The sequence below is a fragment of the Geospiza fortis genome, unplaced genomic scaffold (genome assembly GCF_000277835.1).
Source record: "Geospiza fortis unplaced genomic scaffold, GeoFor_1.0 scaffold186, whole genome shotgun sequence".
NCBI classification, from domain to species: Eukaryota; Metazoa; Chordata; class Aves; order Passeriformes; family Thraupidae; genus Geospiza; species Geospiza fortis.
Window position 1 is genome coordinate 2,457,095 of NW_005054331.1, and position 64,652 is coordinate 2,521,746.

General features: G+C 36.2%; 3 protein-coding genes and 1 long non-coding RNA gene across 5 annotated transcripts in view; all 4 read right to left on the bottom strand.

The window, feature by feature from the left end:
• EPYC (epiphycan) overlaps nucleotides 1-5,329 on the bottom strand; it is a 19,344-nt gene extending 14,015 nt beyond the window's left edge. Inside the window, exons 1-2 of the mRNA XM_031057577.1 lie at nucleotides 5,208-5,329; nucleotides 2,933-3,113 (exon numbers count right to left, since the gene is read on the bottom strand). Of these exons, the coding sequence (XP_030913437.1) occupies nucleotides 2,933-3,100 (168 nt within the window). The 5' untranslated portion in view covers nucleotides 3,101-3,113; nucleotides 5,208-5,329. The remainder of the gene's footprint in view (nucleotides 1-2,932; nucleotides 3,114-5,207) is intronic.
• Nucleotides 5,330-20,627: 15,298 nt separating this feature from the next.
• Nucleotides 20,628-22,431, bottom strand: LOC115947939. The gene is made up of 2 exons (XR_004081790.1): nucleotides 21,974-22,431; nucleotides 20,628-21,238 (listed from the first exon to the last, which is right to left on the bottom strand). It is a non-coding gene; the product is annotated as an uncharacterized LOC115947939 (long non-coding RNA).
• Nucleotides 22,432-24,595: 2,164 nt separating this feature from the next.
• KERA (keratocan) lies at nucleotides 24,596-33,908 on the bottom strand. 2 transcript variants are annotated; one of them, XM_005421592.2, is made up of 3 exons: nucleotides 33,662-33,908; nucleotides 31,180-32,074; nucleotides 24,596-26,574 (listed from the first exon to the last, which is right to left on the bottom strand). In XM_005421592.2, the coding sequence occupies exons 2-3, from the start codon at nucleotides 32,063-32,065 to the stop codon at nucleotides 26,402-26,404; spliced, it is 1,059 nt and encodes a 352-aa protein (XP_005421649.1). In that variant the 5' UTR covers nucleotides 32,066-32,074; nucleotides 33,662-33,908; the 3' UTR covers nucleotides 24,596-26,401. The 2 variants fall into 2 exon arrangements, with proteins under 2 accessions (XP_005421649.1, XP_030913421.1); XM_031057561.1 differs by lacking the exon at nucleotides 33,662-33,908 and adding an exon at nucleotides 33,447-33,655.
• An 8,693-nt stretch (nucleotides 33,909-42,601) lies between these two features.
• LUM (lumican) lies at nucleotides 42,602-53,334 on the bottom strand. The gene is made up of 3 exons (XM_005421593.2): nucleotides 53,147-53,334; nucleotides 49,205-50,101; nucleotides 42,602-43,637 (listed from the first exon to the last, which is right to left on the bottom strand). The coding sequence occupies exons 2-3, from the start codon at nucleotides 50,079-50,081 to the stop codon at nucleotides 43,483-43,485; spliced, it is 1,032 nt and encodes a 343-aa protein (XP_005421650.1). The 5' UTR covers nucleotides 50,082-50,101; nucleotides 53,147-53,334; the 3' UTR covers nucleotides 42,602-43,482.
• Between the last annotated feature and the right edge of the window lie 11,318 nt (nucleotides 53,335-64,652).

The following is a 64,652-nucleotide window of genomic DNA, read 5'->3' on the forward strand; positions in this document are numbered from 1 at the left end:
GCTGATGGGAAGTAGAGGATAAATCATTTGTTTCCCTTTGCTTCTGCATGCAACCTTTGTTTTTCTTCATTAAACTGCACATATGTCAACTCCCAAGTTTTTAACCTTAATTTCTTTCCCTGTCTGTCTGAGAAGGGGGAGTGAGAAAGCATTTTGATGGTCACCTTGGTAGCCAGCTAAGATCAACTCACCTCAACAGATATCCAAAGAGAATGATTTATACTTGTCTTGGAGCATGGTATTGGGATGCCAAGCCTAATTTTTAAGATAGAATGAGTGGAAAGAATTCCTTTCTAATTTTCTTTAGGTCTTTCCACACTTTGGTGATTGCACATCGAATGTGTGATCACAGTACCTAATAGTCTGGAAAAGGACATGTCGACACAGGTGCTTTAGTCCAACTCCTTGAGGTGCACAGATTAATTTTTACTTTAATTCACATTGAAATTATCAAGAATACCATCTGAATGCATCTGAGGTACTAGAACTTGTCAGTTTCCCAGACCTTCTGCTAATCAGTTGGATACACAACCTTGCTAAAGTTTGCATTTTTGCCAATGAGTCTAAAAATGGATTAAACAGAATGGCTTCTATTTGCACATAACTGAATTTTCAAATCTTAAATTGAACAGCAACAACAGAAAATGCTATTTGAGTTTTTTCTCCACTGCTTCAATAGCCTGAATACATGATTCAGAACTCTAAATGGAAATTCAAGTCTTAAAGAGTTACTGCACACAGGCTAGATCTGTTGAAGGCCTGCTGGTTGTCTGGGTCTCTGTGGTATTGCTCATCATGCAAACTATGCATAATAAAAACTAACCTGTGACCTTGAATAAATATTTTACACATAGATCCACTTGTGTTGCTCACAGCATTATGATAACAAGATTTTAAGCAGTAGAGTCATAACCACAATCAAGAAATCAAACACATTCTGCTTAAAACTTGGGTGACATCAGTAATATCAGTGATTAAAATACAACTTGCAAGACTGACATGCCCTATCAAATAGCACACTGACATGTCTATAAAACTTGCTTGATTTCTACAGCACTGACCACTCATATTTCCTGGGATGTGAGGAACTTTGAATGCTTAGGATTCTCTTGGGTGGCACATGGATTTAGGAATGTAAGCAAAAAAAAAGATTTTGGCTAAACATCTATCAAATAAAGGCTCTCACAGTGAGGTCCATCCATATGCAAAACAAAACTCTGTTCAACTGCTGTGTTGGATGGACTTTACCTGATGAATTTTAAAAAGGCTATCGGAAGATCTCAGTAATGGAAGATAATCCTGCTCTGGAAAAGAAGTTTACCAGTTTACCCTGACTCTGCCTACTCCATGCCTTCTGAAAAAAAAAAGATCCATGTTGGGATCTCGTATCTTTTCATGTTGGGTGCAACATCAGTCATCCTGAATTTCCTTTTGGCTGGAAAAGAACATTGAAGCCTTGCTTTATCCTTCACTCAGAAACTTGGAAAGGGCCACCCCATGTTTTGGTGTTATAGGACCTCACAGAGAGAGCACAGCACGGGAGAATCCCACATACCATTAAATGCATTACTAAGAAATCTGTTGTTTGAATGAGAAAAACTCAGTGATGAGGCACATTCAAAATAACTTCTCCCATTTCTGGGAAGGAAGTAATTTCTGTAGGAATGATAAAGGTTTCATTTCTAAGAGCAAGGAGAGGCAGAAATTGTGGTTTATTAATCAATGTGAAATAGAGCACAGGGACTAAAATTGGTAGTGACTTTATCAGGAAAGTGAGCTCAAACAGAATCAAGTAGAGCACAAGAGTGGCACAAGGGAAACAGGCCAAAGTCAAGGTAAGTTTCTTGCAGCAAAGTTCTTCTCAATTCCTCTTAGACTGAAAATTTCCTACTAATTATAAGGTTCTGATCTTAGTGCTAACTTTAAGATTATTTTTATCTCTTCAGTTCTCCTGTTTTGGAATATAGTTATTCTTAAATTGTCTCTGTCCTTTGATTTCAAAACTATTATCGAATTTCTATTTCACATTGATGAAAGAAGAGCTCCTGTCCCTCCTGCTGTAATCATGAATCTTTCAAAGGATTGTATTTTCATGAATTATGCATTGTTATGTGAAAAAGCACTAAAACATTATGTATAAGAATAAAAATACCATGTAATTTAAATGTTATATTTTTTACTAAACTTCTATCACACACAATCCTGAATCACAGAGTGCTTATATTACCTTCAGGGAAGTTGTGTCAATGTCTAATCAGCAGGGTGAGAAAAAAAAAAATTAACGTAGCCTTTTAGTAATTGTAAAGAAATAGAGGATTGTAGAAGAGGAAGGAAACTTTTAAGCCAAGAAGTGGAGTCCCTTGCTTCTACAGGCGACATATCTTACCCGCTCATGCTGTATCAGAATTTCAACAGGTTTTTTTCAGTAATTTTTGTTTTTACTTTCCTATGTTTAAATTCAAATGCTTTCCCTTTCTTTTTTCTTCCTTCTGCCACTTTCCTAGCAGCAAGAGAAAACATTAGCATTTATAGCCTGACACACTTGTAGTGAACATAAACCTAAAGAAACAGCATTTTACAACCTCATTTAATGGAAAATGCTGGAAATCCTGTCTCAACTGCCTCCATGCATCACCCAGATAGATAAATTACAATGATGATCTCCAACAGAATTTGTGGAATTGCATGGAGACCTGAGGAAAGCATAGTACCTTTCACCTACTCTTAAAGATTACCACAAATAAACCCCAGAACAATTAGAATATATTTTGGCTGTGCTTCTAAGTTAGGGAAAAAGTGAATGAACTGCAAAGGCAATAGAAACCACATGAGTAGATTTGTCAGGTAAGTATTTTCATGGCAAAGAAAAACTGATCAGTAACTTCTGCATTTATGCACTTTGGAAAGACAGAATAAATTAAGTTCTAATTACCTCTACTTGGTCAGACTGCTTGTTTTCATCATAGGCAAATGGATGAGGCAGCTCTCCAAGTGGTATGTCATAGAACTCAGAATCATAAATTATGGTATCACTGATAGGGGCAGCTACAACAGACTCAAAGATAAAAAATCCCAGAAAAACATTTACAAAGGTCTGCATTTTGTTTTCTTTTCTGAAAGAGAAGAAATTGGACAGATGGTAGGTACTCTGGTGTTGACAAGGAATCTATGACAATTTAATGTCACAAATACAGTACTTATGTATAAACCCCACAATATTTCTGATGAATAATTAGCATTTATTTATGGTGACTCAGTAGTTTAATCTGCTTTTCTTCATGAAGAGTCCCTGGAGCTGAGAATTCTTCATATTGCTTTGGCCATATTCATGGTCATATAATTTAGAAAAGACCTGTGGAATTTTATTGGTGTAAAAATAAATATCTGAATGATATTTTTGCCCTTTCATCTAACTTCACCTATTTTCATTGCAATTATGTATGAACTTTTGAGAAACTAGAGAAAAGATAAATTATTATATTACTTGTCTCTATCACAATAAATAATCTTTTGAAATGTATAATAATGTAATATTATATCTCTCCTCCATCATAAAAACACTAAACAGAATCAAGCAAACAAACAAAACCACCAACCTGCTGGAAAAAATTAGAAACTCTGTAATTTCTGGATAAGCATAATCAAAACACTTTTCACCTGTTAGTTGTTTTGTCAGACCATAATTTTACTTGGTGTGGCACATCTGGACCATACTTTTGCAAAGGTCTTGGGAGCAAAATAAAAAATAAAATGTTACCCCAAGGACAGTAACACCAGTATGCTGAATTCCTTTGTTATTCAATCAAAACCATTTTTGAAGTAGTGAGAAATTGTGGTGTGGCGTATTCACCTGTTCTTCGTGGAAAATAGAATTGTAAAACTGAATTATCACCTATTTAAAGTTCTATAAAATTGAATTATCACCTATTTAAAGTTCCAGAATTCAGTAAAATGGTGGACAATTCATGCTAGGCTTGAGAAGTAGTGTTCATGCATTCCCTTTTCTTTGTAAATGATGCATTCACTTTTATCATATAAGATGCCTATAGACACAAGGCTCTATTCAGCATTCTTTACTTACATCTTTATTTATCTACAGCTCACATTAATTTCACCAAAAGCACAGAGATAATGAGAAATGCATAAGTCTAATAAATTGTATTCCTTATGTGATGCCGTGATACACACACTTAAATATTTAATTTCAAAATTGTAGCTACTTATAATAAAGTACAAGAAATACATGAGACTTTTTTTAATGTATGTACTGGGCAACAAGCTGAATTTTAGCTTCATGAAAAGAGGTCTTTATAAAGTTGGTTTAGGCGTGAGGATATGAAATTCCTCTGGGGATAGTCAGTAACACAAGGCGTTCATTTTTCTCTCATTTTCTTTATTCAGAAAGAGTTCGACTGCTGCTGGAAGAAGCTAGAATCACTGGGTCTTCTCTTTGAGAAAGCTTAGATGAATTTCACCTTTCAGTATTAGCTTCCAATTTTACTAAAAGTATTCTGCTTTATCAAAAAAATTAAATAAAGTAAAATAAAATAGAAATGCAATTAATCTCTTAAATATGCTGGAATTAGCAGGTATTTGTTGGTCTTTGTTTTCTGCTGCCTATTTTTGACAGAATTGGTTTTGGTCTTGCTTTTCCTTTCCATGTCATTTATCTCAGATGATTCAGCTATAGAGGGTGTTGTCTATCAACCCAAAATGTAGTACTAACATATATGGTGTAATTTTTCCTCTCAATAAACAATTCTTAAATAAAAAATTGTTCACTATGCATAATTGTTTGCATGCCACAACTCCTAAAAATAAAAGGTTTTTAAATGGTATAAGGTTTGATAAGTACTAAATTTTGCATATATAGAGACAAACCCAGCAAATATCTGTGGAAAAAAAAAGTTGACTTTTGGCTATAGTAGCTGCACTAATTTGCAGGGTTTGCATGTCTCTATTCCCCTTTCATGTAGTATGTTGGAATCCACTGCAGAAATATTGGCATCTGCAGTAGCTGTAAGATCAAATATTTTGATGAAGATTACTTACACCTCTCACAGGAAGGAACTAAGACATATCCAGGGAAAAATAAATAGTCTCCACAATCTGCAAGCTTTGAATCAGTATTAAGCATGATAAAATAAAACAAATACTAGTATTTCCAGCGATAAAAATTCAACTAAGAGAGAAGTGCCAAAACTTACCTTTAGCTTCCGCTGTCTCAAATAGGATGGAGTTACTCAGAATGCAGAGCCAGTGCTATTAGACCCTGACCAATGGCAGTGGCATTCTGCGGCTGTGGGAGGTAGTACAGCTTCTACCCTCAGCTGAAGACCTCAGCCCAGGGGAGTTTCTCAGACTTCAAACCCCTTTAATATATGATTTTGCTGAACTGAATTTTTGGAAGGTCAAACAAAGATTTGTTGTAAGGAAATGGCCTTTATTTCACATGACAGTTTTTTTACCTCTTCCCCTCAAATTTCTTGGTGCTCCTACCAATATAGCAATAAGTTGTGTCCTGGAAACAACTTTTTTTGTATTACCTGATAACCTACCAATACAAATTTGTCCAAAATCAAGCCTTCAGCAAATTGAGTTATATATTAATATTTTCTCTGTATGTAACATCTCTATTTTGCGGCTTATTATATGTGATAATGTTTAACAAATTTCCATCTACTGCAGGTATTGTTTGGTATTTATTCAGAGGTACTTTCCTCCCACCCCCTTTACTTTTCTGTAAGTACTTATGGAGCAATGCTCATAAAATACACTACTTCAAGTGTTTTCCTTCCAAGAGGAAATGCCACTTTCTTAATTGATATAAATCTCTATCATAGGCTGCAAATAATGGTCATATACTCTAGTATAATGTGCTCTCTTACACCGGAAAAAAGTTTTACTATATTAGCATGTCAAGCTGCGTGTTTTCTTAATTGATTGTTTTCTTTATTATCAGTTCCTACTTAATTCTTTACTTTTGTATTATCAGTATTTGTAAAACATCCACCTATTCCTCTGAATATTTTCATAATTTTTCCAACTCTTCAATGAAATATGCCTTCTAATACTGTCAACATACAATAATAACAACAGAACCTCTCCTGTATCCCTGGAGGGATGTAAGATTCATGTATAAGGCTCCAATGTCCTAAGGAAAATTTATTCACTTTGCTTTATGTAACTTCCACAGCAATTTTTTTTCCCAATAAGGCCACCCTAGTGGACAAAATTTGCATGAGCCATGAAAGCACATCAAGGGTTTTAAGCCACGTGCCTTGTGGCAAGAATCCAAGATGTTTGGCCAATAGGCCAAGCGGTAGAAGAGCAGTAGCTCTGTTAGCAGATACTAGAGATTAGGGTGTTGTGGGACAAATAGCTCAAGGTATCATGTGCTCTTTTGGCAATTGGGTCAAGTCTGCAGTGGCTTTTAGAATATGACCAGTCTTGGATAACAGACTTCTTTCTTAGGAAAGTTTAGCTTGAATTGCTTCTATGAAAATAGAGGTCTTGAATCATTAACTCAGGTATTTTTAATTTCTTTTTCACTGTCTTTCCCATGGCAAAAGCGTCTTCTTCCATGAAGAATCAGGGCAGTAAGTAGAGTGAAAACACTACACTATTGTGTCCTGTTGCTCTTCTCTCTCTTCAGATCAGTAGCCTCAGTTTACTCCTTAATTTAGTGATCTAGTTGCTTGCAATACATACCTGTGTATGCTCCTTCCTGAAAACAAAGCAAACATTCTATTCACCTTCTTAGCGCTACTGATAATTTTTATGCTGCTCCATTTGCAAGTAGTTTACATTATTTCACTTTTCAATGTAATATTTTCTGCTGTGCTTGGTAATTTAAGATTTGTTCTGCTAAATCCTCACTTCTGATGTGTCTCTTTCATTTACAAAACATATTCTCTCTAGGCTGGTCCAATAATCATTGCTTTCACTTGTGCAAAAGATCCCAATTTTTTATTTTTTATTGAAGGAAAATTGAAGGAAAATTCTTATCTGTAACAAGTTATTAATATAATTATTAATGTTTATCTTCCTTCTTACACAACTAAGTAGATTTAGGCATACTGAGACCCAGGGCCTGAAACCTTTGTATCTGTAGGTTTGCTTTTTTAGTTTTACAATACCAATGAAGTTCAAACTACTTTGTGTCTGGATCTTAACTTTGATTTTAGTGGTATACTGTACTCTTGTCAGAATACAATATGCTTTGCTGACCTTGTTTTCCAGAAACACTAAGCAAGTAAAACTAATTGAAAATGTTAACTTACAAATGTTGGATTTCTATTTTTTGTTGGAGATAGGGAAACTTATCCGCAAAAGAGTATATTTTATATAAAGAATTTTACAAGCTTATGAGAAAGATAGTTTCTAAGCAGACAAATAAGAAAACAGTTTTGTTTGTTTTGCTTTATGCTTTAAAGAACAAGAATGTGGAGATTGAGTTCTGTATCTGTAGGGGACATGCTTTAGTTGATGCCAAAATTAATGTTTGGCAATTTGTTTGAGCTTGGATGACAGAAGTCCTGATGCTAGCAATTCTAGACCAGCTAGAAAGCCAAGACACCCAAAAAAAAAAAAAAAGATAAAAGAAAAAAAAGACTACTTAGAGGTCTTGTGGCATCACTGAGCAAAACCCCAAGCTTTTTTAAAAGCTCACAGTAAATTTGCACATGAGTTAGAAACAGATTCAGATCATTGCTTGCATTTTCTGAGTCCTGTTATCACAGAAGATAATGAAATTCCCGAGACTTGGGAGTGAACTTTTCATGTCCTCTAATTAGTCCCTTCACTGACATTTAGGTTTTTTCCAGATCCTCTGGCCTTGTGCAGTCTAAGTTACTGTCTTGTGAACTTCCTCAGCTGTCTTTAAATCTTGCTGTTTGACTTAGTTGGGCTTGATTAAAAACTCACTGAAGTTAATAGAGAGTTCCATCCCATTCAGTGGTTTTTGGGGCACTGCTTAAACTGGAAGCATACCCAGCTGTGACCATTGCCTAACACATTCCTAGGAAGAATGTATTCCCACAGCATAATTTCTGGCAGTAGTAAATGGATTAACTTATTCCCCTGTTTTTTTGAGAGGCCTTTGTTTCCATTTCAGTTCTCCCAGTTCTTGGAGGTGCAATGACTCCTAAGGGTGTTCTTGAACTCAGTGCCAAAGCCTCAGGGTCGTCCTATTCTTGTTTTTCCAAAGCTTTGATTATAAAGCACTGAGCCTTTGATTCAGACTGTCAACATTCACTCATTATAATTTTTTCTTTGCTTTCTTTCCTTTCAGTACTCACAGATTCATCCCCAGAAACTTATGATAAGAAAAAATGTGTGGGAAAAAAGTTATCTTTTCCATAAAATGAAAAATCCTGTCTGAATCTCAGAAAGAGCTTGGGTAATTTGGGTAATTTCCCTCTTGTCAGCTTCTTGGCCTGCCAGTCTGAACAGAAGCAGAGGTCTTCAGTCTACAATGTCAGCTCTGGAAAACTTTAGTACTGATTTTTAACAAGAGGAGAAAGGTATGTCCCGCATTTAAGAGTAACAGGAGAATCCCAAAATAACTTATTCAGTTTGTTGTTTCACCTTGGCACCTGGCTAAAAGAGTCTCCTGGTCTGAAGCTATAGTGTAAGAGTAATAAAGCAAACTAAGTTAACATGTTGATGTATTCTCATCTAGAACAATAGTAACAAAATAAAAGATCACCTTTTCCTGGGGCAGGGACCAGTCCTACATAAGAGGGGAGGTAATATCTGAGTGTTCCTGTAATGGTGACAGTAAGTTCAACTGCTGGGTTATGCAGTCTCTTAGAATGTCACATTCAGTTTCCTCCAATTTTTTCATATACTGTAACCACAAAAGCACCTGTCAGATAAACAAAATTGGGTCATTCATATTGTGTGACAGAAACAATTGTGTTTTGGTCAGAAGTGGGAGGTCCATGAATATTCATTTCTCAACCTATGCTATGACTCATGAGCTTGGTAATGTTAGTATGAGGAAGCAAATGGATGTTTACTTTGAGCTTACTGTACACAAGTAACTGCAAAGTAGGTGTAACTGCATCTACAGACACTTTAAATTATTTGGAAAGACATGTATTATTGTGCATTAAAAAAAAAAATAGGATTTAAAATATGACTTTTCAAACTATATCCTTTTACCTACATATACATACCTTTACCTAATTCAAATTGATTTGTTTTGGTTTTCTAAATAAAAGTATTTAGTATTCCAGATTAGGCCCACTGAATGAAGAATTTTACAGTACATATCAAAGAACACTGGATCAAACATCTTTGACATCCCACTTCTCCCAGTCATTTAATATGACAATCCTCCAACATTTTCACAGATGTTATATGATGTACCAGTGTGTCTGCTTCATGTCCAAATAAAAGCTTTTCTCACCTTGTTTTTAATGACTTTATTATTTCCTGCATCATTATTTATAATTCATTTTCCAATCTTAAATATGTGGTCAGAATTCTACTGAACAAAGGAAAAGAATGATGTGAAATTCTGGAATCACTGAAGATACTACAATCAGTTCCAGGGCTAAAATTCAGGCCAGTATTTTAGACTGATTCCTTCTGCAGTACGGAACACTCTTGAGTCTTTTGTTTGTTTGTTTGTTTGTTCTGTAGGCATAGGAAGAGGATGGAGAGGTAGGAATCTGCTTTGATAGATCCCTTGCCTGTCTCAGTACCAGTTGCATTTCATGAATTGCTGGTTGTGGAATTTTGTTCACCCTAGGGTCCTGGGAAAAGGAGAGCATCCTATGAAGCTCGCTGGGACTAGCGAACAAAGGCTGGATAACAGAAAAACAAATATCTCAGAGAGCAGGAGAAAGGAAGGAAATCATGTGTCTGCAGAAGGGATTAGCATTTCCATTTTGCTCATCAAAGTTAAAAGTACAAAAGAAGGATTTAGAGTGCTCCAACTGTTCCATCCCCTGTGCAAATTAGCATAAACAGCAGGGAAAAGAGAGTTAAACAGAAAATGTGAGATAGCTACAACTGTTTTTGTTAGCAAAGTCTTGTTTAGATTTAATTATTTCTGCATAAACAGTGGATGCAAACAATAAAAAGAATCTTTTTAATGAGTCACAGAAAAAACTACCCTTTACATACAGATCTACTCAAGTGTCTTATTTCTCATGTTTGCCTGATTTTTGTTCTTGATGGCAGATTCTTTTTCAATTCGCATACTCTTAAACTCTGTTATTCTCTTCCTCTATGTTCACTTTAATTGTCACCTCTTGCTTCCATGGCTGATGCAGGCAGATAGCATATGACTTTTTCCCTGTCCTTCAAATATATTTTGCTGCTTTTTTTGTACTGCCCGTCCAGCTGTTTGGTTTTGGATTTGGGAGTTTTTCAGTTGTTTTTTTTGTTTCGTCAGGGTTTTTTAAATCTTTCAGAAAAAAAAAAATAACATGACAATTTTAAATTTGTCAGGTGTATGCTAGATCCATCTAATACTGCTTACTAGCAATAAAATCTCAGGATATTTTCGTGCAGTCTGGTCTACCAGACTGATGACTTTCTAAATGAGCATTCAGAGTATCATTTCTTTGCATATGGAAAGAACATATCTATATAGTCTCTGATACATCATTGCATTCAATATGCTTGGAACTTCTTAATTGTTAAGAAAAAGCATTCGTTTCAACAGAGACCACGCCCATTTACAGTCAAATCAAAAAATCCATAGTTATAGCAACAGGAATGGATAGCTCTCACTTTACTTTCAGAAAGCGTGATTTAGAACCTTCAATATCTACTTCTGAAATTACTAAACTTTGTGGCAAACTGTGAGCAAGATCCAAAACTTATTACTTTCAATCGCCTTAAGCCAGGCTTGATATAAAATTCAAAGATCCTCCTTAAATGCATTGCTAATTTTACATCTCTAACATTTGTTTATATGATAAGCCCACAAGTTAAATCCATCATAGCATGCTAGTCACTCTTTCTGGATGATATGAATTTTAAAGCAGATTAAAAACTTGTGAGATTGCCACTACATATTGTATATGAATAAACTATATTGTTAGCCTAGAAAAGCACTTTGGAAATCAGAGAAGTCCAATTATTCAAACTCTGCTAAAACAAGTCTGAAATACAGTTTATAATAAATTATGTTCTTTGCACTTCTTTTTATTTGATTAAAAAGTATCAAGAAATATATTTTTTGAAGGGTATTTAGTAATTTTGGTTTTGAAACAGCTGGGAGGTAATACTGAAATATAACTTAAATTGATGTTTGTGCCTAAGATAAAAATTTTCCCTGTTCCATGCAAATATATATATGAGAGAAGGAAAGATGATTTTTTTATGAGGATTTTGCTGGACTAATCTTAATGGGTCAATTTTTTCTACCTTGTTACTACTCCTTTCATACTTTTGAAATTACTTGGGTTGCAACACACCTGGGCTGGGCTGTCGGGTATGTGCATGCATGCAGACCTTTGCAGGTTATACCAGAGCTCCTTCATGAAGGAAGTTTCAGGAATTCCCTGTGAGGCCAAAGGCAGGAGTCAGAGTTTTAGGCTCACATACTTGGATTCTATTCCACTCACATTAGACAGACTGTCATTCTTCTGAAACCAAATTTACAATTTGCTGTTTAAGAGGTATAATTTACATCAGTTTTGAGAAGGAGCAGGGAAAGAAATTGCTGTTCTTTCTTTAATCATGGTTGAATATAAGATAGTACTGCTGAGTATGCAAGCATGTGGTGTTGCAAAATGGTTTTTATTAACATACAGAGTATTGTCTGCTGTTCCAACCCAGCCTGTGGACTGGTGGTGTTAGACCCTTTCAGGAAAATGCAGTTCCTGGCCCCAGAGATGGAAAATTTCAGTGTTTTTTTGCTTAGCTAAACAAGTACAGTTCAGAGCTGGGTTATCATATTTATCTCTAGAAGACAAATGATATTTTGCTTGGGGTTGAAAAATAAACCAGAAACAAAGTTCAATGAGGCAAGGATTTGGAATTCAGAGCTTTGTGTTATATGTTCATACACCCATTTATTCAAATGAAACTGTGAATACTATTATACTACACATTTCATGGATAGAGAATAGAAAAGATTTTATGTAGCATAGTGTCCTCAATATCCTGAGAAAAATTGAAATTGATGAAATAAATTAAAGTTGATTTTCTCTTTGGCATAAATATTTTCCAGTTTCCTACGAAGTTTGATTATGAAATTTTATGTGTACTCTTAGGTTTGCATTTTATATTACAGAGATTGCAGTGGTTTATACCCTCTATGTGTGTTTCCAAAATGTTTAAAAAATGTTTATAAAGAAGTTGGCATGATAATTTGCTTTTGACAGCCTTCAACATTTGCAACATAAAGGAGTTCTCTGCTGTTACTGAATTTGTTACACTATTCATGGATAATAATAAGTTGTAGCATCTTAAGTCTTAGAACCCACCAGCAAGTAATTATCAAACATTGTGATCCCAAAAAGTTATAATTCCTCCAGACCGTAGAATACAATCTGGAAATTATTAGTGCAGTGTATAAGCCAGTCATGTTAAAACTTTGCTTAGTCACCAGCGTGTCAGACATGCCATTTTCAGGTTCTCAAAATATCAGTTGCACCCTTCAATGCCATATATGAATTATCTCCTTTTGATTGTTTCGTCTAGCGGGAGCCAGAGTAGTGGCTGTGAGGGCTTGGATCTCAGGGGAAGCTCTACTGACCTTAATTCATGTTGCTCGGACCTAGTATATTTGAAATATATTAATTCTCTTAATCTGTTATGGAATCAATGATTGAGTATTGGTCCTGTTACATGATCCAGCCCTGACTATAACACAGAATTTCAGGCTGAAGGTACAGAAGGAGCGGTGGCACACAGTGGGTGCATGGGAAGTGGGTGCTGTGGTCAGAAAACAGGGGGCAGAAGTGAAGGAGCCTGTTGCACAGAGTGAGACAGACGCAGCTGGTGTGGGCCAGGGCTAACCACAGCCTGACTGCAGGGCCTCTGGCACTGTAAATAAGTGCCAAAGACACATCACCCTTCAGCCAACAGTTCTGTTTATTTGGTTTGAATTTCTGCTTTAAACTGTTTCTTTTCTGAGTAGATGTGGGAACATGTCCTTTGAGACACTAATGCACAAAGAATGTGAAAATCTTGGGTTTTTTTCATAGGCTTTAAGGAAAACTATTAATTAGCTTTAGTTCTTAGAATGACGATGGACTTATTTATTACCAATAAAATAATGTGGCTGTGAATGAGAATTAAAGATATTTTTTATCAAACCATCATTTATGCAAATTAAATGTTTGGAAAACATGTTTAAAAGTTTGGAGAAAATACAAACGCAGATAGCAGTCCAGCAAAAGTGCAGGTTGCTATGAGCATAACAATGAAGGAAACTATAATTTGTTAATGAGCAGCATGTGAATTTCTCTGCTATTTTACAGATCAGACAGTCATATTTTTAAAATGCAGATATCCAATAAAAATACTGAAGTTAATATTCTGTGTGTGGTTGAACTGAAGTATTAAAACATTGCTTTTCAGCTGTATTTGGAATATAGGTGACGTTTTCTAAAAGTGTTTTTCCAATTTATACACATACACACACAGAGTCACACACACAGAGATCCTGGTAGCTACAAAAGATCTCAAGATAGTGTGATCAAATAGTCATTAAACTGTTGATTAGTGGCATTGTCTTTTAGGGGGTTTGTTTGTTTGTTGTGAGTTTTCTTACTCAGCTCACCATCTGCATCAAGTTACCACGTGTCTCTGCTCTGCAAACTCAGTCATTTCCCTGTTGCTCTTAACAGGAACAGGACCAGAACAGGGTGAGGGAAGGCCTTTTATCCAGCACGCTCAATACCTGGTTTCATACAAAGCTGTGCTGACGAGTGAGTGAAGGAATCACTAATGGGGAACTTACAGCCTGTGCAAGTTTCCTGAAGTCTGTAAACCCAGAGCAATCCAGATTCATCCAGTTTTAGACTAAGGGAATAACTCCAACTCTGTACAGAGAAAAATTCTACATCCAGGCACACGGGAAACAGTGTTAAATTTCATTGTATAAATGGTGCTTTCTTTTTGTTTCTGCCCTTTGATGAGCAGTGCAGTGATTATAGTGTTGTTTGCCCAGATGCCCGCAGTTATTTTGCTGATTCCTTTGGTAGTCAGTTGGTCCACTGTAAGTAACTGGGGAAAAATTATCTGCTGGCACCATGGCAAAAGGCCTTCTGTCAGCCATATAAAAATTCAGGTGGAAACTTTAAAGTTTCCTAACTGTAAAAGCAGTAGAGGAATTGTCCTATGAAGGCTAAAAGCCTTTGGTCAATTGTCCTATGATGGTTAAAAGCCTTTGGTCATTTTAGTGTAAAATCACAAAAATGTGTTAATTAGATTATGTGATAACAAATAATGGAGATTTTTTCTCCAAATGAAAAAGTTGTACATGAATATCGGAATGGGTTCTTTTAGCATTTGGGGAAAAGGAGTAAATGGGAATATTCAGCCATAGCCTGTCATAGTCAAAATGGCAGGCAAGGAGGAGTATTTGAAACTGGGTGTTTACAATGTATGAAGTGTATCTGAATGGTCATGCACAAGGAGAGAAGGAAGAAAAAATTGCTGTCCTGGAGATCAGAAGGAAGATATTTTAATAACAGAGCTTTATAAAAACACTGACAGGAATCATGCATTGGAATAACAGTTCAGGTATATGAAACAGCATACCATGTAGTGCAAATATTCACACCACAGAATTGTGGTATCCAAAAGAAGAGTGGGTGAGATATTAGTATCAGTAAGGAAGACACATAGATGACATTGTGGAGAATTGTGAAGAAAAAGAGTAAGCTCCATTTCCCCCATCTAAAATTCCAGTTTCTTTAATATAGTTGTCAGCAGGAGACTGGAGAATGAATCCCTACCACAGAGGTTAAAGATCGAGTACTGTGAATCAATAAACTCGTCCAAGGAAAATGAGCAAAGGGAGATCAGCAAGGAGTGGAAGAGATTGAGGGAAGGACTAAGAGCTACTGAAGAATGACCTGAGAATTAAGAGCATACCCAGTTACTGATGTTGCTATTTAACCCATAAATAAAATGCAGAACCACCACCTTTTCACATGAGCGTTTCCTGGAAGGAAATTTTATGTATGCAAAATGAAAGTGTTCATCTCGTTTGTAATTTCTAGCATTCCTAGATTTTCTTTACCTTAGTAAATTTTGAGGGACACAGCTGCAGCTGGTGAAAAACATTAGATTTTCCTGTCAGAGTGCAGATTAATGAAAGTTGAGGCCTGAACATTTTATGGTGGTTTAATGATAGCTAATACATAAGCATGATAGGCCAAAACTAATTAAAGAACAGTGCAGAGTGACTTGTAAAACACATTACTGAAGTAAAGCCATCTCTGAGGTAAATCACTTGGAGCCTGTGGCGAGATTAGTCTGCTGGCAAAAGTCATTGCTTTCATTTACACCTCTGAAACCCCATTAACAAAGGCAGATTTTAGCCCATGTGCTACTTTAAATAGAATTCAGGGTGATTTAGTAAGTCAGACATGTCTATCATTAAAAAGAATCCTGCTGAGGGGACCACTCAGCCTTGGTTGCTACTCTGTAGTGCCAGTGACTGTCAGTCTATCAGCTGCTGAAGAGAAAAGTTTGTTCCTGAAGGACTTAATGCAAGAGCATTTGAAATGGTTTCATTTCATTATGTCTGGAATTTTATATCATTGAATAAAGATAATAAAGGGAGCAGAGGAGAAATCCATAATATATAGTCTGAGAAGAATAACTAAAGGCAGCAAAAACTTTCCCTTTGGCAGTTAGTTTTTTCCCTTTTACTCCATGAAACATGAGAACTTTCATTATATAAAACTGTGCTTTCTTCTGAATTTTTCCTTTAGGTTTGCCAATGAGAGATGATTATTTAATTCTTTCCAGATATTCAGTTGATTTAATATAATTTCTTTCATGTGGAACAAAAGGGGATAAATGGGCACAGATCCTAGAATATCTATTCTTTTTCACAAATCCTTAAGGGTACATTTCATGGAATCACAACATTATTTTGGCACTCAATTCTTGAAATAACTACACGGTGTTTGATTATAAGGCTGTTTATTGAAAATAATATGGTGTTTGTCCTGTGCGCTTACCCTGTTTTTTTAATTTGTTTTAATGGATTGAGATGTATGCTTGAATTAGAAATACTATTAAAATAGACATATTTGAATAAGAAGCCCTCTTGTCCAGCTTCTCTAGACACAGCTGTTACTTTTGCAAACCCAGAAGCTTTCATGTACCTCATTCTCATTTCATTTCTCTTGGATTATTTCCAGAATAGCTTGAAGCATTGATTATGGTTAAAAGCTTCATTTTCCTCTAACTAAAACCAGTTTCATAAAAGTCTTCATTTCATGGTATCTTTTATTCACTCTTGTGCCTCTTCCTCTATCCTGTGTCTTTTACGTGCGTGCAGTATGTTTCTTTTGTGCGCTGCACATATTTAGTTGGAAAAAATCATCTTGAAATGAGCATATGTATCACTCAGTTGGGAGCTATTGACACAAAGAACAACCTTGCCACTGTGGAATTCTGGCAAGAAGATGAGTCACTGTGGAGAGGGAATGAATGATCCAAACCAACATTTTATTCCCTAATTAGATTTTGTATTGAAACAAAAATATGTTGTGTTAAGGCTGAGCCAAAAAAGCAGTTCTGGGGGTACAGGGATTTGGTGGTAGAGCTGTTGAGTATTTTCTTCTCAGCTTTCCCTTTCCTTTGAAATTCACTTTCAAAATTAATATCTTTTTTAAAATGTTCTATATATGATTAAGGTAAAAAAGAGCTTAGGGAAATCTGCAGTTTACCTTTTGGCCCTTCCTTCCCCCTGCTTTTTTTTTTTTTAAAGGAACCCATAAGATCACTCTCCCTGTCTGGGAACGGCTGCTTCACTGACTTAATTTTCCCAAATGAGGGAACAGCTGAATTTTGTTGCTATTGCTGTCATGGCCATTTCAAAACAGTGCTGCTGTTCTCACTGTGAAATTGTTGACCAGAAGCCATTTAGGAACAATGTAACCCAATCTATCTATATAGTAAGAAATTCACTTTTGCATTCCTGGAACCCCAGAGGATGTAAGATCAGACATTTATCTGCCTTAAAAAATAAAAAAAACCAAACAACTGAAAAATGTTTATCTTGACAGGTAACCTGTTCTTCAGTGAAAAAAAAATCAAGTTGGATTTCTGACATTCTGAAATATTAATTTAAATTTAAATTTGGTCCATATCAATCAACATTAAGTATTCAGTTGTTTTTCCATCAGGAGTAAGATGACTTTACAAAGCCATCCCATTTAGATGGCCAAAGATTTTATATTAAGCAGTGTTTGGACAGTTCTTTGAATTTCTTTAAATATTTTTTCTATAACCATCAAATATTGACTTTTCTGCTTCAGCATGGACAATTTGTTTCCAGTATTCCTAGACAAAAATAGTACTGTTTCATTGCATGATGAGAAATGGAGGCCAGCAAGAAGCAGAACTTTGCTTTTGATCTTGTACTACATCTGAGCTATGATTCAGCACCTGTAAGTATTTAGGGGGCCATAGCACTTCTGTAAAGCCCAACAAGTAAACATGCCTCTGAAAATTCATAGACCTTGGGTCTTACATCTGCCAGTGTCTGATATGTCAGCTGATAAAACTAAGTATATAAGCTGATAAAAAATGGAGAAGCATATGTTTTACAGCGTGAAGACTAAACCTGAGAAGCTGCCAGAGCTAATTTGCCTCTGACGTTACTGACTTTACCTCTTCATGTGGTTTCCAACTAATGAAATTGATGGTTGTGGCCTATTACCATATTCCTTTTGGAATTCATTCTAAAAGGCATGAAAAAAAGCATGAAATACACAGAATACAGCAATGCATGATCTGAAGAAAGCTCAGGGGTGTTATTCACGCATCTGCACACTTCCTATGTGTTTGGACTGTGCAATAATCAGTGCTTTAGTCAGCATTACAAATATTGAGCCCTTCTCTTAGTTGTTGCTGTCATGCCAGTTCCCAGACTCTAGACCAGGCTGAAGGATTATAAATCTCAGACTATAAGCACCTTTGTGGACTGATATTTTCCAAGATTTCCAACTCCCAGTTTTTCTCCCTAAAAGCACATATCTTGTGTCTGCTTGCCCATTCTTTTACTCTCACGAAAAGAGATGCCCAGTAATGCTCTCAAGCTTCCTTCTTTTCCAAATGTCTTTCCTTCTTCCTCTTTTATCCCCTCATCACAAGTTTTTCCTCTTCCCTTCCTAGTCATCCTTTTCATGTCTTTTATTTTCTCTCTTCTAGTATTTGACTTCTTTTTTCTTCATCCTTATCAAGGTGTGGTTATATTGGTTACATGAAAAATGAAGGATAAAGTTATTTTGTTACTTTTTCAGACACAGACCACAAGAGCCTTTTCCTATATCTGGAAGTACTGAGTAAAAGTGGTAACAACTAAGGCTCCTGCACATATGTTTGAGATCTCTAGGATTTACTCCTAAAAAGGCAGTTTTTCTACAAAAAATTGTTACAATACTGTGAAAGGGCACTTTTTTTACAAGTGGAAAAAGGCCATCTATAGGGCTAAATTTGATATACCTTACTAAGTAAAGAATGCCATTCCAGCTATTTTGACTGTGATCTGTTAACTGATTTCTGATTTCTTCATATCACATCACTTCCTCTTCATCACAGTTTCTATCTGCTCCTGGTTCTACAACTGACAAAATAACTCTGTGATTTTGTGATGCAGAGGAGGAAGTCTCACCTAATCCTGGTCCGGGATTAGTACAAACTACCTAATTTTATTTCAGCTTTTCTTTTCAGCTGTAAAAGGGAAAAGGCTTCAGAATATTCAGCTCATCTTTAGACAAGTTAGACATCAAAAGGCATCAGTCTGAGGGCTAAGTCTCTTGAAAGAATAGGAATTTATATTCCCAACAAGGAAGTTAACTGGAGTTAATAGCTCCAGTAATTCCCAGTACCTCAGGCATTTTGTTAAATTTTAAAAGAATCTTAAAATTTTTATATACGTCACTACACACACACAGAGCAGGAAAATTTAGAAATATTAAATGTTTGCACTTCAATGGGAGGCAGATATTCCACAAAATGTGTCTTCAAATCAACACAAAAAAGTTTATCTAAAACATTTCAAATTGTCCACTAATGACAAGATATACTTGTTCTAAGTTTATTTTCTTCTAAATAAGGCACATGAATTCCTCTGAAAATAGTTTCTGAAATAATGAAAACTTAATGCAAACTGCAGAAGTACTTAGTATATTCTCCCTGTAAACAATAGCAGCTTTCAAAGGAGAGGCACTCTTTTTAGTTTCCTGGGTTGTTTTAAACAAACTAAATATTTACATGAGCTTTCAGCAACACATATGACTGCTGGGCTCTTCCTAAACTGGTGTGTTTTAAACAGTTTCTGAAGATCTAGAAATGTTGCCTGATGACTGTTTAGACCCAATCTCAGTGATCAGTATAGAAAAACAATGTTTCAAACCAGCCATACTGACAGCCTACTGTTTACCTGTGAGAAGGTAAACAAGAGACAAATCCTTACACATTATTAGAAAGCTCTGTGAGTGTTGATTCAGCCAGTGCAATCAAAAGAGGCAGTTAGAGGGGATAAAAGTGTTTCCATTTCTGCATTCACAGCTTTCCACTGTTTCTTCTCTCTGAAGTCCCTCTGGGTTTATGCCATAGCAGCAAACTGCCCAAGCTTCATGATAGGTTTCCAAAGACCTGTACAAGTAGTTGCACATACTTTTAAGTTTGACAGTTTGCTCCAACTGCATCAACACTCTGGATGATTTTCTGCTCTGTATGTTTGTGGTGAAATAGACTTCAAATAGTTGTTGAACCCATTTTTACATTGATTCCTACCATATAATTCATGAGCTGCTTGTTATTTGCTTCAGCTCCTCAGACACAAGAGACCCTGTCTGTCATTGCCTTACCAAGCCCAGGTGACCCATGTCAGAAGCAGCCCACCAGCAACAGGACTTATCCCCCTCCATGCCTTACAGGGCTAACATTGGGAAAAATCCCAGTATGGAGCTAGTATTAAACCAGCAGGAAATCAAACCACCTGAGTGTTGGGACGTAAGCAGAGGATGTCTAAACATGGGGAAAGCAGACACCACAGAAAGCCTTGAATCTCTGGAAGCACTTTTTCCTGAATAAAAAAAATGGGGGCTGTAGTGCAGGGTTTCCAAAAGTAGGAAAACACAGGCCTAAGTCTTATTAGTGCTTTGAGGGAAATGGGAAGCATGGATAATACTGCAGCTGAAATAATTCTCAATGTTCCTCAATACCTAATAATTCTGCTACACTGATCCCAGACAGAATGCAGATGTAAACAAAGAACAATGGAGAAAAAGAGGAAAGCATGGAAATTTCGGCTTGAGAACAGAAAATTTGCTTTTCTGATGATTTGTTTATTTGATGGTCAGTCCAGTGTAAAATTATTTATATTTATTTGAGGAGGAATTAATTATTTTAGTCTTCTTCTTCATATAAAAATGAAAAATAAACCTCACACCATGTTCATATGTGGTATTTTAAATTTAATGTTAAAAAACTTGCACCAAACCAAACTAAACACATAAATAATTAGCTTTTTAAAAGATCCAAACCAGTGAGAGTTTTAGAGAAAATTTTCACACACAGCTTTCTCTTCCCAAATTGGTCAGCAATTGAGAGGAAGGGAATTTGGGTACCTTGTTTCTGGCAAATTTTAAGTGTAACTCACTTCTATTCTGCTGCTAAGCAGAGTTGAGAAGGCTTGCTATCAGTCTTCTTCATTTAGAAGCAGTTCCAGTCACTGAAAGGAGCAAATCTTAGGATTCACAAAAGAGCGTGAACCTCTAGTCTGGTGCTGAAACAGCCTCCTCAGAGAAAAAAAAAAAACAAAACATCTGCACTCCAATTCAATCTGTTTCTGATTCAGACAGGGTCTTGAGCCTAGATCCTATAATACCATGAAGCCTATCCTTACTGCCAGGAGAGAGAATTGGTGATTATTTGAAGTCCTGTAACAAAGTAGAGCATCACAAGGAGATTACCGTCCTCAAAATAGGCTTCCTAGCAGTGGGAGGATGATTTCAGACAAATTTAAGGATTTCAGTAACTGGTGAAGGGCACATCATGCTGCATGGACATCCTAGAAACAAGAATATTAAGATACATGAACATTATTATTTTTTTTCTTTCCTCTGGCTGAAAATATTTGCTTTTTGTTTTTTTTTTGAATCCGCTAAGATTTCATAAAAATGCTTATAAACCATTTTAATGAATAAAAATTATTGAAAAAACCTAGATTCACTGAGAGCTGCTGAGTCCAAATGTCGCTTTCATTGCCCCTGTCTGTAATTAAGAACAGCTTTTCTTTGTGGAAGATGTGGTTCTAGTTTCTTCATAAATTTTCCTACAAGAAAGAGAGTGGGGAGACACAGTCTTGGAAATAGATTTCCAGATATACTCTACCTACAAGGCAGCACCAGCCTGGGTCTGCACAGAGACACTGGGGGAGGTGTGAGCACTGTGAGCAGTGGGGCTGTTCTGCTGCCACGGCTGTGTGCAGTCAGGGCAACCCTTTCCCTGGGGAATTCCAGTTGGAGCTGAACGACCAGGAAAGGGCAGGACATCAGGACAAACATTAACATCACATGCATAATGATGCCTAAGCTAAAAAAACATGGAAGAAGCTAAATAAAGCTGCTAGTCAGATAGTTGGGTCAAATGGATGTAGAATCATAAAGTGATTTAGATTGGAACAGACCTTTAGGATCATCTAATTCCAAGAGCACTGTCATGGGCACGGAACCTTCCACTACACCAGGTTGCTTAGAGCCTCATCCAACCTGGCCTTGAACACTTCCAAGCATAGGGTACCTACCACTTCTCTGCAGCTTTCTCTTCTGCAGGCTGAACAGCCCACTCTGTCTTCACAGGAGAGGTGTTCCAGCCTTCTGATAAACTTAGTGACCCCTCTCTTGACTCATCCCACTGCTATAGAAATCAAAACAAAACCAGTAAGAAGAATATACAGGCTGTTGGCAGCAGTGCAGGGAGTATAAGAAAAAACTGTTTTGGGAAAGGTTTTGAATTCATTAAAGTGTAGATTTGCTGGAACTAGCACTACTAGAGCAAGCACAGGGCTTAGAAACAATATCACTTCTACTAGTGGGTGAGATAGCAAGTTAGCTAGGGCAGAACATGATGTGAATTATGGATATTATTTCATACACTTGACCTGAAGTGGTTATTGCTATTCCTCAGTATCACTACACACACAGTGTGGTGCCCCGTAGAGCCTCTTGTCATGTTTAAATGGGTAAGCAAGTCTGGGTAAAAAAATGCAATTATGGAAGAGACTTTCAGTCAAGAGAAAGACACTAATGGCTGAGAATCCTTGGTGCTGTTAAAGTCAGCCATGCTTGGCAGAAGATATTAGCTCTTTAACAATCAACACAGAAATGTAGATGTTACAGTAACCTGATTCCAAGTAGGTAATTAAAATAGCTGCAATTTGATATCAGCAAATATTTTTCTAGGCTGGAAAAATGAACAGCAACTACTTGTAGCAAACATTGGAAAACATTTGGGTGCAGCAAGGGTCACTGGAAATCCCTCCAATGACACATGATATGTGCTGGAGTTAGTAATTGCAAAAAAGGCAAACTAGTTCTAGTTGTCTTCTGAATTTTTACCTCACTGTTTGTGTTCAGTTGTCATACAGGCTGCTGCGGTCACTGGCATCTATGCATGATTGCTATGGTGGTGTTTTTCCTTCAGAATGTTGAAGAATAGTGGTAGCACACTGGACTATTGAGAAAGAAACAGAAAATGCCAGAGAACATGGAGCAGGGAGAACCACACATGTGGCTAAATTTTTAACTATGCTGGCAGCATCTGAAAAGACCTTTTCTTCCTGCAGAGCCAGCTGTGTTATAAAACCCCACAGCCTTTTGATAGATCCAGGATTCCAGCCTCCAATCATGCTGGCAGACTTGTCAGAAACGTCTGGGTATTTTTCAGTTCTTGAGTCTCTCTCTTTGCTTTAATACTTTTCTTTACAGTGCAACTGTCTGTACCCTGGGCTGAGATGATAGCACATCTGTATTAACAACCCTAATTTCAAAATTACCTACTATGTAGGATGGATTTCTGCAAAAAGCACTGGATGTTTGTGGTTTGATTAGTGATGGACCACGGCTGCAGTACGCTTATGATGACCTGTTCTCAGCTTGTCATACTTGTAAATGTCTTTGTTTCCATGGCATTCCATTCAAAACTGATTGCAATGTGTTCTGACAAGTAAGGGAAGCAAATGACTGCTCTATGATGCCAGCTGCACTTTCAGACAGGACAGCTGAGAGGTGTGCTCCTCCCTTCTTTCAGAGGAAAAGAACACAATTGTTTCTGAACCAGGAAATATCTGTGGGAAATCTTAGAGAAATCTTGGATTAGGAAGAATTAACATCAGAATTTAAGCACAGTGATGCTTTTTGCATTGTATTACTGCGTCTCAACATTAGGAAAAAGACAATGGGTTTTACATATTCCTTTATAGTCTTCTGGCACAATCAATGAACTGACTGTGTAGTGGCTAAAAGCCTACATTGTTTAGTACCACACAATAATGCAATTTAGGCCTGAAAGGAAATTTCACCAACTTTCCCAGGACATTTAAAAATATTAAAATTATTGCAAATGGTCTCGTACATGCAGTAATGAAGCTTAACCCCCAATCAGTACTGATTTATTTTGTGAAGGTCACTGCAGCAACATAACTGGTTTTTATTCTGCTTCAAAGAGCTGGCTCTGGGAGAGAGCATCAAGATGGAACAAATTATCCTAAGTGAGAATACTTAAGATTTTCTCTTTATTAAGTAATTCTCAGATGTGGAGTCAGTGCATTGCATCAAATGTGTAGAATATAGAGCACTTGGCAGCAGCAGCTCTTCAGCCCAACAGAAGTTTGTCCAAGGATGTATCACGAATTTTCACTTCACTCAGATTAACTGGGATTTGACAGAAACAAATCTTGAGCATCAATCTGCATGCGTTCTAGAATTGCTGCATAGGATAGTACTGACTATTTGAAGGACCACTTTATAAGGATTTCCACATTACACTGTGTTGGAAAAATAGCAGTACAGCTGGTGAAAATAACTGTTAAAAATTATTTCATCACAAATTGTGCTCTTGATTCCATCCCATAATGCCCCTATCCAGGCAAATGGAATACTTTGATGCTCTAGTATCCCTTTATGATTTTACATACCAACCTTTGCCATATTTAAGCTTAATATCTCTTTGGGAAGGTTTAGTCTTTTCTTCAATGTGTATATGCTACCTAAAAGGGTAATTTTGTACTGGATCGTCAAGATCCTTTCTGTACAATTAGAACTGTAAATAAGATTAATAAGTGCATGTATACCTGTGAATATTCACTTTGAAGTACCTGTATTTGTTCTTTGTTTAAGGTAGAAATTAATTTCCAAGTTCAAGGACATAATTAGTTATAATTTAATTAGTAGTATTGTCACATAATTCTTTTTCCAAAAAATAAATTACTATGCTATTATTGAGTAAAGAACATAACTAAACATGCATACATATTGTAAAGACTTTTTAAATCTATATTTTTTCATATAGGGTGAACACAGAGGTACAGAAAATACTTTTGTTAGAAGGGCAGGAGTTTCTCAGCAATCACATAAAAAGAACAGCAAAAATAAATGGTTTGAGTGATCAGATTTCTGAATGGGTTATTCCTATGCTGGGTTTCTATACTAGGTTGTTTCCACAAGTTCTCTGGATCAGAATAAGGCCTGATTTTCAGATAAAAAGGATTGATTGTCAGAAATTACAGTTCTCAACACTTTCAAAAATCTACTTTTAAGAAAATACAGCAAAGTAAAATTATACCATGTGCATAGTCTTTAAATACTTGGTACTGAGACCAGTCTTAAAATGTTAGCAATAGATGCAACTAATTGCTTCTATCTAGAAATGCAAGAAGAGTAAAATAATGACTGATGTATAGTCTGTTGTGCTGGCTAGCAGAAATAAGAAAGGCATACTCTGTCAGTGAATAGTTGACTCTAATATTCAAGTCATTTATTGAAAGCCAATATGATAAAATGGAAAAAAAATCAACTAGATTTGATAAAATCAGTCATATTTCATTAAAAGTTACCTTTTGATATCTCCCTTGTTAGTGAATTGTTAGTGTATTGTATTCTAATAATCTGTATTTCTCTAAAATCCAGTATTATTGTGTGCATGTGTGTGAGTTAGCAGATAGCTGAATACTGCTCTGAATTGAATGTATTTGCTTAAATGATACAGTCTCTATGCAAGTGTTTTCCTAGTTCAGCAAATAATTAGGAGGGAGATACAAATTTCTTGTATCTCTGAATTTCTTAATTTTTTCTTCATCACCATTGCATTAACTAGCCATTCAAATTTTTATAAAGTACCTAGTCCATGAAATATGTAATCATTCCTATTCTTGGTTGTATCTCTCTGCAAACTAAAATAACCCAAATATTCAACGATGATCCCAAAGTTGCAGAAAGAAATGGTGTCAAAATTAGAAATGGAATAAAACAGCAGAAAACTAGGGCTTCGAGAGAAGATGAGATTACATCTTATCCCTGGATTTGAGTTCGATCAGTGTGTTCCAGTTCTGAAATTCACTGAATGAATCCCTACAATGATATATATTCAATATACTTTGTATGCTAAGCCTCATGTACTTTTCACCTTAAAATATTAATCTTCAAAGGATGACAGCAGTTGATGGGTTAATTGCATGTTAAGTGGTTGTTCACCATGAGTCACTATCTGAAATGTCAGTGGCAGTTCTGATAACTAGTAATCATGCGGCTCATGATTTTATTAGCATATGTATTTGGCCAAATGCACCCAAATTCATGGTGTTATTTATTATATAACTAAATGAGGACACATAACTTGTCTATAGGAATTATGTTAGCAGGGTAGGCATTGTCACATTTGAGAAGAAAGATGGAGCAAGTAAGGATTTTCTTTGGAATATTTGGGACCTTACACAGATGATTTTCAATATATTCACATTATGAATTTATAGGATAAGGGGTTAAGCACATGTTTCAGGTCCATACAAAATCCCTTCTGAAAGAACAACCTTTTCAGTTGTAGAAAAGATACAAGCAAAGAAGAAAATTAAAGTCAAATAAAGCTGTTACTTCTTGATTTGAGTTAGAACAAGTTTCATTCCAGCAAAACTTGTATCTTAGCACTCTCACAGTACAAGAGTGACATTGCATTATCTTTATATGACAACAGCTTGAAGTAGTCGGAAACAGATCATGATATCCAGTGGGATTGGAGGCTGAATTTCATTCCCATCCAGACGAAGGTATCGGAGGCGAGGGATGTTGCCATAATAACCATAATCTTCTTCTAGGGCAATGGAAACTGGGCACATCTGAGTACCATTAACACCTGAAAGTGTAGATCAACATGTTAAGTTATTTCCATGGGAAGAATCCATGAAGATAAAATTCACCTGGGACAAAAATAAAGTAAACTTCCACTGATGTTAGCATGGGAGACTGTTGCTTTTGTTTCCATTTAAATACTTTGTTGATTGAAAACAAGCATCTTCATATAATGCGATCTGGATCAGTGAATCACATATTTACTGTGGTACAATGATGAAAAAAGGCCATTAGATGCATAATTTATCCTTGGACAAAGGGGACACTAAGTTATACAACTACATGGTAAGCATTGAGAAATAGCTCTTTACACTCTGAGTGAGCAAGGCAAGATTACTTCTGAGGGGTTTTGAACATCTTATTTCAATGACAGTACATTAGTTTTAGGCTGATAATATTCCCTAATGAAGATCTTGCATTCAAAACAATAGCAGTATTGAATCAGAGGAATTTTTGTATAGTGTTTTTAATTTTTAACATCTGTACTTTTCTGTTCTCTGACATTATTAAGTGGATTTGGTTCTAATTGCAAGACTATAACTTGTGCAATGTGATATTTTTCTTCCTAATCTGAAAGCTAACAATCCGCAAAATTCTACATATATCAAGCATAATTTGTTTCTGTACAGATAAAATTTGAAACTATGGCTTCAATCATTACCCATATTCTGAAGTGTTGAATAGCTTGGGCTTTTTGTGTCCTCTAGATGACCTTTGCACTGTCACTAGGCTAAAATGCTTTTTATATTTTGTCTTTAGTTGTTAAATAGTCAGGCAGCCTCAAAATGGCCTCTAGAAAACACTGAAGTGGTGTTTGTTTATCAAAGATTTCAAATTCCTTCAACCAAATTATGATATTTTTTGATTGATCTAACTGCTTGAAGATCTTGGCCCTAGACTAACTGAAAAAAAAAGTGACTGGAGAACATGCATGTAACAGATTTTTTTGAACAAATTTCTTTATTAGCAAAGAGATAGGAAAAAAATTCTCCCTTTGTATTTAGTAATGATACCATGAGCAAATATTCTGACTACAATCTCCAAAGTCAGAGAAATGTTATGAAGTAAAAATAACAACATAACTTACTTTTTTTTCCCATCACTTACATTTTTTTTCCCTCCACTCTGTTTTGAAAAGCTGCCCAGATGTTTGCAACATCTTGGAAGTGGACTCTATCTTTGTCATGGAAACTAGATAAATACATCTAGTTGGCCAAGGACCGAAGCTTTTGTTATATCCGTGATAGGAAAGTGTGTTTGTTAATGTTGTGAAATTTGATTAATGTTGGCAAAGCTTTTGCTATTTTTGGAAGAAAAAAGCTACAGCTTATCTTGACGTGTGAATTTACAACACAGAAAGCTTAAGACTTTTCATTATGAAGGCAGCTATTTAAAGTTTTAGGTGAATCAACACTATCTAGCAGAAAATATCTGCTTTGTTTTATCAGCACTACTGTTCATAGAGACAAGATGGCTTCAAGTGTATCCTAAATCTCTGTCTTCTCTGACTAAAAACTATCTCACTGCACTCATTTTCACTGAGTTAATTACTCCAGCCTTGAAGTGAGGCAGCAGTTATCTAACCACAGGCCACCTAGGAAGAAGTAATTTCCTGATGATGTGTGGTATGAATTGGTTTGGGTTTTATTGTTCTCTTCCCATAAACAGTAAATCCTACCCAAACTAACAGGGGACTAAAAGCTTCTCTATTTTTTTCTCTCTTTCAATACTCTTCATGGATATATGGCTGAGTTTTGTTTAAGTAGGAGGAAGAGGTTGTTCCTTCCAAAGGTACAATTCACCTTTCCGTGATCCATGTAGAAGTTGTGTCAGCCTATGTAAACCATTTAAACTCTTTGTATAAACTCTAGAGAGAGATGAATACTTCCAAAAGGGGACTGACAGCTCCTTAAGATGGGATAAATTTCCCCATACAATTGTGTATCCCTTTCCATTGAGTAGGAGGTCTGTATGACTTCTGCAAATTAGATAAAAAAATCCAGGATAGTTTATTCAAAGATGAATTCCACCACTTGTCAACAGAATTGTTATGTGCTTGAATATTTAAACATGAAACCTAGAGCTGCTGTAAGGGAAAACTGCCAAAGTTCTCATTAATGGCTAATACTGTATGTCTGCTGAAGAAATGCAGAAGACCTTTTCCCTGTAAAACTTACAATTTAGGAACAAAATTTACATGGCCCAGGGATTTCTTCCTTTCTCTAAATGTGGAATAATATTAGCTCAGAATATCTATCTCGTCCTCCTGGTGTTCTCCCAGGGGAACTTAACTGTTTACTCCCTTTCATTTGCCCTTTGATAGCACTGGAATAATACCACCTGCTAACCCTTGCTCACTTGGTACATCGTTTCATACCTTCTCTTCATTTACTCTAACATTCTCTTTTCCATTATTTAACAATTCCCCAGAGCCTCACAAGTGTATCTCCCACGTAAATATGTAGCCATGTGTGTTTTATAATGCCATAGAACAAATGTGCTGCAAATCTGTTGGAGCCATAATTAGTTTCAGATTTAAGTTGATTTTACTTCCAAAATTAGAATAGTTTTTTCCCTCTGTGCATAGAGATCCTTAGGGAAGGGATTACAGGTGAAATTCTTGTTCCACTGAGACAAATGATGAGGCTATCATTGGCTTTCCTGGGCTTCAGAAGAAGGCCTTGTATCTTCATAAATGATCTCTGGAGAAATAAGGCCACACACTTATATGAAGAATTAATATTCCAAAATAGCATATAATAAAACATAGTCAAATGGTATTTACGTAGAAATGTTGATGTCTGAACTCTTGCAATGACAACAGTGTAACTATGATTCACCAAGAGAAGATAAAGCAGTGATTTGCAGTTGTGAAGGAATGCCTGAGAATTAATGTTATAAAAGGGGCTCGTACTGCACACATAAAAGTAAACCTTCAGCACAACTCCTTTGTGAAGGAACCAGATCAGGACTTTACAGCTGTTTTTCTTTCAAACCTTTCACATTGATTATCTCAAAATAATGACTGACCTGGGCTTAAGAAGACAAAACCAATCTGTAGAATTAGTGTCAGCTCTTACTACTCTGGCCTGATGGAATTACATTCCTTGTTTGCAATCCTAAAGGCCCTTTAAGATACTATCTATCAGAGCAAAGTCTCATGGACACTATGTCATTATCCCTTACTTCTTGAACAATTATTCTATGTGGTAAAATACCCTTACATGATACACAAGTTTCATTTAAGGCATCAGGTTGCAACTATTTTATATTCAGTTACTAAGAATTCCTTTTCTTTTTCTTTTTTTTTTTTTTTTGGTATTTTTTGTGGGGTTTTTTGGGTTTTTTTTGGTTTGCTTTTTTGTCTAAAATCAGTAAGCCACAAGCCAACTTGTGCTTAAGTTGACAATGATTTTTGAAAAGTGGTAAAGGCATTAAGGAATACAAGATTTGTAGAAAAGCATCATGATTCAGTTCACAGGTTATGTGTCATTGGAACATGAGATTTAATTTTGTACATACTGCAAAAGTTAATTTTCATGGTCTTAAGCTTTGTCAAACTTATTCAGGGAAGGAAGAGGACTGGACAGCTCTTTAAATACTACCTAGACAAAGCTATTCTTAAACTGGAAAGACTACATTCCATTGATTTCAATTTTGTGTCCACTTGAAGTGAGGGAACAAAGTCTGCACCTGAGGCCTTGCAGTGAAGCAATTAAAATGAATCCCTTAGTAACCAAGGGGCAATGAAATATGTTCAGAAACACCATCTGTCATAAGCTTTAACTCAAATTAACAGAATTCTTGCCACTTAAATATGTGCCAGTTGCACAATTTTTTTTATTTATATGATTTCACATTTTTATTTTGCCAAATGCAATGAATAAATATAAATTATCAAGAAGTATCTTCATTTCATAGGTCCTTGTTTTGTGCAAAAGCCAAACCATTATTTTTAGTATATTTTTGGACTACAGTGGGACAAAAAAAGTAGTAAAGGACCATGTATTCAATTAAATCACCATGATGAGAAGATAAATATAGAAACTTGGCTTCCTTCTGTGCAGTGGCAAATAAAAAGTCATCATTTTTATTTTGGCTTTTAGCATGAAATGAAGTACTTACTGATTAGATGCTCTCATTATATAGAGTATGTAATATCCCTAACCACCACACTCCCTCTATACCTGGATGAATTTGGAAACAGTCCTGGAAATGAAACTTAAAACAAGCAGGCTTCTGTTGCCTTGGGTACAGAAAACCTCGTCTCAGAAAACCTCACGGAAAACTTTTAAGTACATAAACCTTAATAGAACAAATATGCTGTAAAATAGTAAAACACAAAAACAGTTTGCTCAGAGAGGTGGTGGATGCCCCATGACTGGCAAATTTCAAGGTCAGGCTGGACAGGGCTCTGAGAAACCTCATCAAATGTCCCTGCTTATTGCAGGAAGGTTGGAATAAATGACCTCTAGAAATCCCTTCCTTCCAAATTATTAAATGATTCCATAATTTTAATCAATTTGTCTCAAAGACCATTTTTATAGTTAAGTAGACATTTAAAATGGACATGACTTTGAAGGGTTTCACACTGGTAATACACACTTACTTTTGATTTTGTTGTGATCAAGATGAAGGTGCTCAAGATGAGCATTGATTGGTGGAATTTTAGTGAGCTGATTGTGAGACAGCTGTAGGTCTAGAATAGATGACACATTAAACCCATTTGAAGGGATACCATCATCAGATAGTTTATTGTAGTTCAGCCTAAGGAAAGTCACTTTGGGTATTGCACTGAAGTAGTTTTCTGGTATAACTTCGATGGAGTTGTTGTCCAAAAACAGCTGCAGTGTATTAGCTGGAATGCTTAAAGGCATTTTCTTGAGTGAATTTTTTGCTATGTTGAGCTGCATGAGGTTGTTGAGTCCTTGGAAGGTGTCACTTTGAAGAGCGCTGTCCAACAAACTGTTCTGGTGCAGGTCTAACATAGTAAGGTTTTCCAAGTGGCTGAAGACTCCTTCTGGGATTTTGGAGATTTTGTTTCTAGCTAGTCTTAGCTGTTCCAGACCCACTGGTAATGGAGCAGGAACCTCTTCCAACTCATTATCTTCAAGGAATAAGTAAAGCAGCCTTTTCAGCTTGCTCAGCACACCATTCTCAATCCCACTGTTTGTGATCTTATTCTTGTTCAGATTTATCCATCTCAGATGAGTGGCATTTGCAAAAGGCTTCTCTGAAATTGTTTCAATTTGATTGTTTTGAAGATAGAGGTACCAAATTCTGGCTGGAATTGGAGGTATTTCTTTAAGTCCTTTGTTATCACAGTATAATGCATTGGGGAAACTAGGAGGACAAAAGCACTCCTGTGGACACTCAGAAGTATAGTGAGACCAGTGGCCAGGATCCAGATCATCATAAACTTGTCTCACAGTTCGAGTCCACACAGAATTGACCAAGAATAAGAGCAAAAGGCTTGTATAGACTTTTAAAATCATGGTGTTTGCCTTGGAAGGGGAAAAAAACAATTAGCTGTTTCTCAATAAAACTCCCTAGTAGTATACTAGATTAACAATACAATTTTGCATATAAAATAATATTTCCTTTATAAACAGCCAAATTCTTTCCTCTAGGGTGATATCCATGGCCTGTTAAGGAAAAACTGAAAAGTAATACAAACAATATAAACAATTCTGTGCTGTATATTGATAAACATATCCCTGATTCAGCTTAGCCACATTGGCTACCAGTTTGACTGATGTTCATGCAAGTATCATTTCAAAAAATATGAAAATATGGATCATTTTCAGACAATAAATCAGTACCTCTTGTACATTTGTGTAAGCTTTCCTGTACAGACCTATAACCTACATTATAAAATGGTTAATTTTCAGAAAAGATGTCATTACCATGATGATATAAGTACTATTTGTATTATACTATTGTACTCAGTGTTCCTCCTTTTAAAATTAATCATCCCCTCTTTTCTGTTTTTGCTCTCTCTTAAATTATAATGACATCTGGATCAGATTTTCCAGGGTCTTTTGTCTTCATTTAAAAGTGGAAGATCAAATAGTGTTTTAACAGCTGTTTGTTGGGCATGTTCTTAAAAGCTTGGAGGGAATATGTTTGACTAATCCATTCCCTGCCTCACTCACTCTCTCATATCCAAAGTTACAAATTTCCTTCCATAAAGCAAACAGACAAAACAAATACCTGCTCTAAATGACACAAAAAATAAGCCCTAACCAAATTATATCCACAATAAGTAAATCCTGACCTAACTGTTCATATTGCTTTATGCACATTTTAACTATTTTTCCTACTTAATTATATGGTTTTTTTAGCCTCTTCCACAATTATAATTGTGAACAAAATTATCACTGATAATTTTCTCAGAAAGGAAATATTTGTGTAGCATGAAAACAGTGCCTTATAAACTCTGTTATCTTGCTTACTGGCTCATGAAGATTAACAAGCATTTTGCAATGTAGAGGCAAAAGACTGATAGCTGAAATTTCTGGGAAAAATTAGGAGGTTAGCTGTGACAAAAATAGTATTTAAATAAAAGTAAGTTCTCTCATAGGATTAATGCATCAGTAAGGTTAAGAGCTCAGTTCAGTTGCTGCATATGATATGTAGTAATTTAATAGTTTTCAACATTGTTATTATTCAACATTGTTATTAGTAACAAGTGCAGAATGCTGTAGCTTTTCCAGCCCCAGAAACTGCTATCTGGAAGTGTTCCAAAGAAAGGGACAAATAAAGTATTTTTAGAGAATAACGCTTCTATTTCACACAGTGAATTTGCAACCTTTTTACTCTGTAAATATTCATAACCTTAATAACACTTTAAAAAATAAATATAAAGCAGTTTACCTTGTTAGTCAAGTTCCTGGAGCTATCTGAAGCCAGTTAGAAATCTCTGTAAATTCACCGCTTTTGGCTGCTAACCACTGTGTTTGTTTCCTGTCCTCCTAAGAATTAGCAGCACATAAAACTGGAAGTACGTACTAGTATTCCCAGATGTATTTCCATGCACACCTTATTAGCTATTGCTTCTAGTTTGACATTGTTTCAGAGTTTGGGCTTACCTCAGCTTTCTTGGATCTTCTTCTCTTTCTATTGGTCCCTGTTGTTAGACTGTAATAGCTTGAGTCAGGCTACAAGCCGTGTTCTAGGAATACAGCCTCATATATACGCATCAGTGCTTACAGCTTTTAACCCCTGATACAGCTCAGGCACCTCAGCACCTAGGCAGGGAAAGAAGGAAAACCTGGCCTTAATATCAACCAGCCACTGAGCTGAAGGCATTTGATTTTTTATGTTCTATCAGATGAGGGGAGCTGGTCTAGATGAAACAGGTAGCCCAAAGTGTACATTTATTCAAGATTTTTGTTACAAGATACTTTACACGCAAAGCTGACTTACATCATAACTCATTCTCATAATACCTGACTTGGCCACAAAGGATTAAAACCAGTGCCATCTGTTTCTACGGAAATATTTTATTTGATTTTTATTAAATGCAGATGTTGTCGTGCCATTTAAAGACAAAATTCTTGATTAGAAGAAGAGAGCAAATGCATTTGCTAAGAATTTTTTAATATTTTCAGTTCTTTAAATATTAGATCTTACCTTTTCCTTTTTGTTCAGAGAGATATTTACATGTATTTCTACAAAGTTATAATATTCCTCAGTGTCTCCTGCAATTTTCTTTCATCATTGATCTAAAGCAAACTCTTTGCAGACAACTTGCTCTCCAAAGATAGACACATATTTCTCACATTATGTATTTTGGAAGATTTTTGTTTTCCTTTTTAGTCCAAACTTAAAGTAACAACTTCATATCAGAAAAACTATTCATGTTCAAAGCCAGAACAATGACATAAATATTTTAAGGGAAAAGTTAATGAAAAATATTGAAAACATATAATATATTCTGGTACTTTAAATTATTTCTATTAGTTTTAAAACTTAGTTGTATAATTATTTTAATTATCTTTAATCTGTTGGATTTTAACCATTAAACCTATAACAGCCTATTTCATAATTTTAATCCCTTGCTTCTTAAACTCAGAATGTCTCAAAAGAAGTTTAGAAGCAGAAAAGACAAAAAGTAGTTAAAAAAAAAGAAAGCAAACCTTAAATACATGGGCAGCTTTCACTGACTTCAGTAAGGCTAATGTTAAACACGTCATAAACTTTTTTCATTACTTTTGTTTGTACCGCCATGTTTCTTGTTTATGAAAAATCCATCCTTACCATCAGTAATTCTCGCATTGTTTATGAGCTTAAAAATAAAACAAGTGCTTAAGTGTTTCACTCTACCAGCACTCCAGGCCCTTCAACACCTCTTAAAGATTATCAGGGATTTCTCACAAAGCAGGTGTAAAACTGATTCCTTCATGCATACTGAATATTTTAATAATCTAAATTAGATTAAATTAATTTACATCTATGCCTTAAACAAAGGTTCTAGTTTTAAGCAGATGTACTAATTATAGGACAAAAGCCATAAAACCCCCAATTTTCATTGTGGATTTCACTTTGAACACCTATAACTTAAAATGTTTAACACTAGGACCCCCTGCAGCAGAGCTGGCCCCCACATTAGTGATAAGGATGCTTGTCGGCTGGAGTCCATCCAAGGGAGATAGGGAGGGGCAGAGGCATCACTGTGTGAAATTTAAAATAGTTGCATGTCCAAGCGTCCTCCATTTAAGGAGGTTTCACCATGAAAATTGCATCTATGATTCTTGTAAACAGCAAGCCGTGCAGTATAAAACTGCTTTGGTTTTTTGTGATAAATCTTCACAAAGTGTGAAGAGAGAATGTGGAAGCTTCTTTGCCACTAAAGAAAAAGACGAGTCCATCCTGAATGTTGTACTGAAATTGCAAGTCCTCATGGCAGATATCTGCTGTGACACACCTAAATGCATCTTGCCAGATGTTTACATTTAGCAACAGCAAAAAAGATTGATTTATCTTATGCTTCATGGTGGTCTGAATTTATCTGCTATTTTTACCTGCTAATTATGTTCAGATATTCATTATGTTATCACAGAAGTCCCTGGCAAAGGGACTTGCTGTTTACCTTGTGGCAGGCAGTGGTACTATTTGTATGAAATGTTATTCAGCAAGGGGTGACAATCTGCCCTTTGTGGATTTAGAGACCAGGTATTTGGCCCTTACCAAATACACATTTCTATTCAAAGGAGGAGTCCTTCACTAGGAGAAGAATATAGCAAAATATATTTTCTAAGACTTTCTCAATAATGTGAATTTCCATTTCTTCTGATACAAACAAAAAAAATGACAAGAAACGTCTTCAAAATCACAAAGCAAGAGAGTTTATGACTGTCATACGTATTTTTTATATGGTCCCAAAAATTTTTGAAATATCTGTGCAGAGACGAGTGATCTCTGGGTGTCTCAGCAGACTTTGCAGAAAGCCTTCTTCCCATGAAGCCTTCAAGATTATGCACATATCATGCATTTGTTGTGTTGAGTCCTTCATCATCTGGTGTAAAATATTTCTTATTTAAGGGTTGCACTTTATGGTGATAAAGTTTTACAGGCTAATAAAAGACTGTGGCCAAGGTTTTCAAAAATGACGAATGGTTTGGGAGACTTTTTGTTTTGTGGATCCAACCTGAAACTCTTTCCAGAACCTTATTTTCAGTAAGGGCTAAGAATTTTGTGTTAATGAGGTAATTTTTAACTTGAGAAGCTGAGTGATCAAAGGCAAATATCAGTGAAACTCAAAGTGCTCCTGAGACCATGAACAATCTCTCAAAAAGTAACAGCATGAAAGGTATTTGCGCAACAATAAAAGGAAGTGGAAAAAAATATTACAGTAAAAATACTGTAGATACCCACCCTGAATTTTGGAGATAATTCCTAAGAGATGCTGTTGGATTTGCTCTAGTTTGAGAAAGATGTCTGAAGCTATTACAGGATTTTTACTGTGCATGTCTCCTTTCAATCCACACTGTTAATCAAGAGAATTTGAAGTAAAAAAGTATAAAGTGAAGAGCATCAACAATTGCAGGGGGTGGTAACATCTCCTTGAGAGAAGTAATGTACATGCTTGAAACTAAAACAGCTCACAAACTTGAGAAAGACTAGAAGAGTAAAAAAGACAAACTAGAAAGACCCATTGGGAGGAGAAATGGACAACTGGGACTGCTGTTTGGAGCTGTTCTGTTTTAGCATCAGAGCTGCTGACAGTGAAAAAATGCATTACTTTCTTTCAGTAATGGCTGCCATATGTCTCAGATTGAATTTGAAGCAAGATCTGTTAAGCATCAAGCATGTGTATAGTTCATCACCAGCAAACCCAGGAGTGTACTGCAAGCAGAGCTTACTCATTAGCCCTGTGCATTGCTCCACTTAGCAAAGGCTGCAGTCCAGGGTGCCTCAATTTGGGCAGTACTTTGCTAAAAACTATGTGCCTTGCTCCACAGGACAATCAGTTCTTCTGAAACAGGCTCTTGAATTGTCTTCATGGTTACTAGAGAGAAGTTAGTGCTTCAAAAGCTGAAGACAATAAGTCCAGTTTGTGTATCCTTCATCCTATACTCCTAATGGTAGCTCCAGACATCTTCATGGGGTTGCTGACTTTTACTCAGGCTTCATTTGGCCTCTTTCACTTCTGATAACAGGCGTGTAGTGATCTCTCTCTTTCTGCATTGCTGCTCTGTGTTTTACCCAGAGTCAAAAAGACAAAACTTCTATTTCCAAACAGTTCCCTGACCAGCAGACAGTGATATAGCTCAATTAATAATATCTGCTGCTCCTTTTAAAAACAGCCAAAGGTCAGCAAGATCAAAGAGTTTAAAAGAAAGCAGATGACAGAGCCCTTCAGGCTAGCCCAAGGGACACTGCAGACAGATCAAAGGAACAGCCCAGATGTTCCAGACCCTGCTCCTATGGATACATTTTACTCTACATCATTCCTAGTGAACAAAAGAAATTAAAACAAAACAGATTTAGGAGCAGGAGTGCTGCACCTCTACCAGAAGTCTAGAATTACATGCTTAGACCTTGCAGTGGAAGAAATTGCATTTCATATTTAATTAGGCATTTTTTGTGCATATGCAGGCAGCTGAAGTATAGGGAGTTTATGTGGGGAGCTCTCACTTTAAATCAGAATACATTGGTTAAAGAAACCCTGGGGAACAGTTTGACTGCCTTAATTTGTTAAAAGGAGATGTCACCTAACTTGTTTATAAAGGATTTAGGAAGATAAGATTCCATTCTAAAAGTCCAGAAACAAAACTTTAGCAGTTTACTTTCTGCACAACTTCCTTATCAAAACTACAATGGGAACCGAGTAGCTTAGCTGAAAGAGATCATTGCAGAGCAACATATTTCAGAAAAGAACAGCTATGGAAAAGGGCTCAGCTTTTATGGGAAATATATTGGTCTCCTGAATATGCTTCATTAAATAATTTTTTGGCACTCTATTTGCTTTCTCTCTGGTTTGAACTCTTTACCACAGCGACACCAAAAAGGTTCCATGACACAATGCCAAAATCTGGTATTTGTCTTGGCTTGCTAGGTTTACTTTAATTACTATGGAAATGTTACTGTCAATGTCTTACTTTACTTTGTTTTCATGATTTCAACAACTTCAACACTGAAACAAATCTATCCCACCCTGGGACTCTATTTTTAAAATGCTAACTGTAACTCAAATTAAAATATCTAACATGCATTTATCAATTACACACATATTGAGTTACTGGGACAACGTGTAGTTATTTAGATGATTTATATTTTCCAGACTAATGGTAAATGAAAATATGAATTAGTAATCTGATGCCCATTCTGTAAACCTGCAGAAGTTTTGAACCACAGACCATCAAGGATTTAATATTCCAAGATAACATCAGGATAGTGAAAACAAACTGGTTTTACTATCCTTTAATTATATCCTTATCCTTAATGTTAACTTCTGTTTTCTTATTTTCTTCTGTTGTTAAAGAAGCCCAAAAATATTTTAATTCATCTTCATTTTAGATCCCCACAGTAAGACAATAGATTTCAAGAAGTTTAAACTCACACAAAGTTCTGTCCTCTGAAATGAGTGACAAGAGTTGCATAAAAGTGAATGCCCACAACTTAATGAAAAAATATTTTATATCCTTTACAGTAATGATCTGCTACAGTGATTTTGCCACATGAGAAATTCAAGGTTCAGGGGCTTTTTTAGTGTTTAGAAAGAAAAGTCAAATGGCATAAGCTATATGAAAATTCAGCTCTTATTTTCCATTAATTGTAGTAATTTTTGCTCTAAATTTTTAATGCAGATGCTCTTGGGAAATACTGAAATTAAACATTAGACTATGTGATTTTTATTTTCTTAAATTGCAATATCAGTCATCGCTTTCGAGAGCTGGCATTTCCCAAAGCACTTGAGTTTTCTTCCAGAGTCCCAACTGCAAGCTCAAATCTCACTCACCATGACTACTCCAGTCACTGATTATCCTTTCATATGGAACATGTTGAAACTTAATCTTTTCTGTGTAGATGAAATTCCTCAACACCCAGCACTTTGATGCAAACTGACACCACCTTTTTCTTTGAAGAAAGCTCTGGAACCCAGCTCCAGGGAGAATTCATCACCTATCCCTGTCCAAACATCATGCAGTGCTCCAGAGCTCTAAATAATGACCAAAATAACCCTAAATAATCAAAGGGGTGTTCTTCAACACTACCTGCCCTTTTCTTAGATAATGCTGTGCTCTTCATGGTAGCAGCTGGGAATCCCAGCAATAAATGCCTCGTTCCCTTCTGCATTTTCTGTGTAATACATACCTCAGCTCAAGGCTGTGATTTCCATTAGGAGCAACACACCTTTCCTTCTTCTGAATTGAGGGTGGGAAAAATAATAGTGCAGGAGATAGTTCTTCTTATCCAAACTTAGGAACCGGTACAAAAAAATGCTTCATTTTTATACACAGGTAATCACAACTCTTCTTCAAGTCAATAAAGCATTGCACATAACTTTGAGAACTTGCTGGTCTTACTGTTTATTTTTTTGACAGCAAAATGGCTGTAATGATGAAATCCAAAAATGAAGTTAAGGAAACTTTTGTTCATGTAGTTTAGAAATCAGTGTGTGTAGTAAGATGGATGGCAAAGTCATGTGATGTACTACAGAAAGATGGTGGCAATAGGGATTTTGAAAAACTTGTTTATCTTCAAGACAGCTTATTATTAAATTGGTTTATAACTTACATAATTTATAATTATGTAAGTACTTCCAGTACTTCTGTCTGAAATATTTTGCATGTTTCAATGAAAGTGTTATCATCAATGGAAATATATTTTTACAAGTATTATTTAATGAGTTCCAAAGTGTCTTCATAGTTCTTTGAATATGTGCTCTGGTCAGGTTGACCAAATACCGTGACAGACTTGTATGCATTGCCCCACACTGGGATTCACAGAGCAAAGACAAAGCTGCTTTTTTTTTTGCACAGTGCAGCAGTTTTCTCATCTTCAGAAGTCAGGTGCATTTGACCAAATCCCTTTGTTTCTACACTGTCATATGCGGAACATAAATAATATTTCTCTTCTCATGTATTTACCTAATTTCTTCAATTCCTTCTTAATTAGACTATATTTTCTGCTTTTCTTTAATAATTTAAGAATTAAAAGGTAGCTGTAGCAGAGATGTACCACAAAAGAAGGATTATACTTTTAAAAAGAAATTTTTCTAGTAATTAAAACTTGTTAAAAATATTGTGTTATTTGATCTGTAGATTAAGAATTCAAATTATGAAAATGAAGATGATTCACCTCTTAAAACAGGTAGAAGGGGTTTCACCCACAAAGCATCATGTTTATAGCACTAAAGAGTAGCAATATGTACATTTTAGCCCACAATCACAATCTTCTCTCAGAACAGTGTGATAAAAAGTGCCACAGCCTCTAAAGCTGCTTTTCTTTACACAATGAAGTGATAATTTGCCCTGGTACTTGAACCTGACCTTTCTACATTCAAGGTGAGTTTCCCAAAGTGCAGCTAGCACTCCTTTCTTATTTCAGCTGATGCTGAACTTTTCAGACTAAGTAGAAAAGAGAGTTATTTCTGCGTGAAAGCCTTAAGGCCTGCAAATTAAGTTCTTTTTCTTACGGATGGAAAGCCTTTTAACCAATATCAGAATCTGAAAAAAAATCATCCCCAAAATGTCCTCCGTGAGCACTCTGTCCATTAGGATGGTGGCATGTTTGCTAGTGCTGTCCCACGTGGGAGAGTAAGAAGGGATGGATCTCTGATTTCACTGCCACTACTCAGTGAATCACAAGAGTCAAAATGGGAGCAGATTGGCACAAGCCAGCAAAGGTATTGAAAGATTCCACAGTTCCTGCCTATGGAATCTATACCCAAATGTCAGCTAAGTTAAGATTTTGTGAGTATCATAGGAGTTGGAATTATGGACTGGAACCTGAAACAAGAAATTTTCCACATGAATTTCATGCTAAACTCTTCAGCTGTGGAACTGGTTAGCAAAACCGATATTTTTCACCATTGGTTACTAGTATTCTTAGAATCACAGATTCACAGAATCATGAGGAAACATCTGAAGGTTGTTTAGTTCAACCTCCTTCTAAAACTAAGACTAGCTTCAAAGACAAATCTGTTCCTTAGGGCATTGCCCATGCATGTTATGAAATTTTCTGAGGATGCAGAGTCCACAGCTTCCTTGAGCAATCTGTGACAGTACTTTATGAACTCTCTGTGAAGAATTTTTTATACGCCCAGCTGAAATTTCTCCTTCTGGAACTTTCTCTTTGCCACCATTCCCTTTCACCATTCACCCTGAAACTGGGTGCTTTTTCTGTATCACTCTTTTAGGCAGTGGCAGACTGCAGTAAGACATGGACTGAGACGTATGGTATATTCAGGGAGGCTAAGGGAAGCACCTTGGCATTACCTGGAAAGAAGAAGGTTGAGGGAAGTTCTCTTAACTGGTTCTACTCTATCATGAGTTGGACTGTTCTCAGTCTCACTGTTCCCACTCCTTCATTTTGCATAAAAGTAATCAGTGTACTGAAGCAAGCTGAAAAGAATAATGCTTTTCTGTTGTGTTGTTAGATTAGAGCAATCAGCTGGCATATCTCATCAGTTTGTGCTCTAGAGATCTTAGTGTTTAGTATATTTTTACATTAAGGGAAGAATTAGGAAATGGTTAAATACCATTTCTCATTCAATTTTCTTTTCTTTGGGGTGTTTTACATGCACTTCTTTCTTCTTTTTCTGTGTAACAATGCCTGGGTGCTATTCTACAGGGATTCCCACCCTGATGTGTTCAGAAAGCACCAGATTTACACTTCATTCTGCAATGAAAATTCTAGCCAACTTGTAACAAATTTTACTGTCAATCCTTCCTGTACATGGGTAAAAGAACAGCAACATTTATGAATTTCAAAATGAAAAAAAATAAAAGAGGGAAATATTTCTGTTGTTTTCTCAATCTTGCCTTTTGTTTTAGTCCCAGGTTTCTTTGTGAATTTGTGTTTTGATTTTGAACATCTGGAACTGGCATTGTGCCGACTAAATGGTTTGGTTTGAATTGGTTTGGGTTTTTTTTCAGAGGTGATAGTTTCTGCTTTTGCTATAGAAACTAGCAAAGTTTCTGTTTCAGTGTTTAATAGTCTAGTAGTTGAAAAGAAAACAGTACCCATGGGATGATCTGTACTTGCAAGCAAGCCACTTACAGCTCTCAGTTACTAATACATTTATTTTAGTGTGTTCCAAGATGCTGACAATATTTGGACTATTTAGTCCTGGGTGGAACATACTACCATGTCTTCACCATGTGTAGCTGCGTTTTACTCACCACCTGTGGTTTCTGAGAGATTTCACTGTTCTTTTGACAATACTGAAACATTAGTTTGCACGTTTTCATAGTGCCATGATTCCCATACTGCAAACTTCATAAGGCATCGATTTATTGGCCAACGCAAGTGTAGTGGCACATGTTAAATTATGTGTACAAAATATTGAAATGTCAAAGTAGAGAAAACAGTTTATTTAACCCTACAATAATTTTTTATAATGATAGAATAGCTTAGATTGTCTTGTCCTAATCTGTTTTTATTTTTTCATTTTATAAAAGAAAGAAACATAGTTGTCAATGATATGGACAAAAGGACACTATTTGATATGTTTTATTTTCTACAGTCTGGTTAAAAATAGCATGCAAGTAATTGAATAAAAATATTTGTATATATGATTTATTTTGAAATAACAATTATACAAGCAATGAATAAAAATCTTCCATGACAGTTAAATGAAAGTATGACAAAAAGAAGAGTAAACAATTCTTTAACCTGAATATTTTTTCCTTGTTATCTTTCATGTGTTCCATTAATATAACAATGTCATAGACTCTGAACACATATTTTCACAAATTTTAAATTGTTTGTATATTGTTAAATCACTTTTTCCTTTGCTGTGGGTAACAATATATAAAAGGCATGATGATTAGGAAAGTTGGACAGGAATCTTGTATGGACACAGGCCAGCCCTTACTGCTCACTATAACTCAGTGATTCCCACCTAACTTCCCTGTGAGTCTGGAACTTTCTGGCACGTATTGCATGCATGAATATAGATTTTTATGAAGTTGAATCTTTTAAATCAACTCATTTAGCCAGATAAAGACATATTTTGCATCAGATTTAGTAATTCTTGTGCTTTCTAAATAGAACGATTTGTAAAAATATGCACACATTTCCTTAAGTTTGCCAAGTCCTTGCTAAATATTCACAAACAGAATGGATAATATGCAGATTGACACTTGCTTTAAGGCATACCCTAATTTTAAAGCACTACCATGGTGTGTTATTCCTGCAGCAAGTGCCCCTGGAGGGGAGCTGGATGGTGCCAGGTGTGTCACTCCAGTGAGATCTCAGCGGCCACCCGCAGGCAGTTGTACATCTCCTGCGGCAGGTCAGCCCGCGTGAGGTTGTTTCCATCCAGGCGCAGATGTGTGATCTTGGAGTAGGTCGTTGGCCCAACCACCTTACAGAAGCTGCTCAGTGGGAACTCTGGAGCAAAGAGAACAGAAAAAAGAGGAAAACATGAATAATTAGGATAAATTCGACAAAACCATTATATTTCTCCTTTGTTTTTTTTTGGATTTCAGTTGAAAATTGTGACTTTAATTCATTATACTATTTTCAATATTTTCCATTTACACTGATGTAAACCCCTGTAAATTTATTGGAACCTGAGGGACTTGTGTTGGGAGAGGTTCTTTCTGTTAGTTGTGAGAGGTTCAGAATTTCAAGACTGAGTTTTTCAAGTGCCATTTTCTTCCAGTACAAGTTTGACATTTAGACTTCAAATTTTATATAGAGGTCTAATCTGACATTTAGATAAAGGGAAAAACCACTCTTAAAAAAACTAGAGATGCAAAGAGAGAAATCAGTCAGTTTGTGTACATTACAATGAAAGGGTAAAACTGTTTTATAAGATATTGAAGGAAATAAAAAGTTTCTGGAGAAATTGAAATCATGATACAGCTTTACCCTAAAGAACAGGCAGTCCAATGGGTGTCTGTGCATTTTGTATGTATTTTACATGTGCCATTTTGATTTATATGTTTCAGAATGAAATTTGGGTCTAGGGTTGGAGAAGAGTTGTACACTTAAACTGTGCTTTTGAACCTTTTCACATCAGAATTAGGTGAGTATGAATGCAAAAATTACTGATAAAATATATATATTTATTGTAATTTATATATCATTTATATATGGTCTCTATTCAGTTGGGGGATTATTTTGTTCACGTAACACCAGATAGACCTTGAACGGAAATTTCTCTTGTGTCCCATGATCACTATTAACTGTAAGGTAGAAATTACATTAATTACTGAGGTTCTCTGCTCAGTATGAAGAGCACACACCCACCCATATTATAGACCTCTTTCATGCAGAGAAGATCTATCCTCAGGAGAGAATACAGGTGAATAAATCTGATGTCCCCTGCATACCACATTGTGTAATTTTGCAAAGAGGGTCTTCATTCACTGTTTCCTTTAAGTCAGACAGAGGATTAGTCTATTGAAAAGCTCTATAAGTACTAAAGAAACAGTCTGAGAGACTTGTTCTTTTTCAGAACACTGACTTTGGATGAATTCACACAGAAAATACTTTAAAAGGTTAAAGGGACTCCTTCAATGAACCCATGCATCTTGTAATTTCTGAGACATCAAGTTAGTATTGTCAAAATCAAATGCCATTTGAGTTACCTTTCATAGGCCACCTTATGTATCTTTTCTACATGGCTACTTAACTCATTTAAGAAAGTACTATCAAATTGTAATACTAAAGAAAGTGGAGGAAGTACCTTTCATACCTTCTCATAAAAATTTGGATTAACATTCTTCTAATTGGATTCTTCCAGGACATGCTTTACAATAATTTTCTATCACTAGTGAAACATTGCTTTTGTATGCTAAGTATAAATGTACAGGCAGCTCTTTAGAGCATAAGAGCTTAGGTAATATTTTGGACAGAGATATGATGTTAAGAGTGGGTAAAGACTCAAGTACCATCAACAAAATAAATTGTTTTGAGTAGGAGTTAAGGAAATATAATTTAAAAGTCATATCTTGATCACCAATTTGATTAAAGCAAATCAAAGACATTTCCTAAATTTTGTGTAGAGTGCAGCCTTCTTTTGGAAGTATGAGAGGTGAATGACATCCTTTGGGCAGTCCATGTTTTAATACAGTAAAATTTTAAGACTTCAGACCAATTCTGATACCCTTCTGGTTCAGAATGTACCAGCAGAAGCAAACTAATAATTCTTGTTCATCAAGATCATATGATCAGAGAGATTTTTATAGGATAATGTCTGGGTGGAATTTTGCTGAATGAAAACATAAATTCCTGAGATTTTAACTCATTTTCTTGGGCTATAGGCTATGTCATTGAGTATTTAGTTCCAATTTTCTTCAGATAACTTGGATTTATTTTGTAAAATTTAAAATAAACATGAATTATAATATCAATTTTTTCCATCTTGTTGTCATTCAGGAATGACATAATAAGTACATTTTTGCTGATTACAAACATTTAAAAACTTTATAATTTTAAATTTTAGGGTTTTTTTCATATTGTTACTTTTGAGCACAACATTTGGTTGCAGAAGAAGATATGCTTATGGTTAACTACTCAAAGAACATAAATTTCATACATGTAAATCACAAAATTTAGCTGTGATAACAAAACTCTGATCTGTGCTGACTAAAACAACTTGGGAAGTGGATGGAGATCTTGGCCTCACAGAAGTCAAATGAACTCACTCCTGGACCTCAGTGGGATTTTGTTCCAATATTTGGTCCATACCTTTTAAATGTGGGTATCAATTTTTTATACTCTTCATATAATTTTCAGTTGTTAAAAACATATTAAAAAATGTTTCATTTTAATTGCAGTCTCTACTAGCAGAAGACCAGTGGTTATTGTGAGTGCACTTGATGAGCTGTTACCTGTATGATCTGTATGGGGAATTGCAATCCTTTAGACTGGAGTTCTGTGGCATCAAATATCTCTGTAGTTTACTTCCTCTTTTGTTACACTTATTAATGCTGCAGGTGAAAAAATGTCTTCCTGAATTTATAAAATTCAGGTTCAGAGCTAGGGTAGCTGGAATTTTGTCCCACATATTTTCCCAACACAGAATTCTTGCATAAGCCAGACACTGAGAGAATAAGAAGTATTGGATGAAAATTGGATTTTCATCTAAGAGTACAGTGGGCAATCCTAACAGGATCTGAAGTTCCATAGCCACTATTGTTGGTCTGTTGTCCACTAATCACATGTGAAACATTTTTAGATAGGCCATGTTAAAAACCTCCTTTGGGAATTGTTGGAGTGAACCAGATAAAAGACCATAAAGCACCTCCACAATTTGATATATAGTCTCTTAATTGTCCTCTGGCACATTTTCATATTTCCCCTTTCATACTCCATTTATGTGGATTAACCCCATTACTTCCTGAGGTTTCATGTGGAAGCAACAATTTCCTCCTTAATCCCTTACAAGTACAGATGATATACGGGGAAGGCCATCTTTGGACCCTCTTCTTGTTTCACTGAAACTCTTTGGTTCTTGGGGGGTTTTTTCCATCCTGCAGAGTTTATTTTTGCCTTGAGGAGTCTGTAACACAAGTCTCTGTGTCTGTGTGTGTGTGTTTGTGTACATTCATGTGTGTGTGTATATAATAATAATGGCATCTTAAAGGCATTTCAGTTTAGAAACTACAGTTTAGGTCTGAGCTATGGAGAAAGTGAAAGCTTTTCTGTCTTCCATTGTCCTGTTCTGGCTTGGAGATCCAATGAGCACCAAGTACAGTAGATAAAAGTGTAGATTTGATGCCTACAATCAATATAATGGATGTGCTTCAATTTATTAGTTAGAAATCAGAGGAGTTACTCTGAATTTGATTTCTCAACAGTTTGCTATCTGCTTCACCCACTGCTTCTTGCAACACAGGGGGAAACAGCACATACTAAGGCAAAGCCAATTCTGCTATATATTTAGATGTGTTTATTCATCAGTTCTTGTTCAAAAAACTCAGAGTCACTCAAATAAGGGCATTTCTCAAACTGATTATTTTTCATGAATGACAATGCACAATGATGTTAGCACAAATTGAAAGATTATACCTTTTGTGCATCTGAGGACAAATTATTACTCCTTAGACAGAAGTCTCTCACAGCATAGGGATGCCATAGGCCATCACGTGGAATGGAAGCTGACCTAATCTACTTTCATAAATCACTGGTAAATCATAACAATTTATTAAACAAAGGAACTCATCATTGATTTGAGGCTTAAATAATCACAGACCAATCAACTCAATTTCCCAAAAGACCAAGCACTCACAGCTGTAGGTCAGGTGTCATGAATGGTGAAATCCAAGGGCTTTGTTTGCCCTATGTTAATGATTATTTTTAATTAATTTTTATACCACATTGTCAGTCAGCATCTTAGGGAACTATATAATATGCCTATAAAATTATATAGCTGAGAAAATTGATTGTTGAAGTCTGCTAGATTTTATGATAAAGAAAAAAAATCAGTAAATCATAATTCTGTTGCATCAGTCCATAGGGTAGTGATGGCAGTGTAGCAGTAGCTGGTGAACATCCACTCCCCACACCAACCCCCTGAAAATGCAGCTTGCCCTGAAAAGCTAAAATTGTTATAGCCCCTGACTCTGACATCCTTTGAGAAGTGAATGGCAGCCAAGCTTGGTACCTGGTTACCTTGCAGAAGGCTCAGATCATCCTAAGTAGGGGAAAGTGCTTATATCTCGTGAAAAGTTAAAAATAATAATTTTTAGCTATTTTAGGAGTGGCAGAGTATCTGGTAGAGTTCCACAGGTTTCTGTATGTGGTGCCTTGGGTGGGAAGCATTAACTCGTTTTCCCTCATCAAAACAAGAAACCAAGATGCTCTAGGAAAAAAAAAAGCCACTGAGAAAAATGAAACAGAGTTAATACAAAACATTTCAAAATATCTTACCCTAAATCTGGTAAGATCTGCACTAAAAATGTTTGGTTTTAAAGGCTACGTCTCCATGGAGTTAGCTATGTATGGGGTAGCTAGCACTGATACTCTTAATCCTTGATGGATACAAGCAGGCAAACAGAAGGGAGGATTTAATGGCTTACTTTATATCAACAAGCAAGATGATGTAAATCCTCCTGAAGAACCACAGTCATATTTGGAATATCTCCCTCTCCATCAGGGACTACCGCTGATAGAGGCACAGCTGGGGAACTTCTGGCATGGTGGTGAGGCCTCTCCAGCTCTGCAGCACCTCCTTGTCAACCCAGGAAGGGGACAGCCTTGTGAAAGCCCTGTCTCTGCAGAAACCTTCATGGTCTCGTGCAAGGTGTGGCATTTCTTGACTTCACAAGGAACATTTTTCACATTATAAGTGAATGGAGACAAATTTGCCACCTGATCATGTGATGAGCAGAACTGGAATGAAAAGAAAAACAGGGGCAGCTCTCTGGATTTCAAGAGAGGTTTGGAGGAATACTGCATGAGGCAAGGGAGGGAAGAAACAAATGCAGTTACTCTGATGTATCCTTTTCCACTACATCTTGTGCCTGCTCTCTTATGAATTTGTTGTTTTCTCCCTTTCTCCTGCCTCCAGCACTTGGATTACCAGCTCCTGTAAGGTTACTATAGTCATATCCTCACCTGACATCTCTCTTTTTTGTTAACTTAAGAATTCTGAACATCTTTTTGCACTGATCAAACTTTTCATTTTTCTCCTGAATTGTACAAGACAACTTCTTGGTTCTATGTAGTTACTCCAATTTACAAAAGATGGGAGTTTGAGGAAAAAATCCACTTCAGCATGAAAGCAGAAATTTCTCATTTTAAGGATATATTGAGTGGCGATTCAGTAAATATCTGTCTTTTAACATGAATGTGGACAACTGTTAGGTAAATGTCAGTGTGCTAACAGTCTAAACAGTACTATTTTTTCAGATTGGTTCATGTGTTATTTCAGATACTTGAATTGGCCATCAGTATCTAGTCTATCTAGTGGTAAACATTAACGGATGTGTGCAAATTTAACTTACTGTTAATTTTGTTGACTTGGAGGTAGAAGTTTTCCAGGTTCTCACTGACAATTGGAATACTCTTCAGCTGATTGAAGGAGAGATCCAACTCAACTAGTGATGTGATGTTGAAGACATTACCTGGTATTCCAGAATCTGTTAATTTATTGTGGGATAAACGTAAATATTGAAGGGCTTTAAAACCTTGGAAGTACTCATCAGGAACATTGGAAATCTGGTTATTATCAAAATACAGCATGAGCAGGGAGTGAGGCAGTCCTGTTGGTAGCTTTGTAAGTTGATTGAAGCTTAAGTCAAGATACAAAAGTGAATTCAGGCCTTTAAAAGCCCCAGAAATAGAATCTGCTTTCAGCTGGTTGTTCTGGAGGTGAATGACAGTCAGATTCATCAGCCCCTCAAATGCGCCAGGATTGACTTTTGTGATCTTGTTGTGACTCAGTTGCAGGTCATCTAGAGTTTTGGGAAGTGGTCCAACAGCTTCAGTCAAATTGTTGTAGTTAATGTGAAGTTTCTTCAGGTTCTTTAGTTTAGAGAAGACTCTTCCCTTAATTTTTGAATTTTCCAAATGGTTGTGATCCAGGATCAGCCACTGTAGGTCTGTTACATTGTCAAATGTGTTCTCTTCAATTCCCTCAATCATATTGTTTCGGAGATAAAGATATTTTATTCCACTTGGTACAATTGGAATGGTTTTCAGCTTAAGATTGTCACAATACATTGCAGTAGGGTAGCTTAAAGGACAATTACATTCTGGGGCACAGACTGCTGCAGATGGCCCAAAAGGATCATAGCCATAATCATCTCCAGGACCGTAGTCATACTGGCAAAAAATGCCACTAATCAACAGCAGAAAGACAGCTAGGGAGTTTAGAGTCATCTTTCTAATGTGTCCTGTTCCTGCATAATGAAAGAGAATAAACAGGATATAACTTTAGTTTTTTATCTCTCTCAGCAATATTTGAAATTTTACCACATAAAGATTATATTTAAAAACTAATTATGGTTCCTATTTAAAGTTATTAATTAAGAGAAAAATATATTGGGTTGTTAGTATTACATTGTTAATACTATATTACTGCTCATCTTGTATAATCTTCCTTTGCAATGCAAAATTTCTGGCCATTTCGCTGTTGTAAGTAAAATTTTTTATATCTTTCTGCATTCATTGGTTAAGTCACAAGAAAGATGATGAAGTACAAGGTTTTTAAACTTGCCACAGAAGTTTTCAGTTTTGCTGAAAGCCATGTTCAGAGACAGTTCCACCATTTAAATTCTACCAAGCATTTGTAATGTGCTGATTTTTTTCATTTCCAAACATGTGGCTATTTGACTTCAGTTTGAAAGAGACAGGGAAGTTAAAACTGAGGGTAATGCTGTCATGCATGGTGGGTTGTTAAGATGTATGTAGTTTGAGAGTTCTTTTTCTCATGGATTATATTCTGTGAAGCATGGTCCACTAAGTTTCATAGTCACCTAAAGAGCAAACTAATAGGAATATAAAGCATATTATCTTTAACATGCCAAACAACCAGTATTGCATATGTGTGCAGTGGATCTGAAATGATTGAATCTGAGAGTGGACCTGAAGTGATTGAATTTCAGATAGTGAAAATGTCCTTGCAAATTCTCTATACAACAAAGGTGTTCAATTAATTCTAAATTAATTGAACAATAAAACACTGGCTTTACATAGTTAGTTTTTCAGTTCACATACAGCAAAAGGACATTCGGTGTCCTTGGAGGTGTTTGTGATTTAGTGTACATAGGGTCACTTTACTCTTTAAGGCCATAGTTTTCTCATCAGGTACTCCACAAGATGTCAATTAATCTGTGAAGACTAGTATCTTGTTTATACCTCTAACTGGCTAGATAGATGTCCTGCTGGAAAAGTAGCAATAAAGTCAGTGAGCTTTGATATTCTCTAGTAAAAGACAAGGCTCCAACTACTCAACTACTGTTCAGAGACTGAGAGGATTAAGAAAATCCTTAAAACCTTTTTTTTTCTCAAGGAATTTCAGAAAGTATGTGAAGCCTGTAAACAGACCACAAGGCATTGATCTCAGATCTGGGCAATTTTCCAGCAGAGTAAGTTAGTCTTGCTATTGGAATTGTTACACAGAGGACTTAATGTTAAAGTACAGGGCCATAGCAACAAAATTTTCCCTAATTCTAAATGTCTTTCCTTCTATTGACTTCTTAAAAGCCATACTATATTCTAGTGAGATAACAATCTCATTTAAAACGTCTCTAGGCAGGGCCTATTGATGTCATGTAGTACAGCACAAAGAATTTTTTAAAAATGTTATGTTACCTCTACTCAATAACCCATAAAGTCCCACTGCTAGATATTAAATTGCTGTCCCCCAGAAAAGGAATCTGATTACATATCATCTCCATGGTGTTGGTCCCACCACATTTATCCAATTACAAACCCTAGGATAATCATTGAAATATTAGTTGTCAGTGTAATTTTCTTTGCCTGTCTTTCATTACTTCATGACAACATGCAACATGAACATGAGCTCGACCTTCAGTCCCCTGCTGGTATAAATAAGTACAGCTCATATGAAAGCAAAGATTGCAGCAACACAATTCATCTCAAAATCCAGTCCTATTTAGGTACTAAATATTAAAGAAAGGAAATCAAGTACTTCTGTAGTCAAAGTACAAAAAGAGGGTAATGAACTCCTTGAACTACACTCTTTGGCCTTATGGTGACATTTTTTACACATCTCCTTAATTTTATAGTTTTAAAATAACATAGACCTTTTAAATTCAAATTCTTTTTTTTTCTGGTTTCAAATTATATTTGTAATGCTAAGTTTCATTATTGATATCATAGTCTTACAGTCCTTTAAATAAAAATTTTACTGCTCTGCAGGACCCTTCAAGTAACTAAAAATGTTAGATGGCAAGTGTTTTGAATTAATTTATCAAAACATTTGAGCATTTATGTGACAATTCTATAGTTCAGGGGCATATGAGCCTGCGTGCACCATAAAATTGCAAAGTAAATAGGAAATTTATTTAACTTGTTTTATTAATGCATTTCTCATTCAGGTATCTGAATGTCTTACTGTCAGAAGTGTAAAAGGTTAATAGATCATGCTTGTTTGTTGCACTGAACTGCATGAATCCAAAATACAAAATCAAAAAACATTTTTACATTTTTATATTACAACATAAACATGTTTTAATTAAATACCTGTGCCTGTTCTAAGCAGTTGTGTTGCAAAATACCTGTGAAAATATTTGTGAAGTTGCTCAGGCAACTTGCCAAAACACACTAAATGATAAATCCATAATTTTGGGAAAATGCTTCCGACATTAATGTAGAAATACTATTCAAATTATGTTTGACCGTGTCTATATTTCCCTAATCATTAATGTATTATGCAACAAAATAAATATAAAATTAACAGTCAATCAACCTTAATTCTGTAGCTTAACTTCTTACACAGTTTGCAAAAGACCATATTTTTTAAGTTTCACTAGTATATTTAAAATGTGCTTTAAAATTAATTAGAAATTTAAAAATATCTAGTGTTTCCCTCTCACTGTTTATGTGATTAATTATTTAAATATCAGGATACATTGTCTTTTTGTAGAATGGAGCAAAATGATTTAGCAAATGGGGTTTACAAAGCTCTCATTAATATTATGAATGAAAAAGTAAACAGTGAGTACTCTTACACACTTCTTTGTACTGTATGTCAAAACTTATTCCAGTGTAGAACAAAACAGACTGTGAAAAATTGCACCACTGATGTACAAAACATGCAAAGCTGTTTTAGGGAAACTGAGAAAGTGAATCGACAGTGAAACTGTTGATTTGTGCTCAATTTACAAATTGGCAAACTTATCCTGTCATGTTTTCATGTTCCCATTGCAGCTACATTTAAATAGCTGAACATTACGCTTAAAGCATGCAGCAGCACTTACCTTACTGCCTTCAAGCTGCTTTCCTTAATTCCCAGAGCAGATGCAATAAGAGGCTGTATCGACCAATATATGCTCTAAACAGTGTCAGGAGGTAAAAGTCTGCCAGATCCTCTGTGTTACAAGAGGGAAAAAAAAAAGCCCTAGTCACGCTGCTCTCTGAAGCTGCTATGTCATCATGGTGATCTTGTGGTGTGGCATGTACAAAAATGCAGCTCTCTAATGAAGTGCAGGTGGACACCATATTTTGTACAAGGACAACCCATCTGTTCCTCCTGTGGGATCAGAGAATGATATTTCACAAACCTGAGAAAGTTAAAAAGCCACGGGTTTATACAAGATTTTTTTTGTATTTCAGAGGGAAAACTTGTTATATTGTAAAAGAAATTGCAAACAGGCTTTTGTTTTCCAACTTATTTTATACTGCTAGACATGAGCTAACACATAGCACTCAGACCTCAATGCTGCTGTTCTTCTTCAGCCAAGTGACTCATTCATTTTTCTGCCTTTTTCTTTAACTGTCTTATGACCACAGTAAAATATCCTTAATGAAAACTTTAGCCTAAGGATCAGATTCAAAACTATCTTTGAATCATACCCTTTTCCACATTACATACTGAGTTCAAAGATTACATATTGAAGTTCAAAGACTCTTCTGCAAATCATAGGAATTGATTTGGTCTGGAGATTTTCTTTGGTAGTTGAATGTATGTTTGTTTAATAAAAACACATCCCAGGAATGGGTTTTGAGCAGTTACTGTAAACTCACTCCATACATTCGTTCATTTTGCACTTACAGTTTTCTCCTGCTTTTCAGAATCTGGAACTACTCAGCTTTATGTTGTCTGTTTTTTATTCCATGGATATAGTTCAAGAATGCATCTTAAGGCTTGGATGAGATGTTACTTTCACCAGGCAATGTCGAAAAAAATTACATTAAGAAAGTAACAGTTTAAAGTGGATCTTAATGCTCCCATGAGAACCTTCTCTTATCTCTAAATGGAGGATGACTTCCTTTTTATGAGAAACATATTTTTTTGATAGATTTGGGTAGGGAAAAATGTCAAATGTGCTGATAGAAAGCACGCACAAGCCATTTTAAAGTATCTTGTGTGTTTAATTGCACTGTAATTGTTGGGGTAGAAATTCAGGGATTTTGTCCATTTTCAACTTACTATCTTTATGAAAAGTTGTAGCACAGAATGTGTCTGGACTAGAGAACCCTATCAGTTTCCTGAAGAGAAGCCTAGATATGAGCTTCTCCCAAAATTTGCTGCTGATGCATCTCAGTCTTCACAGCAGTGAAGGGAGCCAGGAAAAGCCAGTGCCCTTCACCAAGAACAGGAAAGACAACCAACACTTCCAGACCTTTGTGCTTCTGCAATGCCCCAATTAGCAAACAATTTGCTCAACACAGAGTGCCAAGTGCCAGTGCAGCCCACAGGGAGGGAGCGCTATGCTTTTGATGTTCTGACATCATGCCTGCCTCCCTGGTGTGGGAGAACGATTTACACTCTGGGAAACACGTTGGTGACAGATTGTTACTGCATTACTGCTTGCATGGTGCCAATAAGTGAATGTGCAGCAGTGGGATTACAATTGTGAATTAATCTAAGTGAAAAACTGCATGGTATCAGCACGAGAAATGTAGAAGTGGACAAAGCTGCTGTTGTTCTGCATGTAGACAAATGGAGACCAGATGGAGTTTCTCATGCACAGAATGATATTTATCTGAAAACTACTTCATTAACTTTAGTTGACCAAGGAAACCTCAACTGTGACTTGACTGCAAATGTAGCAACAAACAGCTCTCAGCAAGAGATCAGTTGGAATAAAAAAGTATTTTTCAAGCAGAAAGAGATAACCTTTAAGGCAATATCAAGGTTATAGCAACATATAGGTGAGCATGGAGCATAATATTTGTAAAGACAATTTTAAAAATCACTGGAAAGGCATTAATTGTGCTTTCTCTGGCTATAAATTTGTTTTGATGGACAAGCCAAATAGGATGAATTAATGTATATTTTGAACCCTCAGTAATAGGTGTAGTTTTGCATTTGCAGTACAAATAGAATTAAACATTGGCTGCAAGTACAGGATAATCCAGGCTTAATATGCTTTTGGCACAGTTGTATTTATGAACCAGTTTTTCTATACATCAAGTACACATCCTTTTTCTCATTCTGATAACAGAAATACAAAACATGCATATCTTTTTAGCTTACAAATCTTATTAAGCAAACTGATGATATTTTGAAATTAACATATGGTAAAATCTTGGGTCACATAAAGTTCATCTGAGACTTGTTCATTCATATAGTTCCTGTTTTGCTGACTGTTTTAAATTAGCTATGGAAATTGCACAGTCAAGATGAAGAATCACGTGCCTTCTGAGGTTAAGATAAAAAACAATAAGATTTTCCTCTCTTTTTAATAAGATTTTTCTCCAATCTGTTATTTAATACTGCCCTTTGGCATATTTTTTATGCTTTTCCTAATCTTACAGTTGTAACTCATGAAGCTGTCACCTCATAAACCTGTTTGGGAGAGCAGGTAGGTGCTACTATCCAGCAAATGAAGGTATTGCTTCTTCTGCAACAGAGAGTGGGACTGTGGTGGGGTGATTTCTTTGTTCCTGGTCCTATTTTATGTTGTGTGCAGGGGTTCTTTTGGTAGGTCTCAGAAGCTGTTAAACAGTATGTGAATGAAGTCTAGCTAATTTCTAAGGAATACACAAAATAATATGCAAATTCACCTATGTCATCTAAGTTGCAAACTGGTTGTAAGTATGCTTCACACTGATGATGTCAGGACATATTAGTATTTCATGTTTACAACTACTGTAGTCCAGTTTTTCTGCAATTTTTTTTTCTTTTGTACCTTAATAATTCATCTTTCTTTGATGGGAAATATGATCAAAACGTGTTATAATCTTTCTTTATCTTGTGATATATGAATAGAAATATTTTTTATGTGATACAAAGCTCCTTTTTGTTTTTTTTTTTTTTTATTTTATTCATATTTTAATAGCTGGAGATGGCCAAGTCTAATGGCTTGTAATGAAAGAATCTGAAAGCACAGCTCACTGCAAGTCAGTTTACACTGGCTGAGATCTAGCGGTCAAATATTCTTGAGTTACAGTGTCACCATTTTGTTTCTACACTCATCAGTGGTATCCTCTCTGCTTTTACTCTCTTGTAAAACTGCTTTCTTTATAGCTTCTATGCACTTCTGCATAAATGGAAGAGCCTCCCAATCTATTTGGATTTAATATCCTTTTCTCCAAAAGACTGAGGTTAATGAAAATTAATAGATACTATCTAAACCAACTGCTGCTTTGTTTTCATGTCAAACCTGTGCACACATCTGGTGCACAGAGCAAAGAGAATTGGCTGCCCAATATCAGGAGCAGTGTGTTTCTGCCATGGGAACACATAGCTCCAGAAAAATTCATCATGGAACTTTTCACACTGTCATATGAAGTGAACAATGAGGTTTCTCCTCTGGTCACTCAGAATTTAAACTAAATATTACTCTCAAGATGAAAGGAAGGTTAGCTCATTTTATTTGGCTACCTGCAGCAGGGGTTAAGAAACCTCCATCAAGGGAACAGGCTTCCATGGGCACCATGCAGCAAGCCACTTAATTATAAAGAGGCAACATAGTGTTTATACATGATGTTTTCTATGTCTCTAAACAGTTAATATACAGCCTGTTAGCCTATATAGAGAGAAAAAACAAAAATATGATATTGGCACAAATCTCCAAGAATAATTAGTTAAGTATTTCTGTAAAGTTCTGCAGCATTTTGAAAATATTACTGAAGGCTGACTCATATTTAATGAGTTCCACTACAAACAATTCAGTTCCAGGTTCTGGAGGCTGTAGGTGCTTATTTTTTCATCTGAAAACTTCCATTCCTCCTAATTGAAATTTTATTTTTTCAGTCTCTACACTGGACTTACATGTTAAATGGAAAGTGTTAGACCACATACTATAAGCATTACAAAATTTGTGGTGATCCAAATCCTTCTTTTCCTTTCTCCTAAAAAGGAAATGCCAGCTATGGAAACTTACAAAAATGGTAACAGTGTTACAACCTATTAGCAGACCGCAACAGATATTTTAGTTGAGCACAAATCTTTGTTTTTGTCCTTCTGAAAGACTGCTCACTGTTTTGCTTCAAACTTGACAGTGTCGGTATTCTTGTACTGTTATCCTCCTCTCTGTTGCTTTTCAGACTCTTTTTGATTAGATTCAAATGGTCAACAGCAAAATTTCTTTGAGTTGATCCAAAGTCTGATCAAAGCTTTTTTTTGATGAGGGCTAAACATGAAGGCAAGAGTCTGTTTTTAAACCAGACTCTTTAATATATCCTGTATGTTTTGTCATAGGATTTAAAATCTGCTGATCCATGTATAAAAGAAAATTAGGTGGCCTTGGAGCATGAGACAATTCAAATGATTCCTAATGTCAAGAATCCAAGAGTATCTCAAGGAGATGTTATATTTGTGAGTAAATTGTGGTTACAGGTAAAAAATATAGCAGCATCTCTGTATTTCTGTATTGTAAACAGTATAGATAATTTATGGAAAAGGAAGAGTTGGACTTGGCCAACTTGGTTAGTTGACCATCTATTATTTGTATATGCTAATGTTGTACCAACATAGACCTGCTTTAAAAATCATTGGGTACTAAACACCTTCCCAGAATCTAAGCATTATCAATCTCTGTTTGCATTCAGATCACTACAGATTAAGGTCAGAAGGGATGTTAAATCATCTGGATTCTGCTGTACAATGAGAATACAGTGTTTGGCCTTCTGCTAGTTTATGTAACCCTGGACTTAAACAGATCCACTAAGTCATAAATCATCTTTGCCATGATGGTAGGACAGTTTTAGGAGCCATTTAACATGCAGCTTTTAAAAACACTGCCCATTGTCATTTCTAAAATGAAGCACCTTGGACAAATATACTGCAACGACAGAAGATGCTTTTACAAAAATTAAAACCTTATCAGCAAGTAAAGTTTGATAGATATCTATCATATCATTGGCTACCTATTAGTATCTATTTTGACATTAGCTGTCACTTAGTTCATTACCCCCTGAATGGTGTATGAGATTTTTGCATTATTTTCCCTAGGACTGGTGGCAGATTAATAGCCTTGAGGTAGAGACAGCTTTTGCCTATTTAAAATACATGAACAGTAACACCACATCAGTGTGCTGGTATTCCCAGGTTCATGACTGTGAATGAACCAAACAACTCTTACAAGTCTTCCTGAGATGTTTAAGTACAAACTATTGGGACAACCAAATCTAAAAGTATTTCTCACTATCAAATATTTTTGTTGGTTTTTTTTTCCTTTAGAAAGAACAAGATATAATAAAAATGCATCAGTCTGAAAAAGCAGATCCACTCCTTTCCAAATGCAGCAAACAATGATTATTTTTTATTCATATTCTATTGCTAACCATTGGCCTGCGTCTTTTTAGTTGTACTAAAGATAGATATATCTACTATATATATGTATAGTAGGAGTATAATATGTACTATTATAGATAACATTACTAGAATTTCTTTTCCTCATCAAATCTCCATCTTCTTCCAGCTATCTTCTGCCATGCTATCTGTGGATCTGTCACTGACAAATTCAATGCAAATGATTTATTTTTTCATTATTAATAATATGTACAGGGACACACTTAATCTTAACCTTTCTTTTTTTTTTCTTTATGTCTCATCATTTTTCTCCTTTCTTCTTACATTTTACTTATCAAGTGAAATAAAGCAAGTTATGGTTAAACCTGGCCTTTTTTGGGTATTATATCAAGAAACAAGAGGTATATGAAGAGGCATTTTTATTTTTCTTACAATTTTTTCCTTCCAGACAAATTTGTTCTTGCTTTTCCTGTTTGGAGACATAGACCTCCTCTGACAGAGCTGGCTGGAAACATGTTTTTGGCCATATTAAATGGTCAGCTTTGGCAACCACAGATTCCAATCCAGTGATTTAATTGTCTTTATTTTTATCAGGAGATCCAGAGTGGATTAACCTCATGCTGTATGAAATGCCTTTTGTCTTAGGAATTGTGCAGTGTCGAGAAACTCTACAAATGCTTTACTACATGGCCACATGGCACTGCTGAAAGCATCTCACAAAATCAAGTTTCCCATTTGAAAACTTACTTTTTTTTTAAGTTACTCCACCTTGTATCTCACAAGATTGCTTCCACTTCTCTGCAAGATGCAATCTATCTATTATTATAAACAGTGTCATGTATGTGATGTATCTGACATTTTGGTCCTGAGAGACAGCAAACACAGGTGTCTACATGTGTGATAAGAGTCTAGGCACTGCTCAAGATCAGTGGGGATGTAATAAACAGTTGTGGGGCCTGGGGGGTGATTCAATTGTCCAACACAGACACTATAACAGAACTCACTTACCTCAAGGTAGGCATCCAGAGTTATTTGAGAGGCTCTCAGGTGTCCACCTTTATAGATTATGGAAGAGGACTTTAACTTTTCAAAGGGTAGCTGATGGCAAAGCAAAAAACTTCCCATTGCTTAATAGCAAGACATCTGCATTTAGGCAGTTGCCTGTGGTCAAGGGGTTTCAGTGAGGTAGTGCAAAAACATCTAACTGCTCTCTGACATGGCCTGGGCTGCACAGCACAGCCAAGGGGGTCTGGCTACTGTCACTCGGGGTTCTGAGGGGAGCTCTCCTGTCCTGAAGTAGCAGCAGGATGCCAGGCACATATAAGCAATCCAGAATGATATTAGACCCTTATCTTTTGGAAACTAAATTGTGCCCTTGGAGCTCCAGTCCAGGAAATAATCAGTCTCCTAAGTAATAGCCTCGCTTTGTGTAAACTGTCTGAAGAGTACTCTCCAACCATTCTGTCCACAGTCTTCTCTTAGCTGTGTATTCAGCAGAATATCTGCAATGAAATGTCACAAAAATAGAGCCAAGCAAAATGGGATGTATGAGACTGGAAGCAGCCATGACCCACAGGTATTTTCCATTTTCTTACCACCTCTAAAAATCACAATAGTAAAAAAAGCTAAAATAAGCAATTCTCTGAAGGGTCAAATAAAACTTAGAAGAAAGTTCTCTTATTCCATTAGACCATCACCTGAGGCCTCACTGATCAGTTTTCTTTTTTTCAGTCAAGAAAAGCTTTTCATATATAACTGTATAAGTTGTATACATTGGAAAGGAGAGAAACTACTAAAGACATTTTGTGTCACAGGTGTTCATAAACTTATTTTGAATGGACACAAATGTGCTTAAGGTCTAAGCTGATCTCATCCAAGTCAAGCATGGCCCAGCTGCACTTTTTCCCTCATCCTGCAAGGTTTTAAGGAGGATACAGCATTCGCCAACTAAACTTGTTCACCTCCCATAGATTTCAGACCTCTACTTAGACTAACCCTTTTTTCTTCATCTTGTATTTTGTCAGACTTCAGCAAGCACCTAGTTATTGTATTTGGATAATTCAGTGTCTGTAAATTTTTATGTGTGTGTCTGTTTGTTAAATGGTAAACTGAATTGGACCAAAACTGGAATCAACATCTGGCCCTGTAGCTTCCCAGTAGACCTTTTAATGCTTCCATAATATTTTAATTTTTATATATATATATATTATATATAAATACATAAGTGCATTATGCTACAAAACAGAACAGCATTTTGAAAGATGCTGCATCTTTTGGAATAGTGATAGAAAGCTAACTCAGAGGGAATGCCTTCCCTTCTCTCTTCTCAACTGGGTTGGAATGTCTTCTGCATTGTAGGTATGGAAAGTAAAGTACTGCAGTCAAATACTGTAAGTTTTCCCAAGTCTCAGTCAGATCAGAATGCCATATTATCAGCTGTTCAAAGATATAAAAACCCAGAGATAAACTTTACCATGAAAGATTGCAGAAGGCATTACAACTGATTAAGAAAAAATAAGGAAAGCATTCAGATAACAGGCAGATTAACAGCATTTTCGATATTTGGGTAGATAAATGAAAAATATTAATGTTAGGAAAAAAAAAGTTGTATAAAAGGAAATTGATGACTTCTCTCCTCTTTAGGCTTTACTTACACTAGTAAATCACATAATGTCCCCGACACTGGCAAGTTATTCTTTGCAGTATTGGTATATCAGAATGGGCTTTTTTGCATGATTCTAGTCTGAACTAAACAATTCCTAGCCAGAGTTTGGGAGTTATCACTCTCAACAGAGAACTTAAATTAAGCCACTGTGTTTCATGAGGCAAGAAAGTCTTACAACAGAGATGACACTAAGTCGTGTTCCAGGCTTCAAAAATGGCATGATTTCACTTAATAACATAAATGTAGCTTTAAACTCTAAAACATAACCTAAGCCATCAATAAGAAAGTAGACATTCAGGTCCTAAGGTTTGCTGACATACCCTGATCCACAATTTGAATTTTATCAAATTAATATTTCATGATTTCCACCATTTTCTCAAAGTTTATGTGTGATTGCATGTACGTGGTTGTATTTATATACACTTTTGCCTTACACTGAGGTTTTAAAGAAGATACTATGGCTTATTTTTAATTTTCAAAGGAGAAACAAATATGCTTGAGAAACAAGTTCTGATTCCAAGATTTAGCAGAGGAATAATATTTAAGTGGAAAAGCTGGTTTCGCATAGAACTGCTGACACAAACTTAGCTACAGCAGTACCAGTACCAGAGGAACATTATAATGTAGATTTTCTTACCTCATAGATAACTTCTAGATAGACACAGATAATATAACTACTCAGTTGTGGTATAGCAAACCCATTGCTCCTATTCAATTTCATGAAAATAGAATGAGACCTAGGATCACATATTTGTAATAACTTCACTCATAAAGGGTTTTACACTGTGTTTTAGCAGTTAAATCTTTGCCATTATTATGGACCTTTTTACACAACCATAACTGAATAATCCTGAGACCCATCAGGTATGTGTTGTCTCAGAATGGTTACTTTTCCAGGGAGCCCACATGAGAGCTGCTCTTTCAAGCAAGTAGGGAATAGATGTGTGGGTGATAGCCCACAACATTTTGATTCAAAGCTTGGTGAAGGGAAGGTCTTTGCTTTACCAATTAGCAGGAAATCATTCTTTTGAAAGCCACCGCTAATGACTTGTCACATACATCAAAACATTTTTAGAGAAGTGCCTTCCAAGGCTTTAGAGAACAGAGTTTGGGTTGCTAATTAAGTCAGGTGATGTAGATTTTAGTCCAGCCTCATCAACATTCTCCAGCCACACTGCCTCCACCTCTTGTCCAGCAGCTGTATTCCAGCTGAATCCCAGTCCCAGCTCTGTTCTGGGTATGCTGTTCCTAGTTTGTACCTGGCATTATATCACTGACTTGCAATCTGAGCTCGATCTTGAGCCTGCCCTCTCAGGGGACACCTGTTACAGTCACCCAAACAGCTTTGCTGTGCTTCATGGGATGCTGGGGCACTGCTACCTCAATGCTGAGGCTGCTCCCTGCCTTGTGTGACTGCTGGCTCCCAGCTTGCCTTCTCCTCCTGCACAGCTGCTCTCTCCTGCTGTAACCCAGCTGTAAGCTCAGGGAAAAGACAAGGAATTGAGCTTAAATGTAGCTCTTGGACAATGAGTGGTGGAAGTCTAGGACAGAGGCTGTGGAAGAGATGGTCATGGCAGCAGGAGCCCACTGGTGTACTCAGGGCTCTGATATTGCATTTGGAATCACACAATGATTTGGTTTAGAAGGGACCTTTAGAGATCATGTAGTCCAACCTCCCTGTAATAAGCAACACTTTCTATGAGGCCAGCTTGCCCAAAACCCAATCCCACCTGGCCTTGAACGCTGCCAATGATGAGACAGCCACAGCTTCTCTTAGCAACCTGTTCCAGTGTCTCATCTGCCTTAATTTGAGGAAAATCTTTCTCATGTCCAACCTAATTCTACCATCTTTCAGCTTAAAACCATTGCACCTTATCCTGTCACTATAGGCCATGGTAAAAAGCCTCTGTCTTTCCTATAAGCTTTCTTTATATAGTGAAAGGCTGCAATAATGTCTCTCCTTAGTCTTTTTTTTCCTCAGAACAACTCCAACTCACAGAGTTTCTTTGCATGAGAGTTGCCCTCTGACCAGCCCTCTGACCCTTCTTGTGGCTCTCCTCTAGTCCCACTGCATCAGCTCTTTCCTGTGCTGAGGACCCCAGCACTGTAGGCAAAACTGCAGGGGGGTTCTTCAGAAACGTGGAGAAGAGGAGCAGGATCAGCTCCCTGGATTCCCTGATGGCCATGCTGCTTTTGATGCAGCCCAGCATATGTTTTGCTTTCTGGGCCACAAGTGCACACTGCTGGTTCATATCCAATTCTTCATCCACCAGTATCCCAAAATCCTTCTTTGCAGGACTGGTCTCAGACCATTCATCACCCAGTCTGTACCAATGCTGGGATTGCTTTGATCCTCATGAGGTTCGCATGTGTTCAGGTACTACATGCTCTCACACCAGCCCAGAAGCTGTCCATGAGTTAACAAAGGGACTTGAAAGCCTTTTATCTCAACTTCCTCACTTGAAAGGTGAGGGAGCGTGGAGCTGGGCTAGAAGCATCCCCAGCTTCCTCCTCTGTAGGACAGAGCTTTGGTAAATGGCACATGTCTTCTTCATTTCATATTATTAATGCTATTTCTTTCTCAGATCTGCAGAATAATCTAAAATTCTTGTGCTGTTGCATTTTTCTTTTTCATAGTGTGAAACCATTCTCACAGTCTAAGATGTAGGAAATGTGATAATCCTGTGTGTCAGAATTCTAACGAGGCAGTTCAAAGGGAATATTGCCACTTCACTGTAATTTAGTCCTTTGACAGCACTAAAGGGCTAATATATTTAAGTTTTTCCATCACAATCCAATTATCTCTAACTGTTAAAGAGAAATTCACACAGTCTTCCCTATCTGTCTGTAATCTACACATGCAGAGGCTCCCCTGTATACAAAAGACTGGCATGTCTTTTAAGAATTTGGTGCTGAAAATGAGCAGTAAAGGATAGAAATCTAAAATATAGCCAAACGGCTAATCTTTTTGCTTCATTTTCTTGATGGCATGATGGAATATTAAGTCACTGGAGGTTTGGGACCTCTCAATCTCTCTCTGTTAGCCAACACTTCAAAGTCAGTGCTTTGTTTCAGGAATTCATTGCAATGTATCCATGTTTTTCTTCCACGTTAGAATGATGTGTAGGGACAAACCTCTGAAGGTTTATTCTCTGAAGAGAATATGAAATGCTTTTGAAGCATTTCAATCGTCTAGAGTTTCTAGCATAGGCAAGCAGTAGTTAGAATTATTCTGTCTTTCATGTTGATATTATTTTATGCATCTTGAAATTTCTTTTTTTTTCTGCACTCTGGAATTTGGTTTATTCTTTACAAGCTTTTGATTCCTGCAAAGATTCAATACCTTGAAATTAAAAGATTAAAGGATTCAGCAGCAGAATGCTACATGATTAGCTTT

Excerpts from the sequence above, each read along its gene's own strand:
- LUM (XM_005421593.2), bottom strand. The coding sequence starts at position 50,081 with ATGACTCTAAACTCCCTAGCTGTCTTTCTGCTGTTGATTAGTGGCATT. Across the intron at positions 43,638-49,204 it reads CCAAGTCAACAAAATTAACA|AGTTCCCACTGAGCAGCTTC; the intron begins GTAAGTTAAATT and ends TCTTTGCTCCAG.
- KERA (XM_005421592.2), bottom strand. The coding sequence starts at position 32,065 with ATGATTTTAAAAGTCTATACAAGCCTTTTGCTCTTATTCTTGGTCAAT. Across the intron at positions 26,575-31,179 it reads TGATCACAACAAAATCAAAA|GTGTTAATGGTACTCAGATG; the intron begins GTAAGTGTGTAT and ends CTACACTTTCAG.